Source organism: Dipodomys spectabilis, unplaced genomic scaffold (genome assembly GCF_019054845.1).
Source record: "Dipodomys spectabilis isolate Male_0828 unplaced genomic scaffold, ASM1905484v1 ptg000203l, whole genome shotgun sequence".
Classification (NCBI taxonomy): domain Eukaryota; kingdom Metazoa; phylum Chordata; class Mammalia; order Rodentia; family Heteromyidae; genus Dipodomys; species Dipodomys spectabilis.
In genome coordinates, this window is record NW_024870880.1 from 5,076,709 (window position 1) to 5,148,797 (window position 72,089).

General features: G+C 39.7%; 1 pseudogene; it reads left to right on the forward strand.

Moving 5' to 3' along the window:
* Window positions 1–48,828: 48,828 nt before the first annotated feature.
* On the forward strand, window positions 48,829–48,925 carry LOC122122091 (annotated as a pseudogene).
* The last annotated feature ends 23,164 nt before the right edge of the window (window positions 48,926–72,089 follow it).

The window sequence follows — 72,089 nt, forward strand, 5'->3', positions numbered from 1 at the left end:
GGGGCACTAGGTTGTGCCCCCAAAGTGACAGGACAGTTTCAAGTGCCTGGAAGTGACCAGTCTATAGAGGAAGCACCTGAAGGCCCAGCTGAGGTTCCTGGCTTTCCCTGTGGAAGGGGAAGCTGTGAACCCTGGAGAAGCAAAATCTGAGGAAGCGACTCTCCTCAATGTGCCCATGGCAGAGGATGGAGATGTCCCCCAAACTGAGAGGGATGTGGCTCTGTTAGCACTCTCAGAGGCTGAGATCCACAGGGGGAATCTCCTGCCGGACTGCTTAAGGCACTCCCCCTTTCTGGTCAGCTCAGTGCCAGATAGAGCCAGAGCCACAGGTCCTCCGCCCCGTGAGCTGTCACCACAACATGTGAGACAATGGGAAGTGGGACATGTGGACATCCGAGAAGAAAATCTGCTTCATCCACAACCTGCCTGATGAGGTGGACTTCCAGAGTCCTGCAGATGAGCTCCACCATTGATGCAACCAGCTGTCGGCACATATCCGCACTGCCCAGGAATCCCTCCTGGCATGTAAAGGACAGATGTTCATTCTGGATCAGCTGTGTCAGGAGAAAGCACCATGCATGTGCCAGCTGTCCCAGGAGAAGATGAAGAGTAGATAGCTGCAAGAGCTGCTCTCACTCCTACACAGGGCTCCAAATGCTGACACAGGCTGGGCTCCCCACCAGTGCAGCTGCTTCAGAGGCCTCAGTCTTCTGGGTGGTCAAGATGAGGGAGGCGCAGAAAGGTTTTGAAGAATTGCAACTTCAGGATAGTGTGGAAACTGCAAGAGGAGAGGTCAGGGTTCCATGCCCCGTACAGGACTAGCCCACAGAGCATATCCTGGGGCAGATCCCCAAATCCAAAACTACCACAGCTGGTGCACTCAGGCTTGCAGTGCTCCATCCCTTTTTCCTGTAGACTGATGGGGATGATGACTCCCTATGTGACATGCTGAGTCCCAAAATCCTCAGCAGCCACCAGAACTAGGTGGCCAGGTGGGCTTCTCTAGGCCTCCATCTGCCTGGTGATGGAAGGGTAATCTGTGGGCCTAGTAGAGCAGAGGCTGTTGGGAGGAGGCCCAAATTCCAGGGACATCTAATGGCCCATTGGTGGCCAGGGAAGAGGCCCATGTTGTGTTTATCACAAAGCATAAATCGTTTCCAAAGGGAAAATAAAGCCTCAACAAAGATTTGTTCTTCCAGTTATCGGGCTTGAACTCAGGGCCTGGCCACTGTCGTTGAGCTCCATTTGATCAAGACTGGTGGTCTACAAGTTGAGCCCCACCTCCCCTTCCAGGTTTTCGTTGTGGAATTGAACCCAGGGCTTCAGGCTTGCTAGGTGACTATCTTTGAGCTACATTCTCATCTAGGATGATCCCCCACCCCTAAACCCATATGGCCAATCCTCAGATAAATAGGAATTAGGGGTTAGGATGAATATGAAGCACAAGTCTGGCTCACGCAGAAATACTTCCTTGCCCCCTCATTGACACCCTTACTTAAAGTTTCTCTTTTAGTATTGAGGCATGAGAGAGGGAGAGGGACATCTGAGAGAAGAGTACCAAGAACAGTGGTCCCCTGAGTCCCACAGTCTCCCCAACACAAGTGGTCTTACAGATTCCCGTCTTACCTGATGCAATATTTTGTCTACACTGTCCCCTACCCCTGCAAGGCTCAGAATGAAATAAATGTCAACACTGGCCTCAGCCCACACCCAGGGTAGAAGCTCCTAGTCCCAAACTGACTTCCACCTCTGACTTCCCCGAGTTAGGCTGGACCCACCACTCACCATTGTGTCGGTGTCAATGATCTCATGGATAGATTTCAGGAAGAAGGTCTATGGCAAAGAGCAGAAGCAGCAGTGTGAGAATGGAGGAAGGAGCCAGGGCAATTGGTCTGGGATCTTCCTCCTTGGAGCTTTCCCGTCAAGCCAGAGCCATCTTGACCCAAAGCACGGCCAAGGCCACGGGTTGGACAAGATAGAGGAGCATGGGATTAAAGGAGGTACTGCTTTATCTTGGTGCACTTGAAATTTCCAATATTTGGCCCATGCCAATCCCAAAGCCAACATGCAATGCCTCTCCTTGTTGTTGTTTTCCATGAGCGCTGTCCCTGAGCTCTTTTTCTCAAGGCTTGCACTCTACCACTTGAGCACAGGGACACTTCTTGTTTTCTGATGGTTCTTCGAGGATAAGAGTCTCACACTTTCCTACCCGAGCTGGCTTGGAAGCCAGATCTCACCTTCCTGAGTAGCTAACTTGACAGGCTTGAGCCACCAGTGACCAGCGTGTGATGCCTCTTTAAAGGATCTTGGCAAGTCTGTAAAAGGAACCCCAAAGGGTCTGGATAGACCATGATCCAATCAAGGATCTGGGATTGGGGAAGGCTGACGTTATAGCCAGTGTGTTCCCAAAATTATAGATGTCAGGTGGTGTTGGATGCATCCAACTCCTAGGCCAACAACCACCAGACTTAGTGGGGAAAAAGGTAGAGAATACCCAAAGGTTACAGTGTAGAAATCTCTGATTTTGCATGCATATGGGTTGTGTGTGTGTGTGTTTCTGTGTGTGTGTGTTTATCAAGGCTTGAAGAGCCTAGGGGTAACCTTTAGCTTGTTTGCACATGTTTGGTGCTCTAACATTTGAATTATAGTATTTCTTCTTCCCAGCTTTTTGGTGATTCTTTGGAGATAAGAGTATGCCCAGGCTAGCTTTGAATCTTGGTTGATCCTCCAGTGTCAGCCTTGAGTAGCTAGGATTATAAGCATGAGCCACTTGCATGCAGCTGCACGGATGTCTTTTCATACTATCTGTTCTAACAGCTGTCTACTTGCCCTGGCCTAGATCTCTGACCTGTACATCAGCTCCCAGCAGCCCCTGACTCTGTGGAGAACATAAAGCTCAAACCTGTCAGGGCATCCTTTTTCTTTGTCCTCAGGGAAGAGTATGTTTCCTCTGAATCCCAGATGGTTAGGGGAAGGGAAAGAGGGATAGCTGTAGATGGGTGCTTGGCTAGGAAATAGGTATTCTGTTTTATCCAAGAAGGAAAGCGAGGCCAGATTCTAATGGCTCGTGCTCTCATATTCCTAGCTCCCTCAGCAGGCTGAGATCGGAGGACTAACATTCAGATGCAGCCCAACAAGAAATGTCTGTGAGACTCTCCTCTCCCAAGAACCACCTGCAAGCTGGAAGAAAAGCTGTGGTCAAGTGTTAGAGTGCTATCTTTGAATGAAAAAACTGAGGGATAGAGCACAGGCCCTGAAGTCAAGCCCTACTACTAAGTTTCACTCATGCACACATTCGCATGCACATGTGTGTGTATGCACACACACACACACACATACACAAACACACACACACACACACACACACACACACACACACACTGAGGAACGTAGTAATGATAAGCTGAGCTAGAACTAGGGGCAGTCCTGAGGCATAATCCAAGTAAACTCTCAAGCTACGTCAGTAGTTTCTCCTTAAGTCCTTCTTGGGCTGAGGAGTCTGGCCTATGGCAGGAAGTTCCATGGAACCTGCCCCTCCATCCCAGCACGGGGCCATAGAACCAAGGGAAGGACACTATGGATGATCCTTTGTAGTCATCCCATGATAGCAGACCTTCATCTGCCAATGAGCAATGGTGAGATAAGCAGGGCTCTGAACCCTGGGACTCCTGGGATATAGTGACTGCTACAAGCAGCAGCCAGCCTGCTTTGGATTCCTCAGCCTACAAGTCTCTCATGAGCCCAAAACCTGCCCAAGGTGTGCCTGACAAATTCACATTCTTGTGATTCCCTTGTGAGCCGGCGTTATCTGGTCTACCCCTTCTGACGCAGAACCGTGGTCTGAGACATCGATTTAGTGCTCAGATCCACACTGCACTCATGACAGATGCCCTTCTGATGACCCAGCTGATGACCTCCATGCCACAAGGCTTGATCCTTGTCTTGTACCGTGTCCCGCTCTGTAGGCAAAGGCTTTCAGGGAGGCTGCTTTCAAGACTTGTAGGACACATAGACATTGGAAGACCATCAGGAGCCCAGTGGAAAGTAGTCTGCCTAGAGCCACAGCATGAGGTCAAACTAGGCCAGGTATTGGTCATGGGGCTCTAAGTCTGGGCCTGGGCACCATCTCTCAGCTCTTCAGCTTAGCAATTCAGACACATCACCGCTTCTGGCTTTCTGGTGGATCACTGGAGATCAGAGTCTCCCGGACATTCCTGCCCAGGCTGGATTTGCAAGGCAATCCTCACATGTCAACCTGAGGAGCTAGGAGGGCCAACATAAGCCACCCTTGCCTGGCTGATGAGGCCTATCACCACAGTGGACTAGGAGCTCCTGAAAGTTTTTCTTTATTTTTTAGGTGCCAATTCTGGGGCCTGAACTCAGGTTCTGACCTGTAGTCTCTTAACAATTTTTCTCAATGTGGACATTCTACCACTTGAGCCACAGCTCCATTTCTGGCTTTTGTTAGTTCATGGTCAAGAAAGTCTCACTAACTTTCCTCCTCTGAGATGGCTTTGACCCATGATCTCTGCTCTCAGGCTCCTGAGTACCTAGGGTTTACAGGGGGTGAGCCACTGGTGGGATTGAGCTAGAAACTTTTCTTAAGCAAGAGTTCATCCCTGCATTTGCCCTGACTCCTCCATGCAAAGACTGCCTGAGGGTCAGGAGCTGTGAAAAATAGGCTTCCAGCCACAGAAATTGTCTGGGGTCTTTGGTGAAGAGTCAAGCTAATCTTTCTCTGGGCCTCAATCTGGGACCCCTCCCTCTGCCCTACCTGTGACTCAAGTACAAAACTTGACCCAACTTTCAGTGTTCGGCCAGACTTGTCTGAAGCCACAGAACCTTCATTCCATCCACACCACATGCTCTACCCCACAAATCAATACCTTTGCCCATGCTGTACCTTGTGCCTGAGGCTCTCTGTCCTGTTCCACATCTTAGAACTCCTGTGGAATTTTGGCACTGATTATATCACCTCCTAGAGCAAGATTTTTTCCTCCCTTCTCCCTCTTTTTTTTTTTTAAATATTGAGTTTCTGAGGTGGAAATTGTGCAGGCTGACTGCCAAATTCTCTATCTTGGTGTGTGTGTGTGTGTGTGTGTGTGTGTGTGTGTGTGTGTGTGTGTGTGTGCGTGTGTGTGCGTGTGCCAGTCCTAGGGTTTGAATTCAGGGCCTGGATGCTATCCCTGATCTTTTGTGCTCACGACTAGCACTCTACTACTTCAACCACAGCTGTACTTCTGGCTTTTGGGGAGTTTAATTGGAGAAAAGAGTATCATATAGACTTTCCGGCTTGTATTTGGGATCCTCACATCTCAGCCTCATGAGTACCTAAGGTTAATGGGGTGAGGCAACAGCACCTGCCCTCTACCTGTTACCCATAACCTCGGCCCCCTTCTACGTCCCAGTAGAAAATGTCTTACCATGCTTACCTTTGTTTTGTTTTTTTTGTTTTTGTTTTTGGCCAGTCTTGGAGCTTTACCTCAGGGTCTGGGCATGTTCCTTAGCTTCTTTTGCTCAAGGTTAGCACTTTTATTGCTTAAGCCACAGTGTCACTTTTGGCTTTTTCTATTTCCGTGTTAGGGAGGAATCAAACTCAGGGCTTCATGTGTGCTAAGGCAGCACTCTACCAGTAAGCCACATTTGAAGCTGAAGGCTTACTTCTAACAGGAGTTATGACGGTGGGATTTATTGGATTACCCCATTTGGCACAGAAATTGCTGCTTATTTTCTATCTTCCTAGGATTTGGGACCAGCCTGAGACTCGGCAATGAGGAATGATGAATGAGTGATGGCCAGCAAGCCCCAGAGACCTAGGCTCACATCCTACAGAGGGATATAGGATATGGAGCCACAACCTTCGACAATTCCTACAGCCTAAGAATTGTGGTTTCCCTTGATAAGTGCCAGGACATAATTCACCTGTTATACACACCAGTTGTACACACCAGCCCAGGCAAATGCTTCCTGGCTTCAGTTCTTAAACTGCACTGAAGGATGTTTGTTCAAGCTGCCTGCTCAGACTTAGTACTCTCTGAGGGCTTGTTCCAGTTTTTCAAGGTTGGGGGACTGGGCATGGCTACCTGCTGAATGCCCATCATCCAGGCCATGTCCCTGAGCCCTTTGGCTCAAGGGTAGTGCTATGCAACTTGAGCCACTCAGGGCCACTCAGGGTTTTTTTTTGTTGTTATTTTCTTTTCATTTCCTGTGATCTCTTAAGAACTATGAATATCGCAGTCTTTCCTACCCAGCTGAATTCAAATTGTCATCTCAGCCCCCTGAGGGGCTAGGATTACAGGCAAGAGCCACTGACACCTGGCTTCCTTTTCTTCTTGTTGTTCTTTTTTATCGTGACAATCTGAATTCTTCACGGTGTCATACCAATGGTTTGCATTCGAAGTAAACTTCCCAGGCCTGGAATTCGAATGCTAGGATGGCCACCCACAAATAATGGGAGATCCTGAGTAACTCATTCCTATTCATGTGAATGCTAATGGAATGTTATAAAAGTAATAATTAAATTTGCACTTAATTCATGACTTTATTTTTGAATGCCACACAAAAATTATTGAATTTATATCTTCCATTCTAGCACCATGGTATGATTATGGATATAGACTGATTTTTTATTAATATTTAATAAGTATTAGATGATGATACTTCATTAAATGGATGCATAATTTAATAACACGTTATTTGTAAAAATATATAATTCAATAGTATCCTCACATTCCCTCTGTCAGTATACTATATATATATACATATATATATATATATATACATATATATATATATATATATACACACATATATATATATGCACACACACATATAGATAGATAGATAGATAGATAGATAGATAGATAGATAGATAGATAGATAGATAGATAGATAGATAGATAGATAGATAGATGGCACTACTGTGGCTTGATCACAAGTACTCAGATCTTCCGGGTTAAGACTGTGACCCCATTGGTGGACTGGGCATTGTAGGCTGTGAGTTGAAATCCCCGCATGGCCAATAATGTATTCATGGAGTAAGAAGCCAATTTTCACACATTTTTTTCCTTCTCTCTGAAAGTCCTGGGTCTCAGTATACGTGATATGATGTTATAAAATAAATGTTTTATGTGTAATTATACTAAATAAATAAGGGTAATAAAAGTCATATGGAATAAACCCATGTATGTAAATAGATCTCATATATTAGTATTATTTTTTCCAGTACTCGGACTTCAATTCAGGCCCTTGGAACTTTTCTGAAGTTCTTGTCTTCAAGGACGGTGATCTTCCCCTTCACCCACAGTGCCACAGAGTTACCCAGACCCTGATTTTAAATGCCAGGCCTGCCAGTAAAATGGTGCAAATTCCAAGCCAGGGCCTTATCATCATCATCATCATCATCATCATCATCATTATTATTATTGCTATCATTATAATTATTGTTATTTTTTTTTAGTCCAAGCACCAGGCTTGAACTCAAATCTTGGCATTTCTTCCAAAGTTGATCCTGGAATCCTAGGTCCTGAGTTCAGATCTCAGGGCTGGCAAAAAAAATAAAAAGGAAAAGGATAAAACTGAGAAGTTCAATCAGATGGTTTTACTTTTTTTTCCTTTGTATAGTACCATCCTGGGTCTAAATAACAATGCCTAGACAACGTACATGACCTTACATTGCTGATGTTTGGCGGGCTATTAGGGAAGCCAAGCCGAAATCAGCAACTTAGGCCTGAAGGTTGAATCCGGGGATTCCCACTAATGAATGTCTGGCAGGAGATTCTAAGAAACGCTTTCCAGGGCTGGGAAGGTGGCTCAGTGGTAGAGCACTTGCCTTGAAATGCTAGACGCCCTGGGTTCGATTCCTCAGCACCACATTAGCAAAAAGAAAAAAGCTGCAAGTGGCGCTGTGGCTCAAGTGGTAGAGCGCTACCCTTGAGCTGAAGAGCTGAGAGACAGCGATAAGGCCCAGAGTTCAGGCCCCACAACCAGACCCCCCCCAAAAAAAACAAATTAAAAAAATTAAAATTAAAATTAAAGAAGAAACGCTTTCCAATAGACATCTGTAAAAATAACAATTACATTAGTAGTTAGTGTACGATTATATTATAAAATTATACACAACAATTATACTACATTGACTAATTTTCAATTAATACATTTTATGCATTCAATCATGATACTTAAAAAGGAAGGAATAATTTAATTGTCAATATTTATATTCAATTTCATAATTTACAGACATCTCTCGTTAAATATATCTACATCTATCTATCTATCTATCTGTCTGTCTATCTACCAATCTACACATTTATCTGTTTATACACTTGTCACTACTGAGGCTCAGTGGTAGAGTGCTCGCCTAGTAAGTACAAAGCCCTTGGTTCGATTCCTCACTACCATTTGCATAGAGAAATCCACAAGTTGTGCTGCAGCTCAAACATTCGAGCACTAGCTTTGAGCATAAAGGCTTAGGGACTGTGTCTAGATCCTTACTCAAGACCCAGGACTGGCACCAAACCAAAAAAAAAAGGAAAAGATAGAATGATCTGACTGCAACTATATAAGGATAGGGCTGCAAATACCTCATCAGAGAGAAAGTTGGGGGTCTAGTGCTGACATTTACCATCTAACCTGAATTAGCCAGAGGTAAACCGCTGGAACCCAGTGCCAGGGACTAGATGCTGCTGGCTTGCTCACCCTGTCATCCAAGATACTCAGGAGCTGATATCTGACACTGGTGGGTTTAAAACCCAGCCCTAACAGGAAGTGTGTGAAACTCTGAACTGTGGCTTAAAGTGGTAGAGTTCTAGTCTGATCAAAAGACCTTAGTACAGTACCCCCAACATTTCAGTGCAATCCCCGTGGCTGACTCCCCCCCCAAAAAAACCTCACCACACTAAAATCTAAATTTGGATTGTATGTGGCGTGTTTCTGAAAGAATGGTGATACTGATGAAAGCACCCTAATTCTAATGACATTATGTGGGTTACAGTTATGTGATGAGTCTTTCATGAGTTGTTGTGTGCTGAGTCCTTCATGGGGTGCATTTTTTCATCTGGTTCTTGTAAGAGGTCCACAAGTAAGATTATTGTGCAGATGAGAAACTTGTGGCTCAGATATGTCCTCATGTCAGGGCCAAAATTATGTATGTACCTAACTCTAGTGAGTTGTCTCCTGCACACAATTGTTTTGGTTTTTGTTTCTTGATCATGAACCTTGAACTCAGGGCCTAGCTACTGACACTTACCAGTGGGGATCATGGGTAACGCTCTACCACATGGAGCCAAGGACCCCCTTGCAACAGACTGTTACAGTCTAGGCGTGTAGTAGCTGAGGTCTGTCATCCTGCCTACTCAGGAAGCTGAGATCTGACGATCTGGGTTCAAAACTATCCCAGACACAAAAGGTCCCATGAGACTATGATCTCCTATTCACCACTTAGAAACTTGAAGTGGAAGCAAGTGGCTGATGACTTGTGCCTGTCATCCTAGGTACTCAGGACACTGAGAGCTGAGGATCACGGTCCAAGGTCCAAAGCCAGCCTGGGCAGGAAATTGCTTGAGACGCTTCTCTCCAGTGACCCACCAAGAATCTCAAGGGGTGCTGTTGCTCAAGTGGTAGAGTGATTGGCTTCAGCTAAAGAGCTCAAGGACAACACCTAGGACTAGACTTAAATACCTCCAACTTCCAACAAAAGAAAGAAAGAAATCTAAAGTAGAGTGCTGGGAATGTGTCTTAGGAGTACAGTGCTTTGCATGTATGAATCCCTGGGTTAGATTCCTTAGTACTACATCACTAGAAAAAAGCCTGGAATGGCTCTGTGCCTCAAGTGGTAGAGTGCTATCCTTGTACAGGAGAAACTCAGGTACAGTATTCAGGTCCTGAGTTGAAGCTCCAGGACAAGTATATGAACACACATACATGCACAAACACATACACACACAGATACCAGAAGTGAAGCTGTGACACCAAATGATAAAGAACTGAACTTCTGCTCTGAGCTCATGGTCAGTATCCAGGTCCTGTGTTCAACCGTGAAACACAGCTACCCAGGGCCCAACTAGGAGAGGTCAAAATTTCAAAATCTGTTGAGTTTCACCAGACCTAGATAACAGGAAGCATAGTGATATTACATATGTGCTTTGATTTAGCAAGCTTTTGGAAACCCAGGGAGGCATCATTGCCAATAATGAATCATTTCATTAGGTTCCGCTCCCTAGTTGTCTGCCAGAAGGACCCTTGAATTAATTGTAGCAGGTTATTTCAACAATGGAACATAGTCTAATAAAGACAGGATAAGTGCAGGGAACTTGGCCACGGGAGCTGCACAAATGAAGTCTTCCTGTCACAACAGAGCTCTCGACAGAGAGATAGCTTAAGGTACATAGAGACCTTTTTCTCCTGGCCTTCAGAGCCTACCCAAACTCCTCACTAATTGGCCTAGAAGGAGTTTTTTTTTATCACTCAGCTGTACAGGAGTGAGGCCTGTTCCAACAATAAGGAAGACTTCTTCCAGCAGTCCCCGATGTGGAGAAAACCTCAGGCTACAATGGGAACAGTGAGAGGAGCCTCGGAACATGCACTGTCTTGAAAACTCTCTCTGTTCTATGAAATCATTCTATTCAAAGCAAATTGCCTAGCTGGATACCTTTCATCATAGGAACTCTAGACCTTCATCAGTAGAAATACATGTATACAATCATGGGGAGACATGTTGTTACTGGCTTTTTTTTTTTATTGGCTGGTCCGGGGATTTTACTATGAGACTAGGCAATGTTCCTGAGCTACTTTTGCTCAAGGGTAGCGCTCTGCCCTTGAGTCAGAGCTCCGTTCAGGGGAATTTTTTATTCCTCTAATCCCTCAGAAATAAAAGTGTGGTGGAATTTCCTGTCCTGGCTGAATTCAAACTGGCATTCTCTACCTCTCAGCCTCTTGAAGAGCTAGGATTACAGGTAGGATCCACAGACTCTTGGCTTTCTTTTCTTCTCATTCTATTCTTTCATACTGACAATTTGAAATCTTCACAGTGCAATTCCAATGGTTTGCATTTCGAAGTAAAATACCCAAGTCTGGAATTGAAGTGCCAGTACCCCCATCTACAAATGGAGGGAGATCTTGAGAAAATCATTCCTATCCATGGGAATGCCTAATGGAATGTTATAAAAGTAACATTCTCTTATAGAATGCCACACAAAAAGTATTGGATAATGTCTTCCATTCTAGCACCATGGTATGATTCTCCCAATTAAGGAATACTGACTACTTTTACATTAATGCTTTAGTAAGTATTCAACCATGATACATCATTTCATTAAAAGGAGGCATAATTTAATAACTAATAATTCATAATATATATAATTTAATATCCTCACATTCTCTCTATATACATAACAAACTACACATCTATCTATCTATCTATCTATCTATCTATCTATCTATCTATCTATCTATCTATCTATCTATCTATCTATCTATCTATCTATCTATCTGTCTGTCTGTCTGTCTGTCCGTCTATCTATCTATCTGTCTGTCTGTCTGTCTGTCTGTCTATCTATCTGTCTGTCTGTCTGTCTGTCTGTCTATCAATCTATCTATCTGTCTATCCGCCACTACTATTGCTTGATCACAGGTCCTCAGAAATGGCTTGCAGTTCAGTTTGCCAAAGGCTTTTTTTTTACAACTGACCCATTCATGATTTGTGCATTGTGGGCTGTGATTTCAAATCCCAGCATGGCCAAAAGTTTATATGTAGAGTCAGAAGCCAATTTTGACCCATTTTTTTCCTTCTCTGTGAAAGTCCTGGGTCTCTGTGTGATGTATAATCTATATGGAAATAAGTCCATGTCATAAGATGTAATAAATGAAATAAAAGTTATATATGTAATACTACTAAATAAAAATCAATAAAAGATAAATAAAGGATTTTTTCCAGTGCTGGGGCTTGAATTCAGGCCCTGGAAACCGGTCTGAAATTCTTGTCTTCAACGATGGTGGTTTTCCCCTCCCCCACAGTGTCAGAGAGTTAATCAGACCCAGAGTTGAAATCTCAGGCCTGTCAGAAAAATGGTTCAAATTCCAAGCCACGGTCTTAAATTTTTTTTGACCAGGAACATGCACTGTGTTGAAAGCACTCTCTGTGCTATGACATCATTCAATTCAAAGCAAATTTACTGGGTGCTATTCTTCATAACGACTATGATTTTCACTGATAGAAATACATGCATATATACACATACACATGCAGTTACTGGCTCCTTTTTTTTAGTGTAGATCCTGAGGCTTGAACTATGAGCCTAGAAATTGTCTGTGAGCTCCATTTACACAAGGAAGCACTTTATTGTGCCTTAATCCATGATACTTCATTAAATAGAGGCATAATTCAATACCTAATAATAATTAGTAATATAATACATGTAATTTAATAATATATAAACATCTCACATTCTATAATATTTTTATATTTAAATGTACACTGGAATATACATATACATCTCTCTCTTTCTCTCACTCTATATATATTTATTTACATATATTTGCAGCAAATTGCACATCTATCTATTTATATATTGGCCAATCCTGGGGCTAGAACTCAGGTCCTGGGAACTGCCTGGCATTGAATTTGTTTGAGGCTACTGTGCTTAAACTACCCCTTGATGAATTAGACATTCCAGGCCTTGAGTTCAAATCCCAGGAGTGCCGAAGTCAATAGGGGAGTAAGAAGCCAATGTTGACTTGATTTCCTTTCTGTGGAAATATTGTGCCCTAGATACAATATGTAATATCTATGCAAATTCATGTGTATGATATATATTATACATGTATATAAATATTTTTTTTTGCCATTTCTAGGGCTGGAATTCACACACTGGGAAATGTTCTGGATTTTTCTTTCCTCTAGGAGGTAAGCTTTCACTTCACCCAGAGCACAATACTGTTACCCAGTCCCTGAGTTCAAATTCCAGGTATGGCAGATAAAATGGCCCAAACTCCTAGCCAGGACCTTAACTTTTTTGGGAGGGCAGGCACGGGGCTTGAACTCAGGTCGCCACAACTCTGCCTTAGCCTTGATTACCCTAGGCTGGGGTGCAGCTTTTACACCCACAGATTATCCAGGGTTCCTACAACCCGAGTTCAACTCCCAGCTCTGGCAAAAAGATAAACCAACCAAGATGGAGGAGGATAAACCAGGAAGTTTTAGACAACAGTTTTACCTTTGTTTCCTTTGCACTGTGATCATCCTGACTCTCAATGACTCAGCTTGAAAATTGTACATGTCCTTGCATGGCCGAAGTCTGGTGGGCTGTCAGTGAAGCCTGAGCCCAACGAAGACACCTAGGCCCTGAGATTGATCCTGGGACTTTCACCTACTCGTTCCTGTTTATAGGAACAATAATAGAATCTTTGTAATGTACCAATTGAACTACTAATTAGCTAGTCATTGTAGTATAAGATTGTACGCAATAAATATAGGTCATTGATTAATTTAATTAATAGTTTATTAAGTCTCCCACCGTGATTAATTAATGGAGGCATAATTTTAGACCAAATAATTCATAGTAATAGAATATATAAAAATAAGATATAGGTCATCATTCTTTATACAGAGTTATACACTAGAATCTACATAAATGTCTATTTGTCTCTCTATATAACTTTATAGATTCATATACGTATGTAAATGCACACACACGCTGCAATCTACACATCTATCTGTTTATATATTGGCCACTCCTAGGGCTTCATCTCAGGTCCTCAAATTTGCCCGACAACTTTACTTGCGTCAGAGTGGTGTGCTAACATTGACCCATTCAGGAAGTGGGCCTTCTAGGCCCAGAGTTCAAAACACAGAACTGTCAAAAACTTAATCCTGGTGGAAGAAGACAATTGTCCCACTAGTTTTCCTTATAAGTGAATGTTCTGGGTCTCAGGAATGATGTATAATACATAGGCAAATCTATGTTCTGTGTAATAGGATGTAAAAAATATCATACTTGTAATCATACTCTCTAAAATATATAATGAATAAATAAAAAACAAAATAAAATGAATAACTACACTAACTGCATTATGCAGTAAACATGTGTATTTAAATGTAAATCCTGTATATAAAATGTATACAAATATTATTTTTACGAATGCTAGGAACAAGCCTGTCTTTCTTGTCTTCCAGCACTCTGAGCTTTCCCTTCCCCCACAGGAATGCAGATTTACCCAGACCCTGAGTTCAAATCCCAGGCCTGGCAGAAAAAAATGGCATGAATACAATGCCAAGTAGCCTAATAATTATTTAAATATTTTAATGTATATGTACGTATGCATGTATGTATTATGTATTTTTATTTTGTCAAGCACAGGGCTTGAACTCAGGGCATAGCAACTCTGCCTCAGCTTTCATCACTCTAGGCTGGGTTGCAGCCACTGGAACCACAGGCGAACCTAGGTTCCTGGGCCTCATAGGCTGACAGGAAAAATAAATAAAACGACACAGGAAAAAAAAAAACAAACCAGTAACTTGCAGATGGCTGCCGGTTTTACATTTGTTTTCTTTTCAAGGTGACCATCTTGGGTATAAATGACAGGGATGAAAAATGTTGGTAACCTGGCAGTGCTGAAGGCTGTCGTTCTTCCAGAGAAGCCATGGGCCAACACGACAACATAGGCCCTGTGTTCGAAGCCAGATCCTGACCCCTACCAATGGAGGGAGATCCTAATTGTCTCGTTCCTATTCATAGGAATACTGATGGAAAGTTACGAATGTCAAGGTTGAATTACTTGTTCCTGAATGATACTAGCATAAAATTAGGGAGTGATTTTAGGAGGCCGATGGATTTTAATGAATATTTTTGACACATTAAAAGAAAACTATTAATTACATGGACACAATAGTTTCAGGACAGTGGTTGATATAATGAATAATTCATTAAGGATGAAAACAGTAATATTAATTACATGGAGGCATAATAAATACCCAAGAATTGGTAGGAATGTAGCCTATATAACTAAACAATGTATAGACATCTCTGGCACTCTAAAGTTCTATATTTATTTGTATACTACAATCTCAATGTCTATCTGTTCTTGTTTTGTCAACCCCTGGGGCTAAATCTCAGGAGCTCAGAACTGCTTGTCGGCTCCATATACCACAGGCTGGCATGTTGACACTCACCCATTCACGAATTGGGCCTTGTAGGCTGTGAGTTCAGATGCCAGCACTAACTAAAATTGAATCATGCAATAAGACACAGGGTGACACATGTTTTCTTTTTCTGTGGAAGTCCTGGGTGTCAGGTGTGAAGTTTCATACATAGGCAATTCTATAACCTATGTAATAAATGTAGTAAATATTCCATGTGTTATAGCAGTCAATAAAATAAATGCTAAATGAATAAAAAAATAAAATGAAAAACTACACTAAGCACAATTTGGAGTCAACATACGGGGCTCAATCTCAAGGCCTGGGCACTGCCTGGCAGCTGAATTGGCTAGTGGCTGCTGTGCTGGCAGTCACCCATTCATGAACTGAGCCTTCTTTGCCCTGAGTTTAGATCCCAGCACTCCCAAAAATGTAATCTTGGAGTGAGAAACCGAGCATGACACATGTTTTCCTTTTCTGTGAAAATGCTCGTTGTCAGGTAGGATGTATAATTTGGATGCAAATCTATATACTACGTAATAGGATGTAATAAAGGTAAAAAACATCATAGGTAGAAGAATTACCACTACAGTAAATGATAAACAGATTGAATTAGTAATGAATCATTCTAGGATAAAATTAGATGCAATAAGTATAGGATGTGCACTAAGTTTAATTAATATTTTATTAAGCATTAACAGAATAAAAATTACATGGAGACATAACTAATAATTGGGAGTAACACATGATGCATAATTTAACAATATATAGACATTGGTCTCATTCTATGAAATATCTAATTATATGTACGGCTATATGTACATACATGATAAACAATTATGGGATATTGAGTAATTATTAATTAATGCTTTATTAATTGTTAACTGCGAAACATCATTAAATGGAGACATAATTTAATACCTAAGAATTGGTAGCAATATTATCTATACTTTAATAATATGCAGAAATCTCTTTTTGTGTACAAAATATTTATATACAGCAATCGCTATCTATTTACATCTCGTTCACTCCTGAGGCTCGGTGGTTGAGTGCTCTCATAGTAAGCACGAAGCCCTGGGTTCAATTCCTCAATACCACAAAACAGAAAACTCAGGAAGCTAAGTTCTAAAAATCTGGACTCCAAACTATCTCAGTCACAAAAGGTACCATGAGACTATTATCTCCAATTCACTACTAAGAACCTGAAGGTGAAGCTGGGTGCTTGAGCTTATTTCAGTTATCCTACCTACTCAGCAGGATGAGATCTGAGGATCATGGGTCAAAGCTAGCCTGGGCAGGAAAGTCCATGAGAAACTTAGCTCCAATGAACCACCAGAAAACTGGAAGTAGCTCTGTGGCTCAAGTGGTAGAGCACAAGACTTGAGCTGAAGAGGTCAGGGACAGCACCCATGCCAAGACGTAAACTCCTTCCACTGACAACAACAACAATAAAAAAAGACAGAAATAAACTAACAAAGCTGAAGTAGAGGGCTGGGAATGTACCTTAGTGGTAGAATGCTTTGCATATATGAAATCGTGGGCTTCACTTCTCAGGACCACATCACTAGGACAATGCCTAAAGTGGCTCTGTGGCTCAAGTGGGAGAGGGATATCATTCTACAAGAGAAAGTAGGTACAGTGCTCAGGTCTTGAGGTCAAGCTTGAGGATTCATGTATATGTGTGCATGCACACACACACCCATGCACACACACACGTGTGTGCATGCACACACACACATACACTCACAGAGCAGAAGTGATGTTGTTACACAAAATGGTAAAGCACTGGGCTTCTGCACTGAGCTCATGGTCAGCACCCAGGCCCTGTGTTCAACCCCAAAACCTAGCCACCCTGGGCCCAACTTGGAGAAGTCAATGGTTTCAAAACCTGATGAGCTTCACCAGTCCTAAATGGCAGGAAGCTTTGTGAAATCCAATATGTGCTTGGATTTCCCAAGCTTCTGGAAACATAGGAGAGGCACCATAGGCCCAAAATTGCCTGCAATGAATCATTTCATTATGTTCAGTGCCCTAGTTGTCTGCCTGAAGGACTCCTGAATTATATTGAGCTCTGTAACTTAACAACAGAATATAGTCTCACAAAGGCAGGATAAGTGCACAGAACTTGGCCTACCATGGGAGGTGGCACAAATGAAGGTCTCCTGTTGAAACAGAGCATTGGGGAGAGAGATAGCTAAGGGTACAAAGAGGCCTTTTTCTCCTGACCTTCAGAGCCCGCCCACACATCCTCACTAACTGGCCCAGATGGAGTTGTTTGTTACCCAACTCTACAGGAGTGAGGGCTTTTGTGTGCCAGTCCAGGCAATGAGAGAGACTTCCTCCAGCAGGCCTGTGATGCAGAGAAAACCTCATGTTACACTGTGAACAGTGAGGAGAGTCGCGGAACATGCATTATCTTGAAAGAAGTCTCTCTATTATGAACTCATTGTACTGAATACAAATTTCCTACGTTGGTGCCATTCATCATAGCTACTCGGGAATTTCACCTATAAGAATACAATACATAGACAAAGATATGGAAGGCTCTTTTTGAGGGGGCAGGTCCTGGGGTGGAAATATGAGGCTATGCATGGTCCCTGAGCTCCTTTTGCTCAAAGGTACTGCATTAAGCTTGAGTCACAACCCCACTTCTGGGTATTTCTGTGATGTCTTAGAAATAACTGTGTCATGGACTTTCCTACAATGGCTGGATTCAAACTAAGTTTCTCTTCATCTCAGCCTCCTGAGGACCTGGGTTTACAGACAGCAGCCACTGGCACCTTATTTCTTTGCTTCTTCATTTTTTAATCTGGACAATCTGACTTCTTAACAGGGACATTCCCAAGGATTTAATTTATAGGTAAACTACCCAATGTTCTTTATAGCTGCTTTCCTTGAGAATGATTTTCTCTCCTCATCTTCCCCTCTGGTCACAGGTTTAGGCCAAAAGTGAGAAATGAGTGTCACAGGATTTGGGAGCAAATATCCACAGTACATGCCAGTTATGTCACTTTGCATTGAGCTGCTGTGAATTTACTGTCTCAGGATATGAGGACCGAAAGCTGGAGCGATCCTCATACAGTCTGCATTGCTCCTTTTGCTATAAAATGATCTAATAATTATGAGTGTTTGCTGTCTCCAACGTTAAGTGTCTAGAACACACTAATAGCATCTTCATGTGTAGGGTTAAAGTTTTGAGGCAGTGACCGCTTGTTGCTTGTTTCTAGCAGAGCAACACGTGGTTGTAATCCAAACACTTGGTTGGTTGTGTGCCTTTATAAAGCCTGAAAGCTTTAGCTCTGGGTTCTCCTCCTAGGCTCCACTGTGTTGGAGTGTAGGATGAGATCTGAGCTTCAGCCTTTTTAAATAAAACCTTAAAACAGCTGTAAAGTCTGACTCTCGATGGTATTCTGGGTGGGGATCCTGCGACCTGGGTATAACATATTAGTGGAGGCTCGTCCGGGATCCCCCCAAAGACCCCCGAGATCTCAGACTCCAAAGGTAGAACAGAGCTGTCATTGTTAATTTGTCCGGTCCTATCATTTGTCTGTTTTACTTTCGTTTTCCTTTGTGAAGATGGCCACTCTGATTCATAAAGGGTTGTTGAAGCAGACACGCTTGCACCACAACCCTGGAGGAACTGGGAGACGTCCAAGATCCTCTTGTGGGGTGGGGGTTCTTAGAACCCCGCCATGTGAATTGGGGGGTGGGGATCGATTCAGTGTTGGGCCGGAACTGACCAAGAGTGCCTCCTAACAGAGGCCCAACTCCCCAACTGTGGCTCTGCTCCTTCTGCTGTGTGGCCTGGGTGTGGAACCACACCGTGACTGTAGTCAGTGGACCAATTTGGGATATCTCCACTTTGTAAGGTTTGTTTTGTAAATGTAAGGTGTGTTTTCTTTGCACTGTTTATTGTTTTTTGGACTGTATGTCTTACGGGACTGGAAACCATAGGCACCACTCCATCTAGCCCCCTAGACTTACGAAAAGAATCTTAGACAGAGGAAAAGAAAAGGTACTCCCCGGTTTTTCAGGGAGATAACTTGGAAGAAGAAATGTTTCCTCCCCCATACTCTCCTTTCCAGGTTCCTTTTGCAGAACCTGAGAATGATCAAGAGGAGGGGGGAGCTATAGAACACTTGGCACCTGCCCTTATAGTTTCTGAGGGGCCAATCACTCGATGATGCCATGGGATCAACCCCCCTTCTAAAGCAGCTGTTTTCCCCATACATGACATAGGTGCTGTGGATGCGGATGGTCAACAGCCACTCCAATATTGGCGATTTTCTACCAGTAATTTATACAATTGGCACACCCAAAATGCCCCCTTTTCTAAGAAACCCAGGATTTAATTTGTTTGATTGAAATTATTCTCTTTACTCATCAGCCCACTTGGGATGATTTTAGTCAGCTTTTACAGGTCCTTTTTACCACCGAAGAGAGAGACTATCCAAGAGGCAGCCTGGAAACATATCACTGGCCCCACAGGAGCACCAATACTGGATCCTGCCCTGATCACTGCCTATTTTCCTGAGATCTGACCAACATGAGACAACAATACAGTTGAAAGTAGGGAGGCATTCCTCATCTATCGCCAGGCTCTTTTGGCATGTCTCAAGGCGGTGGCTTGCCAAACTAGTAATATGGCCAAAGTTTTTGATGATAGACAGGGAGGAAGTGAAAGTCCGGCAGCATATCTTGAGCGGCTCATAAAAGCTTTTAGTCAATATACCTGTATGATCTTGAAACCCAGGAGTTGGCTCAGATGATTATGTTTGTCTATATAAATCAAGCTGCACCAGACATAAAGTGAAAGTTGCAGGCTCTAGACAGACTTGGTAAAAAGTCTATTAGGGATATAGTAGCTGCAGCAGAAAAGGTTTACAATAAGAGAGAGACAGCAGCAAAGACAGGAAAGGAAGTACAGAGAACGTGAAATTGACTGTGAAAGGAGCGACCAGGCCAAAGAAAAGAGGCCAGACTGGTTGTTCCCGCCACTATCACATGCCAAGCATACCTGGTTCACAGATGGCAGCAGTTTCATTTGAGATGGAAAAAGGTATGCTGGTGCAGCAGTCACCTCGGACATTGAGATACTGTGGGCAGAAGCACTCCCCCAGGGAATGTCTGCACAAAAAGAAGAACTAGAGGCACTAACAAAAGCCCTACAGATGGGAAAAGGGAAGACACTAAACATTTACATGGACAGTCAGTATGATTTTGCCACTGTGTATGTCCATGGAGCCATTTACCAAGAGAGAGGGCTGTTGACAGCTGAGGGAAAGGCTATTATAAACGAACAAGAAATTTCAAGCCTCATCTGGGCCTTATGGGAACCAGTAAATATTGCCATTATGCACTGTCCTGGCCATCAAAGGTAACTGATTCAATAACCAAAGGAAATAACTTGGCCGATCAGGCAGCTAAGGAGGTGGACCTCAGCCCAGAGCGGAAGTAGACCCAGGGTCACAATCTTTGCCTCCTGAGCCTCAGTACTCCCAAGAAGACTTGGAGTGGATAAAGAAAATTTCCATGGCCTATAAACCCCCAAACAGAGAAAGAAATAAAGACTGGTGGAAAACTGGTGGGGGAAACTTATCTTGCCTCAAAGATTGGGCAAGGGAATTCTTATGAGAATCCATCTGGTCTCTCACATGGGAACCCGAAGAATGGATGACTTGCTGACACTCAGAAATAAAAATCAGGCAAGGAAATCAACTCATTGAGGACATTGTTAAAAATTTTAAAGCCTGTCAGCTCACCAATGCCCTTATTCAACTGGTTACAAAAGGAGCTCACCTCCATGGAGATAGGCCAGGTGTGTATTGGGAAGTAGACTTCACAGAAATTAAAACTGGAAAATTTGGATATAAATATTTGCTAGTTTTTGTAGACACCTTTTCAGGATAGGTTAAAGCCTACCCAACAAAGCATGAGACTGCGAATATCATATCGAAGAAGATCCTGGAAGGAATCCTACCCAGGTATGGCTTCCCATCCACCATTGGGTAGGACAATGGACCGGCCTTCAACTCAAAAGTAAGTCAGGTAATAGCCGCCGCACTGGGGATGGATTGGAAATTGCACTGTGCTTATCGACCCCAGAGTTCAAGGCAGGTAGAAAGAATGAATCGAACTGTAAAAGAGACCTTAACTAAATTGGCCTTGGAGACTGGTGCAGACTGGGTATCGCTGCTTCTTTTTGCCCTGTTTAGAGTAAGAAATTCACCCAATCAGCTTGGCTTTACTCCTTTTGAAATAATGTATGGACACCCTCTACCCATTATCCCTAGCCTTCAGACAGAATTGCTTACTGATTTGGATGATATTGAATTTCTGTGTAAGCTTGACTATTTACAGCTGGTGCATAAGAATATGTGGCCCCAGCTTAGAGCATTATATGATTCTGCTTCTATTCCTACCCCCCATTTGTTTAAACCAGGTGACTGGGTGTTTGTTCGAAGGCACAACCTGATATCTCTGGAACCACGGTGGAAGGGACTTTACATGGTGCTACTGGCTACACCTACTGCCAATAAGGTGGATGGAATTGCTGCTTGGATCCTCTACTCCCACGCCAGACCGGCAGACCTCCTTTGCCCTGGACAACCTTGGGGAAACATGGGAAGTCTCAAAGCATCCTACCCAACCACTCTGAGTTAACCTCAAGCAAAGAAAAATGAACTGATTGTTATTGGTATTGTTGTTTAATAGTATGGCTAAGGTCAGTTAGGGACCATACCCTTTCAAGATCAAGAGCTGTTGGAGTTTAGTTTGAGGCTGGAGCCACAAGATTGTGTCTCAGGACCATAAGTCAAGGGGGGAGAATGAAGGGTTAAAGTTTTGAGGCAGTGACCACTTGTTGCTTGTTTCCAGCAGGGCAACATGTGGTGGTAATCCAAACACCTGGTTGGTTTTGTGCCTTTATAAACCCTGCAAACCTTTACCTTGGGGCTCTTCTCCTAGGTGCTGCTGTGTCGGAGTGTATAACAAGGCCCGAGCTGCAACCCGTTTAAGTAAAACCTTAAAACAGCTGTAAATTCTGACTCTCGGTGGTCGTTTTGGTGGGGGTCCTGTGACTGGGTTATAACAATGTTTCCATTTTTCTCTAGTACTCCTAGAGATTTAGACTAAGGGTTTGTGTGGAGCGGCTCCTCGGTGAATCCCTGAGGAAACCACGTGAAGCCTCCTCAGGAAAACGCTATTCAAACAAGCAGAGCAGGAGAGTCTCTGATACTATTTTCTCCAATAAACCAACAGAGAACCAGAAGTGGAGCAGTGGGTAGAGCTCCATCTTTGAGAGAGAAAACTGAGCAGGAGATACAATCCAGACCAGGCAGGAAAGCCTGGGAATTGCTTATGTCCAATTAACTACCAGTTGGCGGGAAGTGGAGCTTTGATGATGGTAGAGCCTCAGCCTTGAGCAAAAGCAGCTCAGGGACACATCGGGCCCTTAGTTTAAGCCCTGGGATGGCCACAGAAAAATTCAAAAAGAGAAGGCCAAGTTTATATATCAGTGCCCTACCTACTTATTTGTGTATGGATATTACCTCCCATAGTGCAAACTCTGCTTTTATTTACTGGTTTATTTTTCAGATATGCTAATTGTGAATACAGCATCATTCTCTTCATTTCAGGCCCATTGCTTTTGTCTTCCAGGGTTCTAGGCCTGTGCTTTTATATGATGCACACTGAAGCTCTCAGCAGCCTTTATTTACATTTTATAATGAGGGCAATGCAGGAACAATCACAAATCAGATGGGGAAGAGAAGTAACCGGTATTCAGAAAATTCAGCTTGAGAACATAAAATGGTAGCATACTTATGTAAAAACTACCATTAAGGAAAAAAATGAAGTGGCTGGGAATATGGAATAATGAGGGAGTGCTTGCCTAGCATGCAAGAAGCCCTGGGTTCGATTCCTCAGGCACCCGTGCACAGACAAAGCCAGAATATGTGCTGTGGCTCAAGTAGCAGAGTGCTAGAGACAGTGACCAGGCCTTGAGTTCAATCCAACAACTGGCAAAGAGATAGCTACCTAGGTAGGAAGGTAGGTAAATAGCTGGAAAGAAAGAAATAGAAAGAGATAGAGATAGAGAGAGAGAGAGAGAAAAAGAAAAGAAAGAAAGAGAGAAAGAAAGAGAGAAAGAAAGAAAGAGAGAAAGAAAGAGAGAAAGAAAGAGAGAAAGAAAGAGAGAAAGAAAGAGAGAAAGAAAGAAAGGAAGAAAGAAAGAAAGAAAGAAAGAAAGAAAGAAAGAAAGAAAGAAAGAAAGAAAGAAAGAAAGAAAGAAAGAAAGAAAGAAAGAAAGAAAGAAAGAAAGAAAGTTGATAGAAGAATCTGTTTTTGATATCAGAAGGAAAGAAGGGAACATTCCCAGTCATGAATCTTTCTGCAGTGCGCCAGGACACCAGCATCGCCTTCACACAAATGCAGAGCAGGATGACTGTCTCTGTCCCACTTCTCAGGCAGCCAAGAGTCCCAGAGTCAAGAGGGCAGAGCCAGGTTCTAACTCAGGTGCTTGGAGACAGAAGAAAAATGGCCCTGCCCCTCCTTGGACTGGGGATTAGCATTAATGATATGGAGAATGAAGGAAGGAGAAAAGACTGGCAGAGATAGAAGGGCTTTCAAACCTGACAAATGGAGAGTCAATAACCCACTCCCTGAGACCAGAAAACAGGGTTTTTCTACTCTGTTCCTCCCCTCCCCCCACTAAACTGGCTCTCTATTGGTAACCTAAAGATAGCCTGAGGCTCCCTTAACCTGAGGGAGGAAGGTTAATTAGTCATTGTTTGAGGAAGCTGAGAAAAACCTGACTCTGGTGTAACTCTAACAAATGTCTCAGGTTTCCCCCAGTGCTGGCTGTGCCTGGAATGAATGAAGTGGTTTTGCAGCTCACTTCCCTGTTTAGTGTGTACATTCTGCCTCCTAATCCTGCAGGCCTAGTTCTCTGTACCTAGCCTGGCTTTTGAAACAGTTTCCTGTCCTTCAAATATAGTGTTACACTGGAGTTCTTCCTGCTAACAGAGCTAGGGTTTGGATCCTGAGAACTTCATTTGAACCCCGATTGGGTCAATAATATTTCTTTCCTTCTTCTGTAGATCAAGAACTCCAAGAACATCTAGAGTGCAAGTAACTTCTCATCCCCAAGGGAAACACAGGAATTTCTTAAGCATCTGACCTTTCAGAACAGGAAGTCAGAATGTACCAGACTTCCCTTCCTTGGCTGGTTTCAACCTGTGATAGAGACCTCAGCCTCCTGAGCTAGGATGATGGGCATGAGCTACTGGTTCTCTGCTAGGGTCAGAACTGTAATGACATTGACAATACAAGTCAACTGCTTATCACAAAAGGCTTGGGGAGCATATTAAGCCTTTCAACAATGTGCCTTTCAGAACCCTGTAGGACACATATTTATAATGCTAGAATCTGAGAGGCTGGGCTTATGGATGTGCTACACATGAACCTTGAGGTCTGACTCCAATTCTGGTGTACATCAGCATTCATGTTCCAAAAAATATTCTCATAAATAGCAAATAGGAAAATTACTTTGATTAACCCTCACTCTTTCTCCAGTTGTGTGTCTCAAACCGAAGCCTGGGCGCTGTCCCTGGGCCCTTCAGCTCAAGGCAAACACTCTACCACTTGTCCCACATGGGGTTTTTTGATGGTTCAGTCTAACAGGCTTTCCTTTCCTAGGCTGTCTTCAAACTACGCTCTTAAGATCCCAGCCTCCTGAGAAAGTAGGTTTCCAGAACCACTGGAATCTGGCGTATTGTTTTTGCCAGACCTGGGGCTTGAACTTAGGGCCTGGGTACTGTCTTTGAGCTGCTTTTTTTCAAGGCTAGCATTTTACCACTTGAGCCACACCACAGTTGCTGGCTTTTTCTGAGTATTTTGCATTGAGGATTCAAACCCTGGCATTCATGCATGCTGAGCAAGCTCTCTACCACTAAGCCACATTCCCAGGCCCAAACTCAAGATTTTAACCCTGAACTTGCCTAGTCACAAGAAAAGGTTTCTGAGTATAAATCATCAAAACAAATCCCTATAGGAAGTTGTCCAAAGATAAATAAGACAAAGCTCATACTGGGGACAGACTCTAACCATGTAATGACTTGACAAATGCCTCCATTTAATTATGTATCATGTTTCAACACTTAATAAAGAATTAATGAAAATGAGTCAATGTACTGAATTATTGTGTATAATTTATAATATATGTACACAACATAATAACTATTATGCGTATAATAATACTAAATAAAATAAACAATAAAATGTACAAAATAAAAATTAAATACAAAATCAATAATAATAATCATAATATGAAAAAAACATGCATATGTACCTATATGTATTTATACTACACATGTATACAAATATTTTTTCTATTGCAGGGCCTTAATTCAGGCCCTGGGAACTCTAGCTTAAAAATCATTTCCTCAAGGACAGGGAGCTTAGCCTTCACCCAAAGTGCAACAGAGTTACTTGGACAGTGAGCTCAAATCCCAGCAATGGCAGAATTACTGGCCCCAGTTCCAAGAGAGTGACTTAATATTTGTAACAGAAACAGTTAGGTTTATTCAGTTCCATACTGAACACTGAAAAAAAATCACTGTAGAATTTTGTACAGCTATGCAGACATCCATCTCTTACCCCCAAAGTGCTTCTTGAGCACTACATCATTTTTGTACGTTTTTAATTTTTAAAATGTTGTGCAGAGGGGTCACAGTTACATGAGCAAAGTAGTGAGTACATTTCCTATTGAGCATTGTTGCCTCCTTGTTTGTTTTTCCCCTACCATCCCTTCCCTACCATCTTCACAACTAACTTTCCTGCTGAGGTCAGTGACTTTTTTTTGCCTTGGCATGGGGTTTGAACTCAAGTAATGGCAACTCTGCACCTTTCATCACATTGTTACAGATTCATCAAGACTCTGAGTTCAAATCCCAGGCTAGGAAAGAAAACTGGCAAAAATTCCAAACCAAGGAGCTTTATTATTTCAATTTAGTTAGTTTTGCCAACCACAGGTCTTGTACTCAGGTCATGGCAACTTTGACTCAGCTTCACTCTCCCTAGGCTGGGGTGGACCCTCAGGACCCAAAGCTGATCCTGGAACCCTAGGTCCAGAAGGCTTGCAAGAAGAGAAAAAAAAGCAGAACAGCACAAAAAGTGGGGAGCTGTAGAGGGCTCAGGGTTTTACAATTTTGTATTTGCACGGTGAGTATCCTCTGTCTGAATGACATGGTTTCAAAGTGGACCTGGCCTGCCGTTGCTGATGGCTGGCAGGCTATCAGGGAAGCTATAAGCCAACATGTCAGCATAGGCCCAGGGTTCAAATCCTAATCCTTACACTTACCAATGGCAGGAGATCACAAGAGACTCATTCCTATGCATAAGAATACAGATTGAAAGAGTAATTCATGCATTTGTCTAGTCTAAAATTGGATGCAATAATCCTAGGATGCTAATTGACCTTAATTAATAGTTTATTAAGCATGAAAAGAATAATATTGTTTCAATGGAGATATAATAAATACCTAAGTGTTGGTAGGAACGTAATAGATGTCATTCAGTCATAGACAGACAGCTCTGGAACTCTTTAACAATATATATTTATTTGTATGCCACCCTCTGCCTATCCATGTATTGCTGTTTTGGCCAAACTTGGGGTTTGATCTCAGTGCCTGGGAACCACCTGACAGCTTAATTGGCTAGAGGCTTCTGTGCTCACACTCACCCAATCATGAATTGGGCCTGCTAGGCCTTGAGTTCAGATACCACACTGCCAAAAATTTAATCTTTGAGTAAGTAGCCTAGTGTGACACATGTTTTCCTTTTCTGGGAGAGTCCAGGGTGGAAGGCATTCTAGAGAACACATCTACAAATCTAGAAGGTATGTGATAGGATGTAAACAATGTAATAAATGGTATAGGTGTCATCAAAGTCAATAAAATTAATCGTAAATAAATGAATAAAAACAGAAATAAAATGAATAACCACACTGAAAGTGATATGGAGTGAACATCTGTGTGGAAGTATAAATCCTACCACACCAAACACGATATCTACTGAACATCTGTATGTAAGTATAAATCCTGTCTTTAAAATGTATACAAGGACTATGTTTTCCATGCCTGAGGCTTGAATTCAGCCCACCCCAATGAGAAAGCAATGGCGGGAAATCCTGAGATACTGATTTCTGTACCAGGAAAAGTCATGGAATGTGATCGATCTCATCGAATGTGTAGTTCATGCATGATGTGACTAGGAATGATAGGCAAGACTCATGGGGTATAGCTTATTTGTAGTGTTGATTAAGGGTGACAAGAATCATCACAGTCATGAAATGAAGGCATCTGGAAAGATCCAAGAATCAGTAGAAAGATGGTAGATTGGATTCCATCACAGGTTATCGTCTCTCCTACTCTATACAAATGTGTACTTATTTGCATACTACCTTCAACTTATGAATGGATGACTGCGGTGTGTCCCCCCAACCCCACCTGGGGGTCCATCTCAAGTCCTTGGAATGGCCTTACTCCTCAGTGGCTCACAGGCTGGTGTGCTCACAGGGACCCATTCGTCAATTGGGTTTGCTGGTCCCCAAGTTCAGATCCAAGCAGTGCCAAAAGATTCATCCTGATGTCAGAAGCCAATTGTTGTACCTGTGTTCCTTTCCTATGCAAGTCCTGGGTCTCAACTAGGATGAAGAATGCATGAGCCACTCTGTGACCATGGGAATTGGTTGTTATCATGTGAGCCCAGTTATACCTGTCATCATATACTGAAGAAAATACACAATACATCCATGAATAGCATACAAAATAGAATAACTACACTAAATGCACAATGCAGTCCACATACAGATTTGAATATACATCCCATGTTTAAATGATTCATTCAGAACAATTGTGGCCTCCCTGCAGCTCGATCTTTGTTCCTGGGAACGGACCAGAACCTTAGTGGCTCACAGTCTGGTGTGATCACGTGGACCCATTGGGCAGTTGGGCCTCCTAGGCCCAAAGTTCAAGTACCAGCACTGCCAAAATTCACCCTAATGTGAGAAGCCAGTCATTGCACCAGTTTTCCTGTGCTGTGCAAGTCCTGGGTCTCAGCTAGGATGGAGAATGCATAGGCAACTCTATACTCATGGGAATAGGTTGTCATGCAGGTCACCACAGTTATATCTGTCATCCTATAATAAAGAAAATACACAATACATCAATGAAGAAGACACAAAGAGAATGACTACACTGAATGCAAGATGCTGCCCATCCAAGTATGGAAATATAGATCCTCTGTTTAAATGATGAATTTATGACTATATTGGCGCCCATCAGAGCTTCATCTCAGGTCATGGGAATGGCCTACCTCCTTAGTGCCTCATAGGCTGGTGTGTTCACCATGACCCATTCACCAATTGGGCCTGCTAGGGCTTGAGTTCAAATTCCAGCACTGCCAAAAGATTCACCATAGATTTGAGAAGCTAATCGATCCACCTGTTTTCCTCTACTGTGAAAGTCCTGGGTCTTAGCAAGCATGGAGAATTCTATATAGACAACTCTATAGCCATTCAAATAGGTTGTTATCCATGTCAGCATAGTTATATCTATCACCATACTCAATAAAATACACAATACATCCATGAATAAGACACAAAATAAAAAGAAAAACTACATTGAATGCAAGATGCATACCACACTTGTAGGTAAAGAGAGATCCTATGTTTACAAAAGGCGGGCTTGTTATTTTGTCCAGTGCTGGGGCTTCATATCAGGCCCTGCACCAGGCCTGACATTCTATTCTTCAAGGATGGTGAGATTTCCCTTCCCCCAAAGTGCAAAAGAGCTACACAGACCTCAGTTCAAATCCCAGCATTGACAAAAGTTTCATTCTGTTGTCAGAAGCCAGTCGTTAAACATGATTTCCTCTCCTGTGTAAGTCCCAGTCTTCCACCAGGATGTAGAATGCATAGGCAACCCTATACCTATAGGAACAGGTTGTCATCCATGTCAGCAGAGTTATATCTGTTACCTTGCTCAGTAAAATACACAAAACTTACATAAGACAGAAAATAAGGAGAAAAAGTACTCCAAACGTAAGATGCTGTCCACACATATATGTAAATATAGATCCTATGTTTAAATTATTAATTTATGACTATCGTGGCCCACCCTGGGGATCAATGTCAGTTCCTGGGAATGGCCTAACACCTTTCTTGCTCACAGGCTGGTGTGGTCACCTTAAACTATTCACCAATTGGTCCTGCTAGGCCCTGAGTTCATATCACAGCACTACCAACAATTGGATCATGCAGTAAGAAGCCAAGTGTGAAATTTTTTTCCTTTTCTCTGAGAGTCTTGGGTGTCAGGCATGATGGAGAACACGTCTACAAATTTAGATTAGATTCCATATGATAGGATGTCATCAATGAAATAAAGGGAATGGGTTTCATCATAATAAAATCAATGGTAAATAAATGAATAAAACAAAAAGTACAAGGAAAAACCACACCTAACCTGTATGGACTGAACATCCATAGGTAAGTACAAATCCTGTATTTACAATGTATATAAATAGTATGTTTTCCAAGGCTGGGGCTTGAATTTTGGCTTAGAGTACAGGCCTGACTTTCTTATCTTCAAGTACGGTGAGCTTCCCCTTCTTCCACAGTGCTGCAGATTTACCCAGACTCTGAGTTCAAATCCAAACCCTGGCAGAATAAACGGGGTGAATTGCAAGCCAGGAAGCTAATCTTTTTTAATTATTTTTTGCCCAGCAGGGGGCTTGAACTCAGGTTGTGGTAACTTTGCCTCAGCTTTGATCACCCTATGCTGGGGTGCAGCCACTGTACCCACAGTAGATACTGGGATCCTAGACCCCAGGCCTTGTGTGGCAAAAATGTACAGAAAAAATGCAGCAAGATGGCCTTTTTATGTCTTCTTCCCTTGCACGGTTACCCTCCTAGGTCTGAATGACACTGTTGCAAAGGGTACTTCATCTTGGATTGCTGAAGGTTGTCAGACTATTGAGGAAGTCATAGGTCCACATGGTAATGTAGGCCCTGATTTCGAATCCCAGTCCTGACACCAATCAATGGCAGGAGATACTAAGAGACTCGTTCCCATCCATGGGAATAACAAGGTAATATTATCAATGAGTTGATGGTGAATGACGCTCCTATAAAATTAGACAGCATCATTTCAGGAGACTGATTTTATTTAATATTTATGAAGCATTAAAAGAATACTATTATTTACAGAATGCAATATTTTCAGAATATTGATTGATTTACTTAATAGTTTGTTAAGCATGAAAGCAATAACATTAATTACATGTAGCATTATAAATACCCAAGAATTGGTAGGAATGTAGTCTATATAACTGAATAATGTATAGACATATCTGGAACTCTATAAAGGTATATATTTATTAGTGTACTACCATCGGCATGTCAATCTTTTTTTATTTGGTCAACCGCTGGAGCTCAATCTCAGGTACTCGGAACTGCCTGTCAGCTCAATTTGACACATGATGGCAGGCTGAGACTCACTCATTCATGAATTGATCCTTGTAGGCTGTGAGTTCAGATGCCAGCACTCCCAAAAAATGAATTGTGTAGTAAGAAGCTGATGGTGACATATGTTTTCCTTTTCTTGTAAAGTCCTGGGTGTCAGGAAGGATGTGCAATACATATGCAAACCTATATCCTATGTAATCGATGGAATCACTGTTCTATGTGTCATAATAGTCAACAAAATGAGTAGTCAATACATGAATAAAACAAAAAATAAAATAAGTAACTACACTGAATGCAATATGGAAAAAACATATACATATAAATATAAATCTTATATTTAAAATGTACACAAATAGGATGTTTTCTAGTGGTGGGCATTGATTTCAGACCCAAGGAACAGACTTGAATTTCTTGAATTCAAGGAGGCAAGCTTCCCCTTTCCACACAGTGCAACAGCAGGGTTACCTAGACCATGAGTTCAAATCCCAGTCCTGGCAGAAAAAAAAAAAAAAGGCATCTCCATGCTATGTGATGCCCAATTCGTAGGTATTTCATTTGCACTCTATTTAATGAAGGTGAATGTTTAAATGCTTCATAAAGAATTAATATTGACCAGTGTCCTATAATGTAATTGTGTATAATTTTAGCCTCGAATCACTCAAGTACTGCCCATTTAACCATGACATACCTCACATTCCTTTGGTAATCATATGAATAGGAATGAGTTTCATAGGATCTCCTGCCATTTGTTGGTGGCAGGACTAGGATTCAAACTGTGGCCTCTAGCTCCTACCAATTAAACCTGAGGATATGGAACTCACAGGCCTGTCCAAGAACATCACCAAAACCAATGATTAGCCAGGCATCAGTGGCTTTCATCTGTCCTCCTTAAAACTTACAAGGCTGTGAAAGGAGGATCGTTGTCAAAGTCACCCTAGGCAGGAAAGTCTTTGAAACTCCTGTCCAACTTGTGCCAACAAAGCCAGAAGTAAAGCCATGTGGCTCCAGTGGTAGAGAGCTAGCCTTGATCTAAAGCAACTCACAGATTGTGCCCAGATCCTGGGTTCAAGGTTTGGGAACAAACAGACATACACAGCAATCTGTGCAGCCATCCGGCTAAAGCAGGTAACCCTCTTGTCCCCAACTGGATTGGACAGAGTTCTCTGGGAAAGGGGCTGCCATCATTTTGACTCCACCGATTCTGCCTGCATCACAGAATTCCAGCCACACCCCCATTGTTTCATGGTTCTTTCTGACCAATGGGATACAAGAATGGTGGCCACGCCCACATTCCATGCTGCCCAGTAGCACCATGATTCCCTCTGTTGGTTGACACAACTACCAGCAGTTAAGGAAGGTAGAGGTGTCTGAGTGGTGAGCAAGAGACTCGAGGCCTACAAGGAGATGCCTTCCTCAGGCCCACCCTGTGCCTGCCTGAGTCCCGGCCCCCTCCCCACCTTCCCCATGGAGCAGCATTTCAAACCTGGTGCTGCGGGCTCAGACGCATGATTTCCTCAGGCAATGGTGCAATGGTGTGCCACGAGCCAGTTTGCGGCCCAGGTCCTGGCTCCTCTGTCCTCTGCTCAGGGCCTGAGTGTCTGTAATGCCTCTGCCATTGCTGCTTGCCCCACCTGGAACAGCTGCCAAAAGCTTCTGCCAGCAACACATGTGAGTGGCTGCCACACAGCCCTGCAGCCTGGGACCCAATATCTCCGACCTCAACAAGCGCCTCTCCTGTGCCCCACCTTCTGGCCCACGCCCTGCCATAAATGTGCCTGAGGGGAGGGGGTGGGTGTTGACCTGAAGATCCTACCCCCATCCCCAGCGGCTAGTGTCCCAGGAAATGGGGAGATGCAGGGTTGGGTGAGGAGTGGGTGCCACAGATCCCCTGGCCTGTAGCAGTGGGAGCCACACAGCCGCACATCTGTGCCCTTCTTCTCCATTATGAGAACCCAGTGGCTTTAATCAGAGGTGTAGAGCAGCATGTATACACCTGCCTTCTGGGGTCTTTTCCTTTTTTTCTGGGGATAGGAGGTGTTGGATGCAGATGATAGACACCTTGCTGTGTGAGCCATTGTCTACTGTGCTCGGTCAAACTTTCATCTGAAAACAGAGAGACAAAGACAGAGAGAGAGAGAGAGAGAGAGAGAGAGAGAGAGAGAGATCATCTTTTTCCTTGTACAGCCTGACTGTGCTCAGGTTTGTGATCAGTTGGAAAATTGCAGGTGCTGCATGGATGAAACTTCTGTCACCGGTCTGGATGTGTGTGTGTGTGTGTGTGTGTGTGTGTGTGTGTGTGTGTGTGTGTGTGTGTGTGTGTAGAAGTGGGTTGTAACAAGGAGGCCGAATGCTTTGCTAACTTCTACCTGCTAACTTTGGGGCATGTATGGGATTCACAGCTGAGGTCGAGGGCCTGGAAAGGTGAGAGGCTTGAAGGGGACACAGCACTGTTAAATTACAAGAACAAGGGATCTGTGTGCAATGGAGCTGTGTACTATTTTGGCCTGGTTGGTGGCAGTGTGAGCTTTGTAGGACCTGGGAGTGCGGCCTGCAGGGGATGGCTTCCCAGGGGGACAGAGAGCATGACCAACACTTAGTAAGGATATGAGTTCTGCTAGTATGGAGCGCAACAGCATAGGTCAGACTCTGGGTCTTCTCATCATGACGTCTGATGGGTGAGGTCAACCCTATTTTAAATCTTGAGCTGTGATCTTCAGATCTCAGCCTCCTGAGTACTTAGGATTATAGGCATGAGCCTCTGGCACTGGGACTCTGGTTCTTTTTGGTATATTAGGGTTTGACCTCAAGGCCTTAGGCTTGCCAGTTAGGTCTTCTACCATGAGAGTCAAGCTTTTCTGTCTTGGGCATTTCTGAGATGGAGGATTAATATATGCTCAGCCTGGGCTGGATCATGGTCCTCCTATCTGTGACAGGCAGGCCCGTTCTTCTGTAGTTGGAATGGTAGATATGTAGCACCACACTCAGTCATTGGTTTAGTCAGATTGGCCCAAACTCAGTCCACGGCAGCAGATTCTTGACCAGAGGTGAAACTCTGGGTTGGGCCTCAACCATTGGACTTCAATCTCCTCATGGGACAGTTGTGAGGAAACAAGAGATTAATACAGAGGGATCTCTGGATCAGGGACAGGCACAGAGGAAGAGGCCATCTGATGCTATTCTTGGCAATTCCGTGAGCATATGATAGGAAGATACCCGGAAAGATCTCAGATGGTGTGTGTTATTAATGGTGCAACAGGTATGGGATTATGAAAGAAAACATGGATCTCTTTATTTATTTTCCTATCCCCATGAGTAATGTGATCCTTCACTTTGTTCAGTTTTAAAGCTAGGGAAACTGAGGCACAGATAAACCAGATGACCTACTAATGACTCCCAGCTGACAGGAAGCTCGGCCCGACTTCTCTGCCATGCTCCCTAGGACAATGGGTGCTATTCAGTCCACATTTTGTGGTGGGAAGTCCACTTCTTTTCAGTCATGGGGCTTGAACTTTGGGCCTGGGGCAGCTCCCTGAGCTCCTCAGCTCAAAGCTAGCACTCTACCACTTGAGTCACAGCACCACTTCCAGTTTTCTGGTGGTTCTTTGGAGATAAGAGTCTCAGAGGTGTTGCTGCCCGGGATGGCTATAAACCACGATCTTCATATCTCAGCCTCTATTGTACTTAGGATTATAGGCCTGAGCCACCGGCACCTGTCTTAAGTGTAATTCTGACCTTCTTTCTTTCTCTTTCTCAGCATCCCCATGTGGTTAGAACCAAGGTGGCCCTCTCATTCTGGAGGTAGGCTGTGGGTCAGGAGCTGTCTCACTCAGTCTGTTGTACAAGCACAATGAGGTAAGTCCCTCTGTGCCCTGGCTACACTGTGACAGTTATCTATTGTCCGTCTAGCCTTACTGGACTCCGTACTGTGTTCAATGCACTTTTCTAGCAAAAATTACTGGCTAAAATTATGATACATAATTACAGAATGAAAATGTAATGCCATTTTAAGAAAGTCATTTAGGGTTTTGGGAATGTGGTTTCATGGTATGGTGATTGCCTAGCATGCATGAAACCTTGGGTTCAATTCCTCAGTACCACATAAATTGAAAAGGAAACACTGGAAGTGGTCCTGTGCCTCAAGTGGTGGAGGGTTAGCCTTGAGGGAAAAAAAAGCTGAGGAATAATTCCCAAGCACTGAGTTCAGTCCCAGGACTGCCAAAACAACAACAGCAACAACAACAACAATTTAGTTAGTAAATGCAAAATAAAGAACCCATATTTGGAATATATAATTCCTCCTTCCATACTAATACCTGACAATAGTCCCTAATTCATGTACTTTACCTATGTTAGGATACTGTGTTGAAAGAATGTTTTGTTCATTAGGTCACGGCAATTAATGCCGGGAATGTGCTTAGATGTCAGGTGAAGATTAATACTGGAAAATTAAAAGATTCCAGGCTTTTGAGTGGGGTCACTGCTAGTCACCATGAGAAGGATAGTCTAAGTGAGATTTGGGAATTATTTTGGCTAGTCATCACACCAAAAAGGCAAAGGCTAATTAACAGTTGTGACAGAAGAGAAAGAATATCTCCAGATGGAAAGAAAAAATGATAGTAACTAAGGTACAGGAGAAACCGTTCTAGGGAACCATGTTTGGTTATTGAAGAACTAGTTATCAACTAGGCTTATTCCTCATTGCCTTTAGCATTCAAAATCTCCTAGGCTAGTTCTTAATCTCTGTGTGATAAATGTATCTTCTTCCATGCTGTTCTTTCATACCTGATCTCCTTTGCTTCCTAAAAATCTGTCTCTCTATACTTCTCTATGAACATTTCCTGATACTAAATACACCTACAAAGATGAAAGTGGATGCTAATGTAAGAGTCCCATAACTCATGAGTCATTAATGTAACAAAATTGAACAGGAGGACATATTTATTGCTACTTCAATTTTTCTGAAAAGCTGCAATGTCACATCATTTGGTTCAGATTTCCATTCTTTGTCTACATGGTGACATTAAGTGCACATAAATGCAAATATGAGCTGGGTGCTGGTGGCTCAAGCCTGTAATCCTAGCTACTCAGGAGGTTGAGACCAGAGGATTGTGGTTCAAAGCCAGCCTGGTCAGGAAACACTGGTCCATGAAACACTTATCTTCAATTAACCCCAGAAACCCGGTAGTGGTGCTGAAGCTAAAGTGGTAGAGTGCTCAAGTTGTGCTGAAGAGCTGTGAGACAGTGCCCAGGATCAATGTTCAATCCCCACAACCAATAAAAAAGTGCAAATATGGCTTTAAGTTTCCCCCAAAGGAATGATGAAGTCAATTGTAATCTTCCCAAATGATTTAGTAGTGCACCTAATTTCGCTGAGTTATTTGTTATGGCTTCTTTGCTAAATATATTCTCTCCTTTAAAAATTGTCAAATATTAGCTTTTTAATAAACTTCATCTAATATTTCTTGGTTCAAAAGAGAATTCTATACAGCTGATGTCACTTAGCTTTCTTTTTGTCTTATTTTAAAACCAACCCAGGCAAGAGAGTCTGTCAAACACTTATCTGTAATTAAACACCAAAAAAGCCAGAAGTGGAGTTTTGGCTCAAGCAGTGGAGTACTAGCTTTGGGCCAGGTGGGAAAGAAAGACAACTGTTCAGGGACAGGGGCCAGTCTCTGAGTTCAAGCCCCAGAACCAGCACAAACTAAACAAACAAGCAAACAAAACAAACCCTGGGTATTTCTTTGGGACTCTCCTTATAATAGTGGTGGTCCGAGAAGAGACTGCTTTTGCTGATCATACTCACTGGATCCTGCTTTTTTGGAATCCTTATTGCTATGGAAAACTCATGACCAGACTAAAGGAATTGATAACTGATTCCTGCAACAAGAGAATCATCTCAGGAGTGAAACATCCATCCATAAGACACTTAAAAACCTCCATATCTTTGCTTCTTTGCAGTAGAACACTTTTAAAACAAAGTTACTTCCTTTTGTTCTATACTGGCCTTCAAATGGCATATTGTTTCCTTTTGTAATACTCTCAACCGGATGTTTACAGACAAGTTTTATATGAGTAAAGGACACACTCAAAAAAGTCACGGACAGAGTTTCCTTCCAGCCTTGGATTCTTTTCTTTTACAGTAAAAAGGAAAGCAATAGTTAACTTGAACTTTATCATTTGTCCATGTTCAGTTCCTCTCCTGCGATCAGTTTCCACGTCCAATAACAGTTACTTCCACTTATTTCCAGTAACAATCTATGGTGCTGCTACAGAAAATAATGACTGTTTTCTGGCTTCATTGAAATAGCACAAGGACACTTTTGGACATGAGGTAACACGTGTTTCAGAGACAACTTAGTAAATAGAAATGCAATTTAAATTGCTTATTAATACATTATCCATGAGAACATTTTGTTCAAACTTCTTATGTGCTCTGTAAATTAATGTGAATTTTAAATGGGAAGAAGGTCCCCAGATCATTTTTTGTGAGTCTATGTGCTGTGCATTAATTTCCCAAGTGTACATGAGTTAACTGTAAGAGAAACAATAGCAATTATAGGAGAAAAAGAAGTTCTGTGTTTATGTATAAGTGTTCAATACAATATAGAAGACTCTACAAATAAGAAAACTTTGAAACAATAATGCCAAGTCCAGTATGTAGATTTATGCGAGTGATATGGAGAAAGCATTACTCCTAAGTGGAACATGAAGCATGAGGCCAATCCTTTTCTAAATCATGCTTGATAATCACGTAAATGTGCAAAAAGGAGAATGGAAGAATGATTCTGTTTCCAATGTAAGTCAGATATGGAAGAATAGACTTAACTGGAAAAAAAGAGTCCATCTGAGAGAACAGGAATTATACTAGCAATGAACCTGGTGGCTAAGATCACATTTCTTTTTCTTTCCTTTTCTTAAATTCTTTTGTTGTTGTTGTTGTTGTTCGTGGAAATTGAAATATGGGACAGGGGGCTGTCCCTCTGAAATGCAGCTCAAGGCTAGTGCTTTTCCCCTTGAGCCACAGTGCCACTTCCAGGTTTCTGGTAATTATTTGAGCAAAGAGTCTCCAGGAATTTCCTACCCGTGCTGGCTTTAAACCCTAATCCTCAGATCTTACAACAACTTGGTTTATGATCACATTTCTAACAGTGTACACTCAGGATATGTAATGTAAATGTTCATCTATCTTTATATGAATTCTTGAGTTAAAAATCTGGGCTACAGGTTAGACTTTACACTCACAAAAGTGTTTGAAGTTTAAAAGTTGATACTCCTGGAAAAATAAAACCTAAGAATGTAAAGGAATCTGGGAAGTTCAATTTGCATCTGGCTTGGACAGTATAGGCTTTAAGACACTACCTATAATTAACCAGCCAAAAGCTGGAATACCAGTCATGAGCAAGATTGCTGAATAACAGCTTTAGGTTTTTGCATCCATACATGCAAACATACACATACACACAGAGACACTTATAGGTGCACACAAAAATACACAAATGAAACAGCTCTCAGAATATGTAGAAAAATTAGAAAAAATAGAAAATAGGTCCTGAGTAAGACTAGAATCAAGTGATAATTTTTTTTTTTTGAGAAACTACTTTTTTTAAATTTAATTTAATTTTATTTGAGAACATACTGTACAGAGGGGTTACAATTACATGGGCAGGAAAATGCATACATTTCTTACCAAGCATTGCAGCCTCCTCCTTTGTTTACCCTTCACCTCCCTTCCCAGCCTCCCCCCTCCCCCCCACCCGATCATACCCCCCCTCCCCCCCCCACCGACATTGTAAAGCTGGTTTTGACATGACATTTTGTACTTCTCATTGTTGCAACAGGTCCACCTGAATCCTTAAACGACTTGCTTGTCTCCGTCTCCTCCACATGTTATACTGACATGAAATATAGTGAAAGTGGGGGTTACACTGTGGGGGAGGGACATACAAAGCAACAAAGAAATAATATTATAAATGCGTTAGAAACACATGCATGAAAGAAACAAAAACATTAAAATACATATTTAAGGGTTCGTTTTCCTAACATCACATTCTCTGACTTTTTCCACTTGACTCATACCTATACTAGATATTGCAAATAAGGGAAACCATGGGACCTATGTTTCTTTGGGCCTGGCTTACTTCACTTAATATAATTTTTTCCAAGCCTTTCCATTTCCTAACAAATGGGGAAATGTCATTCTTTCTGATGGAGGCATAGAATTCCATTGTGTATATGTACCACATCTTCTTGATCCATTCATCTACTGAGGGGCATCTGGGTTGGTTCCATATCTTAGCTATGGTAAATAATGCTGCAATAAACATAGTTGTGCTGGTAGCTTTAGTGTGGCCTTGTTTGTGATCATTTGGGTAAATGCCCAAAAGTGGGATAAGAGACCTCCCAGCTAAGAAAAGTCCAGGACCAGATGGTTTTACAGCGGAATTTTACAAGGCCTTCAAAGCAGAGCTCACACCAATACTCCTCCAACTCTTCAATGAAATTGAAAGAGAAAGCTCACTACCGAACACATTCTATGAAGCCATCATAACCCTCATCCCAAAACCAGGCAGGGACTCATCAAAGAAAGAGAACTATAGACCCATTTCTTTGATGAACATTGATGCAAAACTTCTCAACAAAATTTTGGCCAACCGACTTCAACAATTCATCCAAAAAATCATACACCACGATCAAACAGGATTCATTTCAGGGATGCAAAGCTGGTTCAAAATACGCAAATCAATTAATATTATTCATCACATCAACAGGAGCAAAAATAAGAACCACATGGTTATCTCAATAGACGCAGAAAAAGCATTCGACAAGATCCAACACCCCTTTACGATGAAGGTTTTGGAAAAATTAGGAATCCATGGAACATTCCTCAATACAATAAAGGCTGTATATGACAAACCTACAGCCAGCATTATACTCAATGGTGAAAAACTAAAGCCATTTCCTCTTAACTCAGGAACAAGACAAGGATGCCCACTCTCTCCACTTCTCTTCAATCTAGTATTAGAATGCCTAGCTACAGCAATAAGACAAGATGCAGACATAAAGGGGATCCAAATAGGGAAAGAAGAAATAAAACTCTCTCTCTTTGCAGGTGACATGATCTTGTATTTAAAGAATCCCATAGACCCAACTCCCAAATTACTCAAGCTGATTCAAAACTTTGGCAAAGTAGCAGGTTATAAAATTAACCCCCCAAAATCAATGGCTTTTCTGTATGCCAACAATGAGAAAAGTGTGGCTGAAATTAGGAAAGCAACTCCATTTGTAATAGCCCCACAAAAAATAAAATACCTAAGAATTAACTTAACTAAAGAAGTGAAGGACCTCTATGATGAAAACTTTAAAATCTTGAAAAAGGAAATCAACACAGAACTTAAAAAATGGCAAAACCTCCCATGCTCCTGGATTGGAAAGATTAACATTGTGAAAATGGCAATACTTCCCAAGGCTATCTACAAATTCAACGCAATACCTATCAAAATTCCACCCTCATTCTTCAAGGAAATAGAAGAGGCAATCCAAAAATTCATATGGAACAATAAAAGACCCCGAATAGCAAAAACGCTCCTCAACGGAAAGAACACTGCTGGAGGAATATCAGTACCAAATTTGAAACTCTACTATAAAGCCATAGTAATCAAAACAGCTTGGTATTGGCATAAGAACAGACCTCAGGACCAATGGAATAGAATTGAAAACCCAGAAATGAACCTACAGACCTATAGCCATTTAATCTTCGATAAGGGAGCTAAAACAATAGAATGGAAGACAGACAGCCTCTTCAGTAAATGGTGCTGGCAAAACTGGTTAACTACATGTAGAAAACTAAAGCTAGATCCTTCTATATCACCCTGCACCAGAATCAACTCCAAATGGATCAAAGACCTTGAACTCAAAGCAGACACTCTGAAAACATTAGTGGATGGAATAGGAGAAACCCTGGGTCTCCTCGGCTCAGGCCGAAATTTTCTGAATAGAGACCCGGAAACACAACAAATCAAAGAAAGGTTGGACAAGTGGGATTGTATAAGGTTGCAGAGCTTCTGCAGGGCAAATGACATAGCTAGCAAGATCAATAGAAAGCCCACGGACTGGGAGAAGATCTTTACTAGCCATACAACGGACAAGGGTCTCATATCTAAAATATACTTGGAACTCAAAAAATTAAACCACCCAACAACAAATCCTCAAAGAAACAACTGCCCAATAAGTAAATGGGCGAAAGACTTAAAGAGAAGCTTCTCTGAAGAAGAAAGAAGGATGGCCAATAGACACATGAAGAAATGTTCAACATCCCTAGCCATAAAAGAAATGCAAATCAAAACAACATTGAGATATCACCTCACTCCAGTTAGAACAGCAAAAATCAAGAACTCTAACAACAACAGATGCTGGAGGGGATGTGGACAGAAAGGAACCTTACTTCATTGTTGGTGGGAATGTAAACTTGTTCAACCACTTTGGAAAGCAATATGGAGGTTCCTCAAAAGACTTCACATAGAACTCAAGTGATAATTTTTAATATTAGAAATCCCTCAAGTGAACTTTCCTCCAGAAGTTGAGAATATTATATAGGTAGGGACCAAAGATAGTAAGAGAGTCAAGCAATCATTATTAACGGGATAGGATCCATGGAGGAATGAGTCAGGGAACCCTGCTGGTGCATCTGAAAATGTTTATATCCAGTGTCAAATGTTAAACATCTTTGAAAATAGTACATAAACAGTCTGAGCAGTCAGTCTAGTGGATAAGATCATAGGAGAAGTTCAGAATTGCTAGTCTGTTTCTAGATTAAATAAAGAAAATATGGCAGGTCAATGTGATACAAGCCTGGAATTCTAGCACTCAGACAGGAGATTAGAGAGTGGAATTACATAACGGTACCTTCCCTGGACCAGGTAGAATAATTTTGTCTCAGTAAAACAAACCAAACAACATTAAAGGAATACACAGTTGTAAGTTTGGCCTAATTTTGTCATTATGTTTCCTATTGAATGCAACTCATACATATCCTCACTTGTGTTTTAAATGCTCTCATCATTACAGAACATCCATAGATGCAAGATAGCTCATGATTCCCATCCAAAAATTTGCAAAAGTAAGTAAGTCTCATTCTGTTGGATTCCAAATAAATGTTGAAAGATTACAAAAGCTTAAGTCTGGAGAAATAGCAAAGTTCGTCTAATGTAGGACTTTGTAGACCTTGTTAAATTAGAATTTAAATTTAAAATATATTTTTTGGTTTTGTTTGTAATTTCATATTCTATAGGATACTACAAAATTCTTTTTAAGTAGAGGGATTAAGTGAAAAATCACAAATGATTCTGGCATTCTATTTGCCTAGTTATTCTTTCAAAAGAGTTATAATTAGAACATAGTTAATAGATAATTCGCACAGTTCATGTATACCATGTTAATGTGAATAATCTAGACAGAGTTGCCAACAAATGGATGACATTAATTTATACATTTAGAAAAACCAATTTTTTAAGGGTTTGGTTTAATATGGTATGAAGATAGTAATTGTGTGACATCTTCTTTCTTCTTCATATATGTAACACAGGAAGCCATTTCCTTATTTACGTGCCTCTGTATACATGGAGAAAAATGCTGGGATTGGGGTTTGTTTTCAATTTTGTTTTTGTTTTATTGGTTCGTCCTAGAGCTTGAACTCTTGGCCTGGACAGTGTCTCTGAGCCTGTTTATGCTCAAGGGTCATGTCCTACCACTTCAATCTCAGGGCCACTTGAGTCTGGCTTTCGTGGAGATTTTTGGAGGTAAGATTCTAAGAAACCTTCCTTCCTGGGTGGGCTTTGGATCATAATTTTCTTATCTTAGCATACTGAATATCTATGATAATTAAAAAAGTATAAATATAAATAATATTTGCAAGTGTTCTGATCTCAAGAATACCAGTGGAGGAAAAATGATGCAGCTCAGTTTATTGTGATCTTTTCAGAACAAGGAGGGTGTCACATTAGCAGAGGTGTAGTATTTTTTCAAAATAGAGATAAGGTATTCATAATGTGAATTAAGGAATTTTAAGGTGTCCCTTACAAGTTGGAAACTGTTGGGCTAGGATGACTTTATGGCATAAATCTTGGGATTGATGGTCATATTTATAATAGCTTACTCATAAACAATTGCTTACTTTTGAAGAATTAATTATTACACATGCTTCACAGTTTTATCCTCTATTTTTATCCTCTATTTTATGTGGCTATTTTTCTGTTTAGTTCTCAATCTGTAATACCTCATTGGAAACTGCATCTATTGCAGAATTACATAACATGCAAACAGGTACTGTTTTGAATCTCTTAGGAATGTTGAGAATTTAAAAATGAGTAGCTATTAATCATAGGAATTTTGAAGAACACATATATTCTGTCCTCTTAACAACTTACTTACTTTTAAAAGTTATGGGTTTCCATAGCATTAAACTGTTTTCTGTTTTAGAATGAGAAAGTACTGAATTTATTCTTTTTTGAAAAATTTGGCAAGTATATTGTGAAAATATTGTCTACTTGGATAACATTCAAGTTGATGACCCTCTGATAAAGAAGGGGTAATTAATTCAAATTAGATGCCAAATATTATTGATTTTTAAAATGTTACTACATAAAGAATATTATTTACTGGGCCGATACAGTGAAATTATATTTTATGCAGCTTATTTTTTCAATTTTATTATAAAAATGATATACAGTGGGTTTACAGTAATTGTAAGGTATCAAATCATAACTTTTCAAACTTGATAACCCTCCCTCATTTTTCTTACAGTTTTCCTTCACCCCTTTACCCCTCACAAGTTGTAATGTACATTTCCAACATAATGTCTTGTGAGTATTGTTATTGCATTGGTTTGCCTTTGGTCCTTTGTCTCACCATTATGTTTTTCCTTTACCCTTCGCTAATCAAGGTAAATGTATATACAATACAAAATGAAATACAGCAGGGATAAACGATAGGGGAAAAACCCAAAGAAAACAGAAATCACATAATTCATCAAAAACAACAACCATAAATGAAAAAAAAAATCTGGTTCCATATCTTGGAATTCATTTTGCTTAGCATCAGCTAATATGGTTATATATACGCATAACAAAGCCACTGGAAAATAATACCTGCATTGGTAACATTCTGAAAACAGCATGTTAACCTTTTGATGGTAAAGGTGGAATTAGGATTGGTGAATTCTCGGTTCTGATAAAGGATTTCAAAGAGTTTTAAAGTTATGACAGGTAAAATTTAATTGTTCAAAATTTTTAACAACTTAGCCTATTAAAAAAATTTTAAATTGCCTGGAAGAATAGGCTTTCATGCAAAGAAATCCAAGGAGACTTAGTAGAGAGGGAGCAATGTGGATGAAGATGGCTCTTTTTCACACTAAACAATCAGACCTCAGAAACCTTGCTGTAAATCCTGTAGGTTCCCTTGAGAATTGTCCTTACCCAGGAACTATATTCTCAGTGTTTGAAACAAGGTTGTATTGGAATTTAAATTAAAAGTTCTTAAAAAAATAAGGCATCAAAATTTGTGAATTTACCTTTAATTATCAAACATTAATTCTCTGAAAAAGATAATTTGAGTCAAAATATTTAGGGAGAAAGTGACCTCCACAATGAAAGAAGGTGTTGGGATTACACCTTTCTGTTTGTAACACTTTCCACAATGTCTTTGGACGTGAAGCAGTGAAACACAGAAAAAAATCTGATTGGATACTTCAAACCAATGATTTCACATTTCTAAGTGGCTCACAAAAATAATATTCATATTAATATGAGATAATGAAGACTTCTTTTATTACATATGCCTAAAAGTTCAGAAAAGAATTGAGCAAATGGAAAAGTTAATAAAAAAATTTTCTTAGAAGCCTTAGCTAAGCATATTGTCTTCTGCAGTGAAGGGAGGCCAAAACTTTTTGATGTAAATTGTGTTAGTATTTTTACTCCCTAAAGTGATTTTACAGAGCACATTTGTCTCACTATAATGCAGAACTGATTGAATGAAGACATGAAAATAAATTCCACACCCAATTGAGGCAACTTAAAGAGTTTTAAAAGAGAAATAATGAAGATGTAGCAGTGGTGGAGCCTGTATGGCTCTTCAGCTTCACTAGACTTGAAGCCAAGAAGCTGTGATTAATTGGAACTCGGCAAGAGCTAAGAGAAGGACATAGAAGTAGGACATAGAAGCATTGTCCTTTTGTAACACACACTTTCTTCCAAGGTATGGGTGATTTAACTCTATTCTCCTCCATATATCTTGGTGAACTAATGCAAGACCAAGAGAAAAATAATCTATTGAAATAATTTTGCATAGAATAACTTCACTGTTTCTGATATGGTATCTAAGGAGAATCTTAAGAGAGAAGATAAAAGTGCAATATTTTTTTGTTTCTTCTAAGCATCTTGTTAGCAAAATATATCTTTGAGGTTAGACAATTCTGATTGAACCAACAAGTGATGTAGTACTTTTTATTGTGGGCACTTTAGCCAGAAGAAGTCTTTCAAGGTAAAAGAAAAAAAATGCAGCCAAATATTTGTGATTAGAGCCTCTTGGACTGTTTTCTGGAGACAAAGTTTAGCATTAGATTTCTCCTCATTAACATAGATGTTGTTTCATGGCAACCAAATGCAAGAGGGTAGTTTAATGGACTCACTTGGCCAATTAAACAGCATGAAAGAAGAAAATGACAAATAATATTTAATGAAATTATTTTGACCAATTACTTTGCCAGAGGAAAAAGGAAAAATATAATTCAAAATCAATTGACTTAAATGTTTGAAGAAAGAGTAGTGAAGAGAGATTAGAGAAATGTAGAGGATTGTTTTCTCTCCAGTGGAGTAATGGGTTCTTGATCTTGGTTCTTCCATTCTTCCTCACAAGCTACCAAGTGTTTCTCAGGACTGGATTATCCAGTTCAGACAAAAAACTCATAGAAGAAAGATACTGTTTAGAGCAGATGTAGGTGATTTATAACCTTAGACAATCTATTTAATTCTGTTCAAAATTCTCCCCTACCCCAAACTGCCCTCTTTGAACAGCTTTGTTTGCTTTTCCCAAGAATGCCCTTCATTAACTGATTCAAATTTTGAGAGGTCATATTCATACTCTCTAGAGATTGCTGTTTGGTTGTGATTTTTGTGTGTTTTTGTTTCTTGTGTTTTTAACTGAATTTTAAAAGGTTGTGCAATTGTGTTACAATTAAATATATCCATCTAATTGTCCAATGCTCCTAGATCAGAGTCACTCCTTCCATCATTCTCAAACAACCCTTTCTCCAAGATTTATTTCCAATTTACCACTCCCTTCATGATATGTGTACATTGAGTATTCTAGCTGTACTTACCCCTTGTTCATTTTTCATTCATTCTATGTCTTTACTATAATTCCTCTCTGGTTTCAACTTCCTGATAGTCATTCTGTTAAACTATCTATTAATACTTTGAAAGGTTTATATACATTCCATGGAGTCTCAATCCTGCATATTCTTGAACTGATGTCAGCTTATATTTCCATAATTCATTCATCTGCAGCAACAATTTGCAAGACTGGAGACGTGAAGCACCTAAACATGATTTTATTCTCACCCATTTGGAAGATTAATCTTTTGTCAAAAAGAAAGTTAAAAAATAGCTTAGAATGTATTCCTAACAATGAATTTTTATAAATGGCTTTGTACAATGGTGTGATTCTTTTATTTTACATGGAATAATATTTTCTACTACCTATAAGTTTTGGAAAAAGAAGAAAATTGACTTTATTCCTAGAGAGGAATATGATAGAAATAGAAGACAGATATTATGTTTGTCATATCTCTGAAGAGTACCCATATTAAAGACTTAAAGTCATATTTCTTACTAGACAGAGGGAAAACATAAAATAACATATGAAAAGGCAACTATTTGTGATTTTTAAAAAATGTACCTTAATAAATGATGAAATTTATTAGGTAACGTTTGGTTTTGAAATTTAGGAGGCTGATCTATTTAACATACTTCTGGAAGTCTCACTGAAAAACACAAATTGTGGGTGGTATTATTTCTACACTTTAATGAATGGTTGAACATGTTTGGCATTAGTGCTGTGTAAATAATTCAACTCTATTGTAACTTGCTCCCTATACTTGAAAAACTTGTAATGTCACTAAGTATCATCAACTTGTCAAATGTTATTTTGGCGAATGTGATTTCAAAATGTTTATTTGAAAAGGAATACACTTTCAGGAGATTAAATATAGATTATCATTGGTTTGAGAGTGACATTTTTATACCACAGAAACATGTTGTACTGAATTCCCAGTGTTTGAAGCACTCTTTAGTGCTTCAAATATTTTTCTGAATTACATTTGAGCTCTAAGTCAAGATTTCAGGGCTTTGGTAGACCAATTATTGATCTATCCTCCCAGAAACTATTTTTTGGCCCACTTATGTTGGAATAAAATCTTTCGTTAATAATAGGTGAGGGGTATTAAAAATAATCTTATGACACTTTGTGAACTTGTTCACTCATATGGGCTGGTTATCTGTAAGTTGAATGTTTAAATTACAGTACTTTCTCTCAAATTTTGCGATCTCATCCTTCATTTTAAGTACCCTTGTATTTCACAATTGCTTACTTCTAATTCCTGCATCTCAAGGAATTGGGGCCCTGAAATATAGGAAATGCGAAATTGAGATGGGTCTTCAATTACTTTGTGTTGATATGTTGCATGGGCTTTGGTGAGAAGTTTTGCCCCTGTTATCTGATGATGCAGGTAACTCGGACCTGGGTTCCCAGGATGCATGGGTATTGTAGAAGAATAATATTTTTTAGACATCTTAGCAAAATTTGGGCATAATCAGTAGGAATGCTTTAGAAATATGGAGAAAAACAGTTTGGGACAAGCGAATTAAAACAATAAACAGCAGCAGAGTAAAATCCATTATTGATTAGAGGAAAACATTGTTTTTTTTTTACCATGTGGATTCAGAAGACCAAGAACAGTTAGAATGTATCATAAGTTTATACTAAAAACATTGCATTGATACTTTTATAGTCTAATATATATTTTAAACCTAATTATTTATATTCCAATTCTATTCATTGGAATAAATATCAATTTATTTGTCAAACTATCAACTAATTCTAGTAAGTTTCAATGTGTGAAATATAAAATCAGCACATATCAATATAAAATATACAACTATATATAATATAATTAAAAAGCACACGTTTTGTATTGTTCTGTTGTAGTTACTGTATTAAAGGCAACTCTATTTTAAAGTATTATTCCATTATCTCTACTTCAGTGTCTGATAGAGTTAGACCTAAAGATTTACCATTTGTAGATTTACAGCATGGAGGCAATAGGAAACACTGTGATTAAAACATTATCAATTAAATGCCTAATAATGAGGAGAAACATATGCACTTCTCCTGCAACTATGAAAATATTGGGTAATAAAAAGGCAGTAGTGTAAGTTCCTGCATGGTTGGATGGTAGACAGGCCAGGACATTAAGTAATCATGCATACGAACAATTTTTTCACCTTCTTGGCGTTAGCTACTTTTGAAATGGAAGGTATAATAAACAATTATATTTTGATAAAATGCCTTCTAGTCTGAACAGTTCTGTTTGAACTGTTCATCTCTCTATGATCCCTTGTAACCAAGATTAGCTTTTTTCTAGTAAGACAATCTATGCTGTCAGGGTAAGATATTCTGGTTGGGCTGTTCCCACATGGAAGAAGTGTAAAGGCTCAGGTAGACATTTGTTCCTGTAACACCTCATTTGGGAAAATGTCAGCTGAAGAAGTTTAGAAGTAGCTCTTAAGCAACGCTTACTTTGAATCCATTAGGTCCGCAAAGCTAATTCAGTTGAATAAATAAGTACTTGAAAAAGCCATCACCTTTGGACCTATCTATAAATAATTGAGAGTATGATCAAATTCCAAATAAAAAGACTTAAGATAGTCATTGACAAAAAAATTTTGCAAATGTGAGCAATCGACTGATAAATATAAATTTTCCACTATTCATAGAATTTTAGGGAAATAAGATCGATAGCATTGTAAGGAACAATAAAGTTGCCTCGTTACAAGTAGGCACCCATAGATATAAACCTGTATAAAGATTGCATGATTAACTACTTAAATTTAGAGGATACTACACACTTTAGCAGCACGTATACTCAAATTAAAATACAGAGATTAACATGGCACTTGCACAAGGATAATATGAAAATTTGAGAAGTATTCCATATTTTTCATTCTTCAGATTCAAGAAATGAAAAACAGTTATTAAAAAATTGATTACAAAATTACAAGTGTAACAAGACACTTAATTCATACAATTTAGTTTGACATCAGTGTATTAAATCTTCACCTCAGAAAGGCGTTTACATAGCATAAACTTTACAAATATTCTCAAATTAGACAACATTGTCATTTTATCCCAAATAAAAATAAAATTAAATTAAAAAAAATAATATTAAGTCCTAGAAAAAAAGGAAGCAAACTGTTTCTATATGGAATGCAATCGGAAAGGACACATTAATGAACCTATATATTATAAAATAATGTAGAATTCAAAGTATATCTAGGAGAAAATAAAATAAATTATGAACATTTTGCAAACATAGAATATAGAATATTTTAAAATATACTTTTTCAGACAAGCACAAGAAATATTTTAGTTTCTGTACTACTCATTTCAACAGATAAATTAAAATCATTTCTGATTAAAAAAATCACAAACTCTGAAGAAATTATTATACATATATACAAAAAATATTGAATACATTTTGACATCCAAGGCAGGCAATTCACTTGAAAAAATTCCACGGAATCCATGAATTTTTACAGTAAAATATTGGTGCTGCCAGGCATTGGTGGCTCATGCCTATAATCCTAGCTACACAGGAGGCTGAGATCTGAGGATCATGGTTCAAAGCCAGCCTGGGAAGGAAAGTCTGTGGTACACTTATCTCAAATAAACCACTAGAAAACTGGAAGTGGAGCTGTGTCTCAAGTGGTAGAGCGCTAACCTTGAGCTGAAGAGCACAGGGATAGCTCCCAGGCCCAGATTTCAAGCCCCATGACGGACCAAAAAATATATATATTGCTCTTATTTGGATTGTGAAAATATTTTGTAGGGACACAAAAGATGGACTTGCATTTTTGAAATTTAAGAAACTTAACCCAACCATTAGGACTTCAGTGAACAATTTGTATAGCCTATCGCAACTTCATAGAGGTAGTGATACATACTTATCCTTTTGGCAATATCAAATACAGTATCTTCTATGTTGTTCTTCCGGCCTGGTTTTATATAATGGTTCAACAGAAGGTGATCCAGCGTATCTTTGCTATCTCAATTCTCAGCAACAAGATGTAAAGGTGTCAAAAATTCTTTAGTTTGGGGAAGTGGCGCTGTGGCTCAAGCAGTAGAGCGCTCTCCTTGAGCTGAAGAGCACAGCGACAGCACCCAAGTCCAGAGCTCCAGCCCCACAACCGACCAAAAAAAAAAACACAACAACAACAAAAAACAAACAAACAAAAATATTTGGGCTGGGAATATGGCTCAGTGGTAGAGCACTTAGCTTGCATGCATGAGGCCCTAGGTTCGATTCCTCAGCACCATATAAGCAGGGAAAAAAAGCCAGAAGTGGTGCTGTGGCTCAAGTGGTAGAGCGCTAGCCTTGAGCTGAAGAGCTGAGGGACAGCGTTCAGGTCCCACTACCAAACCAAAAAAAATTTTTTTAAAAAATGAGTCCTTTAGTCTGGGCAGTGGTATCTGTATCATGATGAAGTAAGAAAGAAGCCACTCTGGTATTATTCCATGTATATGCACTGTGCAGGGGTGATCAGTCATCTACAGTTATTGCATGTGCCGCTTGAGACATCAACTCACTGATAATGTCTAAGTTTCCACTGTAGGCTTCTCAAAGAGGGGTATACTCATCATCATCCCTACTATTCACATGAGTGGCCTTTTGGGAAAGAAGTCTCCGCAATGTAATAAGCTGAATATTTTCGGCAGCCCAATGAAGAAAATTGCTTGGATCCTTCTCCAATTTTATTTCTTGCAATTGATACCATTCCTTACTTTTTCATCTTGTTCCCCATATTCCTAAGAATTGCCTAACCAGAGACTTTGAGTGCCAGTGGGAATGAGGTGTCCATGTATTTCCCTAATATTTCACATTGGTTGAACTGGTCAGAAATATCCGGTGAATTTTCTGCAATTGTTTATTCATCATGATTTATTTTCTCTTTTTCCAATTTTACTATTCGAAATTATTCTAACTGGAGAGTAGGGAATTGATGGAGAGCAGCGGAAAGATGTTCCTCCATATTCAAATGTACACACTGAAAATGAGGACCTGTGATGTCTTCATGTGCAGCTTATTCTAGGAATGAGAAAATAGGAAATAATGCCTTTTATATAAATGATATGGGAAATGGCAGAGCAAAAAGTGAAATGATGCAACCAAAAATATAAAAGCAAAATAAATTATCTATGAGAACCAAGAAAGGGAGAGAGAAAGAGAGAGACAGATGTATAATGACCTAGCTAGCCACAAAATCCATGCCTCTGATCAATTTATAGAGCAAACAAAAATTTATTTTTAAAAGAGATGGAAATAGAATTTATGTATTTACTTGAAATTAGTAAATACATTTTTAGTAGCCTATGTAAAGAGATATAACTTTGACAAAATTACACACAATAAACTAAATCCTTGATAATTCTAGTAACAGATCTGACTGAAATCCAGTTGAATCATACTTTTCCTGTACAATGAAGGAATAAGAAGGTAGTAAAGCAGCTAGAGAAAGCAGGGAGATTGTATCTGTGACAAAACTTTGTGGAAATTGGTATTGAGGATTTCTTACTGGTGATCCACTTGCACTGGAAGCATGATTGTGAAGTATTGCTTGCTGATTCTGAACTATTGATTTGATCATAATATTCTCCAAGAAGAAAATGAGAATTGATAGTTAAGGACTACTAATACGTTTTGACTTTCTCACTAAGCACTTTCAATCATCAAAATCACATGAAGACAATAGTCAAGCCTACATTTTAGATGAAAGCAAGTGTCTTTAAAAAAACAAAGAATGTATGTAGTCATGCAAAGGACTTCTGTTTTACCAATGCCTCATACATTTTTCTAATGTTGGGTACCAATAAATAATAGATCTATTAGAAAACTCTTAAGGCTCGTATGTTCAATAGTGAGTTCTCTTACACTATATCATGGTATTGTTTGTGTATGGTTTTAATAATAAATTTACATTACTAACTTGAATTTCTGACTGGACAGTATCATCACTGTACATCTTGCTTCTATACTCTCATTTTAAAATTACTATATAAGTATGGGCATTAGATAACTATAGAGGAAAAAGTAGAAGCCATACTGATGGCTGATGTCTTTAGTACTAGTTAATAAGAAAGATGAAATCTGAGGATTGTGGTTTGAAAGCAGACCAAGAAAAAAAAGTCCATTAGATTCTGATTTGAAAGTAACAATCTAAAGCTAGAAATGGAGCTGTGGTACAAGCAGTAAAATCCTAGCCTTGAGAAAACTGAAACAAAAAATAAATTCTGGGACAAAGCTAGGCCCTGAGTTCAAGCACTAGGATTAGCACCAAACAAATGAATTAATTAATAGGGTAATTAATTAATTAAAAATAAATTAAGTGGTCACATGTGGAAAGGCAGGTAAAATGTAACATGCGTGGCAATGGTTTATGTATTATTTTGTAATAAGGCATATTATCATTTGTCCTAATCACTAATATTTTATTTGGATTTTATGTACAATATACCCTGAATTTAGCATGCATGCATATGTGTGTGTACATGTGCGAACATGTGTGTATGTGTATATGTGTGCATGTGTTGTTGAAATGTTGTTTGCCAATGTGGACAGGGTGAGGCTGAAAAAAGCTAACTGTGTTGAAATGTTTTATTTATCAGAGTCTGTCATGTCATTTCAGTGGAACCACCTTTCTGTACATATTATTTGTCTAATAATAAAGTCATCATAATCAAAGCATTTACAATATTAATTTAGAAAAAGAGACTGCTTTCAGCTCTTATTGTATGTTAGGTAAGAAGATACCGACATAATTAGTAAGTTATTGCTGTAAGATGATTGTCAGTACAAAATACGTATTTGACCTCTTAAATTGGTTATACTTTTTTAAATTTTATTTTATTTTATTTGTGAACATACTTTACAGAGGGGTTACAATTACATGGGAAGGATAATGCGTACATTTCTTACCAAGCATTGCAACCTACTCCTTTGTTTACCCTTCTCATCCCTTCCCAGCCTTCCTCCCCCCAATACCAATCATTCTCGACCCCCCCCCCTGCACCGACGTTGTAAAGCTCGTTTTGGACATGACAACTTGTACTTCTCATTGTTTCAACAGGTCCACCTGTATCCTTAAACTACTTTTTTTTCCCCATCTCCTCCACAAGTTATACTGACATCAAATATAGTGAAAGCAGGGGTTATACTGTGGAGGAGGGACATACAAAGCAACAAAGAAATAATCTTATAAATTCGTTAGAAACACATGCATGAAAGAAAAAAACATTAAAATACATATCTAAGGGTTCATTTTCCTAACATCACATTATCTGACCTTTTCCACTTGACTCATACATATACTAGATATTGCAAATAAGGGAAACCATGAGGCCTATGTTTCTTTGGACCTGGCTTACTTCACTTAATATATTTTTTTCCAAGTTTTTCCATTTCCTAACAAATGGGGCAATGTCATTTTTTCTGATGGAGGTGTAGAATTCCATTGTGTATATATACCACATTTTCTTGATCCATTCATCTACTGAGGGGCATCTGGGTTGGTTCCAGATCTTAGCTATGGTAAATAATGCTGCAATAAAGATAGTTGTGCTGGTAGCTTTAGTGTGGCCTTGTTTGTGATCATTTGGGTAAATGCCCAAAAGTGGGATTGCTGGGTCATAGGGTAGCTCTATGTGAAGTCTTTTGAGGAACCTCCATATTGCTTTCCAAAGTGGTTGAACAAGTTTACATTCCCACCATCAGTGAAGTAAGGTTCCCTTCTGTCCACCTCCCCTACAAAATCTCTTGATGTTAGAGTTCTTGATTTTTGCCATTCTAACTGGAGTGAGGTGGTATCTCAATGTTGTTTTGATTTGCATTTCTTTTATGGCTAGGGATGTGGAGCATTTCTTCATGTGTCTATTGGCCATCCTTCTTTCTTCTTCACAGAAGTTTCTCTTTAAGTCTTTTGTCCACTTATTTATTGGGCAGTTTTTTCTTTGAGGATTTGTTGTTGGGGGATTTAATTTTTTGAGTTCCAAGTATATTTTAGATATGAGATTCTTGTCTGTTGTATGGCTAGTGAAGATCTTCTCCCAATCCGTGGACTTTCTATTGATTTTGCTAGCTATGTCCTTTGCAATGCAGAAGCTCTGCAACTTTATGCAATCCCATTTGTCCAACCTTTCTTTGATTAGTTGTGTTTCCTGGTCTTTATTCAGAAAATTTCGGCCTGAGCCAAGGAGACCTAGGGTTTCTCCTATTCCATCCACTAATGTTTTCAGAGTGTGTGGTTTGACTTCGAGGTCTTTGATCCACTTGGAGTTGATTCTGGTGCAGGGTGATATATAAGGGTTTAGCTTTAGTTTTCTACAAGTAGTTAAACAATTTTGCCAGCACCATTTAATGAAAAGGCTGTCTTTGTTCCATACTATTGTTTTAGCTCCCTTATCGAAATTTAGATGGCTGTAGGTCTGTAGGTTCATTTCTGGGTTTTCAATTCTATTCCATTGGTCTTGAGGTCTGTACTTATGCCAATTCCAAGCTGTTTTGATTACTATGGCTTTATAGTAGAGTTTGAAATTTGGTATTGATATTCCTCCAGCAATGTTCTTTCTGTTGAGGAGCGGTTTTGCTATTCGGGGGCTTTTATTGTTCCATATGAATTTTTGGATTTCCTCTTCTATTTCCTTGAAGAATGAGGTTGGAATTTTGATAGGTATCGCACTGAATTTGTAGATAGCCTTGGGAAGAATTGCCATTTTCACGATGTTAATCTTTCAAATCCAGGAGCATGGGAGATTTTGCATTTTTTAAGTTCTGTGTTGATTTCCTTTTTCAAGATTTTAAAGTTTTCATCATAGAGGTGCTTCACTCCTTTGCATAAGTTAATTCCTAGGTATTTTATTTTTGGTGGGACTATTACAAATGGAGTTCCTTTCCTAAATTCAGCCACACTTTTCTCATTGTTGGCATACAGAAAAGCCATTGATTTTGGGGGGTTACTTTTATACCCTGCTACTTTGCCAAAGTTTTGAATCAGCTTGAGGAATTTGGGAGTGGTGTCTTTGGTATTCTTTAAATACAAGATCATGTCGTCTGCTAAGAGGGAGAGTTTTATTTCTTCTTTCCCTATTTCCATCCACTTTATGTCTGCATCTTGTCTTATTGCTGTAGCTAGGCATTCTAATACTAGATTGAAGAGAATTGGAGAGAGTGGACATCCTTGTCCTCTTCCTGAGTTAAGAGGAAATGGCTTTAGTTTTTCAGCATTAAGTATAATGCTGGCTGTAGCTTTGTCATATACAGCCTTTATTGTATTGAGGAATGTTCCATGGATTCCTAATTTTTCCAAATCCTTCATCATAAAGGGGTGTTGGATCTTGTCGAATGATTTTTCTGCATCTATTGAGATAACCATGTGGTTCTTATTCTTGCTCCTGTTGATGTGATGAATAATATTAACTGATTTGCGTATATTGAACCAACTTTGCATCCCTGAAATGAATCCTGTTTGATCATGGTGTATGATTTTTTGGGTGAATTGTTGAAGTCGGTTGTCCAAATTTTTGTTGAGAAGTTTTGCATCAATGTTCATCAAAGAAATGGGTCTATAGTTCTCGTTCTTTGATGAGTCCCTGCCTCGTTTTGGGATGAGGGTTATGATGGCTTCATAGAATGTGTTCGGTAGTGAGCTTTCTCTTTCACTTTCATTGAAGAGTTGGAGGAGTATTACTGTGAGCTGAAATCTCCCCTCCCACATCACTCTATACATATGTGAACATTGTCAAATCCCAATATCCTCAGCTAGGCCTGGGAATCAGTATGCTCTGAACCTCAAGGAACACTTCCTAGGTCAGATCCATGCCTTATTTGTCACTATTCCTCTCATCCTACAGAAATCATTTTTCCTCTCTGGGCCCTCTCAGGCTGCCATGTACTTCTTGCATCTATTTTTGACATCTACATCCTAGGACTTAAGAAACAAAGAACTGCCACTCATCTGGTCGAACCACTACTAATTATCCCATACTGCTGATCACATGTATGGTGTATATGGGTACACCATTATATGTTATAGACTGTGATAGACAATTTGCTCCAGGAAAATTAGAATGAGCTTGTGACTTTAAATGCACATCCTTATTCCACAATACTGTGAAATTTGGGAAATTATGTTATCACTTAATCACTATTAAAGAAAAAAAAGAACCTCGGGGAAGGTAGGGAGGGAAGGGATGGTAGGGGGAAAACAATGGAGGGGGTAACAATGCTTAATAGGAAGTGTACTCATTACCTTGCTCATGTAACTGTAACCCTCTGTATAGTATCTTTATAATAAACATTTTAAAAAGGCCTGAGAATATGGATTCGTGTTTCGGCACTGATCCAATGTCTACAGCATTGAGTGAAGCACTAACACCTCTCATGCCTGAGATCTGAGGCTCTTGAACTTTGCAAACAACACAGGAACATCTTTCTTGTTCCTGAGCTACAGGCCAGTTGAGCTGGCTTGAGCTGACTGTCAGTTACAGTTGCTTGGCTCTCAGAGTTCCATATTCTATTCCATTATGAGGTAGAGAGTGTCATCTCTCAGAGCCCAATGATCTAAGCTTCTTGCTCACATAAGACCATCCCAAAGACATAATGGAGAGTGAAATCTCCCCTCCCACATCACTCTATACATATGTGAACATTGTCAAATCCCAATATCCTCAGCTAGGCCTGGGAATCAGTATGCTCTCAACCTTAAGGAACACTTCCTAGGTCAGATCCATGCCTTATTTGTCACTATTCCTCAATTCCTACAGAAATCATTTTTCCTCTCTGGGCCCGCCCTCTCAGGCTGCCATGTACTTCTTGCATCTATTTTTGACATTTACATCCTAGGACTTTGTTAGTTTTTTGTTTCCTAATCTTGTCATCTTTGTCCCATGAACTATCCTCCTCCTTCAAAATAATCAGTAAAAAAATCTTCACAAATTAGTGGCCTATTGCCCAATCTCTGGATAAGAATTTAAGATACAACATTGCCAGAGAATGTGTGTATACATGTGTGTTGGAGTGTGTGTGTATGTGTGTGAGGGTGTGTTGTGCATATCTGTGTTTTAGGTCTTGAATTCAGGGGCTATATGACAAGCCCGAGTATCTATCTGGTGACAGTAGTGATCTACCAATTATGCCACAGTTCCACTGCAAGCTTTCTCTACTGAACTGGAGAGAAGAGACTCATAAAATTTCATGCTCGGGCTGTCTGAACTAAATCTCAGGTCTCAAACTCCTGATTAGTTAGAGTTATACTTATCAGCCTCCATAACCTGGTGATAAAACATTGTTACTGGAGGCAGTGGGGTTGCAAGTTTCAGTCTAGCTTCACAACTTTCTATATCATAAAACAGCAACAGTAGAACCCTATATAAAAATACAATAATAAGATGTAATTAGAATATAATTTGGTGATATAGTCTGTTAGCATAAATTTCAGGAAATCATGGTCTTATTGATTTAGCATCACAAATCCAAACAAAATGAGATAATTTCAGTAGACTCTACAAATTTTTAATTCCATCATATAATAATTTCAAAACATTATAATAAACAGGAAAACATTCATACTTATAACGTAAAAAGATGTAAAAAGATGAAGATGGCAGATTATGAAATGGGAAATTCTACACTGCAGGAAAATTATTGTCATGGTGAATATATGGTGGTATTGTCATGGTGAATATATGATAATATTCTTCAGAGGAGCAATAGATAAATATATATTTACTATACATAATCTAACTTGTTTCTTTTTTTTAAATTAATTTTAATTTATTTTATTTGAGAACATACTGTACAGAGGGGTTACAATTACATGGGCAGGATAATGCATACATTTCTTACCAAGCATTGCAGCCTCCTCCTTTGTTTACCCTTCACCTCCCTTCCCAGCCTCCCCCCTCCCCCCCCCACCCAATCCTTCCCCCCTCCCCCCCCCCCACACCGACATTGTAAAGCTCGTTTTTGACATGACATTTTGTACTTCTCATTGTTGCAACAGGTCCACCTGAATCCTTAAACGACTTGTTTGTCCCCATCTCCTCCACAAGTTATACTGACATCAAATATAGTGAAAGCGGGGGTTACACTGTGGGGGAGGAACATACAAAGCAACAAAGAAATAATCTTATAAATGCGTTAGAAACACATGCATGAAAGAAAAAAGAACATTAAAATACATATTTAAGGGATCGTTTTCCTAACATCAATCTAACTTGTTTCTATCTCTGTCAACTTCCAATATTTTGCACATTGTCAGTGTATTCGTGTTTATGGTATATTCCAAAATAGTTAACAGAGTCAGGAGGTTACCAAAATAAATGAGCTTGAATGTTTAGGGAGATAAACCTGCTAATTATATTGGCTATTTTATATACTTAACATGTAGTATGTTATCATTGTACTCTCTAAGTATATACATAAGCTATTCAAAGTGAAATGGAATATAAGATGGTTTTGCCTGTAAAGCTAGGTATTTGGGACATCAGTTCCAGACCAGTGTAGGGTTACCTGCAATACTCCCCAACCCCTGGCTATGTGTGATGGAATACTTCTATCATCCCAGGCCCATGGGGAGCTGAGAGCAGGAAGATTTCAATTCCATGCCATTCTAGGAAATATCATCCACATGGCTCCATCTCATCCAAAGAAAGTTCAACACTGACTAGCACTTATCACCCCCTCCTAGGTGAAAATAAAAATAAGAGCACTGTAGTATAAGAAACAAACAATATTAAAACATGGCAATACAAACCATCATGAACAACACTTACCTAGTGTTTGTTTCTCATAACTGTAAACCTAACTATAGCTAGGATTATATATGTGAGCCAGAGGCACCAAGCAATTCATTTTAAAAATGAGTATTTAAAGCCAGGTGCCAGTCTCTCATGCCTGTAATCCCAGTTACTCATGAGGCTGAGATCTGAGGATAGCAGTTCAAAGCCAGCCCAGGAAGAAAAGTCCCCATAAGACTCTTATCTCCAATCAACAACTCATAAAACAGAAGTGACTCTGTGGCTCAATTGGTAGAATGTTAACTACCTTGAGCACAGAGTCTCAGGGACAGTGTCTAGGCCCTGAGTCCAAGCCCCATAACTGTCAAAAAAATAAATAAACATTTTAAAGTCTGAATTTCTTGTAAACTAAAATGACAGCTGTGGTATACAATTCTACAGACTACTAAAGCTTTCATTATATTTGTAGTTAGAAAAAGTAGCAGCACTTGAATAAAGGACATTTTTTCATAAAATAGGGGCAGATTGGTCTGTAATTCAAGGAAATTGCTGGACTCATACGTAATATTTTTTGGTGGCTTTTTGTTTTGTTTTTAGAAAAGGATGAGAAACCTTATTTCTGCCAATGGACATTTGGATGTGTCTAACATCATTCACAGGCCATGCAAAATTAACAGTAAAGACAGGACACAGTCAACTGGCAATAAATTTACTTGTCTTTATGTCATGTTCCAAATGATTTGTTCAGCTTATATGTCCATATGGCCTATAGTTTCCTATTCCTGCCTTCCTCAAAATAAAAGCATGTTCCACCAATTCAGATTTGAGCCAGGCAATATGTAGTATTAGTGCCAAGAGTCAAGGAAAATTGTAACACAACCAGGGAAGCATGAAACCAACACGTTAGTAGCTGGACACTGGGGACTCAGGCCTATAATCCTAGCTACTCAGGAGGCTGAAGATCACAGTTCAAAGACAGCAGGAGTGAGAAAATCTGTGACTCTTCTCTCCAATTAACAACCAAAAAGCCATAAAGGGAGCTGGGACTCCAGAGGTAGAGTAACCTTGATTACAAAAACACAGGTGCAGCAACCAACCCTGAGTTGAAACTGATAGTTAGACACAAAAACAAAAACAAACAGCAACAACAAAACAAACAAAAACTTGGGGAAAGGTCAGGAAAGGATGGCGCTGTCTACAAGGCAAATGTACACGTTATATGAATTGTGATATGGTAAACTCACTCTACACACCTTAGTAACAATTACATTCAAAAAAGAATCTGAGAAATCCCAAAGCCATGGACCTTATGATGTGTATCTGCTTTCTAGTTTTTCAAAGTTCCATCATGTCATCTGGTAGCACACATGTTGTAGCCCAGGGTGATTAGAAAATATGAAGGCAGAGATCTTTGCAGATTGTCCCACCAAATCTTTGATTATTTTAAGCTAAAAACAAAACAAAGCAAAGCAAACAAAATAGATGTTAAGGTTAATTAAGCTGCTATTAAAAATTCAGATGTTGGTAGTCTTTGTGGAGGGGAAGGGAAAAAAACAAATTATGTCAATAGGGATACAGGTGGATCCATAGCAACAATGAGATGTATAACACATTATGTCAAAAAACGAACTTTACAACTTTGGAGGAGGAAGTGGGAGATGGGAAGGGATGAATAGGGGAAAAAAAAGAGGAGGCACCAATGCTTAATAAGACATGTACTCATTATCTTGCAAATGTAATTGCAACTTCTCTGTACATTATTTTCAAAATTAAAAAATTGAAAAAAAAGATTCCAGGCAGAATTTTACTGTTAAATGTTGAGTTAGTACATATGTTTTGTAGATATTGATCTCACATATGTCAGAAAAATATCCATGAATTCATAACTAGAAACTCTGAAGTGTAAGGTATATTAATAAGGTAAGTTTCATTAGGTAGCCAATGAAGAGAACACTGCATGGTATTCAGTCAGGTAAAGTAGTTTATTTACTGACCTGCTGCCCATGCCATATATGGTGGAGAGGCATGTGAAAAAAAGGGGGTTGACACAACCTCGGGCCAGGACATATCTAGGCCAAGGACCGGATGAGATATGGCCTGGTGGAGGAAAATTCTGGCTGTGATGTGACCTCAGGGACTGGGAATATCCTCTGGTCAAATGGAAAGTCTGACCAGAGGCTGACTAGGTTGTGACTTAGTAGGAGGGGGAGGTGTCTGCCTCCAGGCATGCCAGATACCGAGGTTACACATAAAGGATGGAAAGTTAACCAAGAAGAAGGGAAGTGTCTGCATAAGGTCTGCATGGCTTGGGCAGACCTAATACTAAATACAGGTAGGACTTCTGCCATGTAACATGTAACTCCTGACTCCAAATCGTTCATTCTCAATCATTATCTTTCTTCTCTTTTCTTTTTCTTCCTTCCTTCCTTCCTTCCTTCCTTTCTTTCTTTCTTTCTTCCTTCCTTTCTTTCTTTCTTTTCTTCTTCCTTTCTTCCTTCCTTCCTTCCTTCCTTCCTTCCTTCCTTCCTTCCTTCCTTCCTTCCTTTCCTTCCTTCCTTCCTTCCTTCCTTCCTTTCTTTCTTTCTTTCTTTCTTTCTTTCTTTCTTTCTTTCTTTCTTTCTTTCTTTCTTTCTTTCTTTCTTTCTTTCTTTCTTTCTTTCTTTCTTTCTTTCTTTCTTTCCTCTTTCCTTCCTTCCTTCCTTCCTTCCTTCCTTCCTTCCTTCCTTCCTTCCTTCCTTCCTTCCTTTCTTTCTTTCTGTTCTCTCTCCCTCTCTCTATATATCTCTCCTCTCTTTCACTCACCCTCCCTCTCTCCCTTACCTGAGTGTTCTCAACTCTCAAAAAATGGATACTTGGTGAGTTGAACTCACAGGCGGTGAAGAACAGCTCAATTGGCAAACGTGAAATTTAATTTACTGTTACCTTACACCTCTAACACAGGTAACTGGAATCAAATAATGAGCACTCAGCAGCATGGCGTCTCAAGCCATTTGGAGGGGAAAGCAAGCACATTCACTGCATTCTGGAGGTCCACCCTGGGAAGGTGGGGCAGACTCCTCCCTCCTCTTGGCTAAATCTCAGCCCAGTTTCTGCATCAGGAGAGGTGACTGCCTCCAAGTGAGCCAGTTACCTAAGTGACACAGGTACTGAGCAGAGACTTAGCCTCTTGTGGTGTTGAGATTAATGGCATGATTCAACATGATCCACTAGTTTGTTGAGATTGAGATTTCCTAATTTTTGGTTAGGCTATTTTCAAATTGTGATCTATTTATTTCTGATTGCTAACCATGATTATAAATGTGAACCAGCACATCAGACCATTCAAAGATCTTTACCACACATGGAAGACATTAAGTTTATTTTTCCAGATGACATACAAGCTGACAGACAACAAAATAAGTCCTGAATTCTGGTCGAGGTGTTTTTTAATGTGAAGCAAAATTTACTTAGCAAAATATCTGACTACTGTGATTATACTTTCAAACTTACCCTACGTTTTAATATCAAATCACCTATGAGCCAATGATTCACTCAAATTACCTGTAATCATTTACTTCTGTCATATCTTTTAGAGGTATGCAGAACTGGAGCACACACTATTAACTAACGAGGTAGAAATTTGAGAGGATCACAGTTCTGAATCAGTCTAGGAAGGAATGTATCACCTATATCAACCTACTAGGTAGGTATATTGGAATGAAATCATGGTCCCTGCTTTTGGAGCTGGGTGCAAAAATTGTTACTCTATATGTAAAGTAACTTAAACAAGAAAGGATTGGTGGAGTGACTCCAGTGATGGAGTACCTGTCTGGCAAACACTACATCAAAACTGAAATCAATTTCGTAAAGATAAAATAAGAAAAGGAAAGCAAGAACAACTCATACTTAACATGTGTTCAATGTAAAGATTTACACTAACTTACTGTAGTTATAATGCCATCATTTATTTCTAGGGCAAACACATTTTGTGTCAAGCTTAAATGAAAAAATAACACACTATATACAAAGCTTTGGTAAAACACAGGTCTGGCTTACAATTGTGAACACTTAAGTTTGCATGTGCAGTGGTGTTGCAGGGTTGTTAAAGTTTATGGAAGTCCATCCTTTTGATGAACTTGACATGATGAAATTACCTAACCATACAATTCACTGGACAGATATTGCTGATATATATATATATATATATATATATATATATATATATATATATATATATATATATATACATACATACATATATATACACACTTGTATGTATTTATATATTGTGACATGTAAATAAAATAAAATGTACAATGAATAAATTTAGTGAACAGATACCTTTCCTAGATAATTATTTAATGAATAAATTCATGTCTTATAGTCTCCAATGTTATATCACACTTAAATGTTTGCTGATCCCCTTCAGCTTTTTTATAATATTTTTTTCAGATGAAAAAGCCTGCCAATAATTATACTTGTATGACATTCTTTTCTTTATGAAATGAAAAGCACGCTGTGTAATATGGCTCTTTATGTATCATCAAAATTTTTTATAATTTCAAGTACATATTGCCTTATACTTAGTTTTTGCTCATCCTCCAATAATACCTATGGGAAGGAGACTATGAAGGATCATACTGTTACTTTGGGAGCTTCTGTTATTAATCACTGCAATAAATATTATGAAAATGAAACTCTGAAATTATTTAGAGAGATGACTTGAAAGTTTCCCTTCAACACACTCATGCTGCTCCCTCAATAAATCATAGAACTTAAAATAAGTAACATTTTAGCTGGGAGCCAGTGGTTCATGCTGGTAATCTTAGCTATGCAAGAGCTGAGATCTGAAGATGGTAGTTCAAAGCTAGCCCTTGCAGGAAATCCGTGACACTCTTGCCTCCAATTAAACCCCAAAAAGTGGAAGTGGCACTGTGGTTCAAGTGGTAAAGTGCTAGCCTTGATCTAAAGAACTTAGCGACAGCACCCAGGCCTGGAATTCAAGCCCCATGACCAACAAAAAGAAAAAAGAAAAAAAAGTGAGAGAGAGCAACATTTTAAAAGTAATGTGCACATATACACAAAATGTATATAGAAATAAAATTATAACAGTCCCTGAACTGGCAAAAAAAAGAGATTAAAGTGAAATTACTTTCAATCATTCATTTAGATAATCTATACTGAGGGCAAGCTATTGGAGCTCACATTACTAACTAAAGGGGTAGAATTTGAGAGGTTTGCAGTTCAGAACGAGTGTGCCGGGAAAGTAATATGATTCTCATATTATCCTAAAGCCTTGCAAGTTGGAATGCATTTGTGATCCCAGTTACTTGGCAGACATAGGTGAGGAACTTAGCCTCTGTTCAGCCCTCAGCAAAATTGATAACCTATGAGCAAAGTAACTATATTAAAAAAGGATTGTTCTAATGGTATAATACTTGTTCAGCAAACAAAATATCTAAATTTATACTCATTTCATAAAAGAGGAAAGAAAGGGGAAGAAAGAAAGAAAGAGAAAAGAAAGAAAGAAAAGAAAGCAGAGAAGGAGAAGGAGGGACGGGAAGGAAGGAAGGAAGGAAAGGAAGGAAGGAAGGAAGGAAGGAAGGAAGGAAGGAAGGAGGGAGGGAGGGAAGGAGGAAGGGAGGGAAGGAAGGAAGGAAAGAAGGAGATAAGGAAGAAAAGAAGGAAGTACAGATGGAAGGAAGTGAAAGAAAGAAACAAAGAAAGAAGGAAAGAAAGAAAGAAAGAAAGAAGAGAAAGAAAGAAAGAAAGAAAGAAAGAAAGAGAGAGAGAGAAAGAAAGAAAGAAAGAAAGAAAGAAAGAAAGAAAGAAAGAAAGAAAGAAAGAAAGAAAGAAAGAAAGAAAGAAAGAAAGAAAGAAAGAAAGGAAGAAAGGAAAAGGAAAAAATAAAGACAGGGAGGAAGAAAGAAAGGGTGAAAGAGAGGTATAAATAAAAACCTCAGCATGTGTTAGGTGTAAATAATTACCCTAAATCATTTAAACTATACATGCCAACATTCAAATCTCTGGGCAGATACATTTTATATCAAGCCCTGTTGTACTGACTTGGGGCCCCCAAAAGACCACAAGAGACTATGACCAATGCGAACAGCAAAAGAGTCATTTATTTGTAAGCTCAAGCTTAGTCCTCCTCGCACTGGTAATCGGTGACAGTAAGAGTCCCCAAGCACAAAATCAGCACAGCTTTTATAGTATTGAACAAACAAGTTTAGGGAATTTCCACACAAGCAGTTACATGATTGATTTGAGTCCACCCTAAACATACTGCCCTTTTTCTAAACTGTTGGTATGTTCTGTTCCTGGAACAATTGAGCAACTGTTCTGCTTTCTTAAGGGTGGGCAGGATTGGTGGCAACCTGTGTTTTTGTTTTCTCTCTCTCTTGGGCTTACTCTGAGGGCAGCCTAGCACAAGATGGTGGGGTTAATCTCAAGTTGGAGTTACTTTGGCTCTTCATTCCCTCCTCTTCTAGAGCATCGGGGACCAATCATGTTCCCCTAATTGAAACAGTCTTCTATATTTACAGGTTCGTATTGGGATCTCAGAACTAATAGATGGACTGTGCTGATCCTCTCTTTTACAAAGGACACCAGTCTACAAGGTCTGATTGTGAGTAACAAAATTAACAGTACCAAAGGCCCTGACATTTTTTTGTAGCAATCTTGATTCTGTATATAACAGCTAACTTAATTTTATACCAGCTGTACTCGTAAACTCCAATTTTAAGACATACTCATACTATTTGCTACATACTTAAACTTTCTGAGGTTTGTCTTCTTTACAAACATTTTAAAACAATCCTTACTTTTTAAATCCTTTCTTATCCAGAGGATACCACTTTTCCCCCAGTTCCTTTCCTAAGGCTTTCTTTACCACCCTCCTCTTCTTTACAATTCCTTGAGCTTCTTTGTGGTGAGAGTTTAAAACTGCCCATTTTTCCTTTGACTTGTGGAACCAAGTAATCTCAGAAAGCCTCAAGTCACCAGTGGAATGAAAAGCTTGCTAGAATTTTTTGGGGGGTCCGGTCATGGGGCCTCAACTATGGGCCTGGGCACTGTCCCTCAGCTCTTCAGCTCAAGGCTAGTGCTCTATCACTTGAGCCACAGCGCCAGTTCCAGCTTTTTTCTTTTTGATTATGTGGTGCTGAGGAATCGAACCAAGGGCCTGAGGCAGGCAAGGCAAGCGCTCTACCACTGAGCCACCTTCCCAGCCCAAGCTTGCTAGATTTTAAGGCTAAGATTAGGGCTGGGTTTCATTCCTCTTACTACCTCCATTGATTAAAAAAAAAAAAAATCTCCTTTATCTTTAAAAAACACCCAGGAGGAAGCAGGTTATTACCATACCAGAACCAAACTAGGTTGCGACCATGAAGTGCCTAAGGCAAGCCAGTGATATCCTTGTTCCCAACATCTACTGTGGGAGTATAGAGGATTACTGCATATTACCAAGAGAATGTCCCACACGATCTTAGTTGTAGCAGCTTTCAACTAGGAAGCATTTTTAGGTGATGGAATCAGTCAGGAGTGCAATCTACTTTTACCACTGTGGAGGGGGTCTGGGTGATGATATAAAGTTCCTCCAGGTAAGTGTCAGGCTGTTGTTGAACTTTACCCATTAGGGTGTGGAGCAGCAGCAGCAGGGTCTCACAGTCGCTCCAAGGGAATGTCACACCTCGTGCTGGACTGCAAATTCCTACACAGACTGGTAAGCATACATTGCATATGCTTGTCAGGCTGTGACCCCACTAGTTTTTGAGACAACTTATACGATAGCCCTGGACAATTTACCAAGATGACAACTTTTTAAACAAATAGTTCTTTTAATAATGCTAGGATTTTCTAAGCAGATATAGAGGGCTCAGGCTTGTACTATTATTTCCCATGCTTTTTCCTTCTGTCTATTTTGCCACATTTTAAAAAAAAGTGAATATTTTCCCTTGTTCTTAAAAGGGGATGATGGGCAAATATTCATCTTCTGTCACTTCTTCAAGCTGACTCAGAGGTGTTGATCCTACCTAGCCAGGAACCTATAAACTTAGCCTATTTTACAAAGAGGTTACCAGGGTTAGATGTCATTAAGAACAATATTTTAACTTTTGACAAATGCACATAACATTTTTCTGGCTACAGCAGTGGAGCTTATTTAGCCTTCTGGTTTGCAAAAGGATCTTTATGGATGGCTTAGGAACGTGATCTCTAGTAGTCCTAACAATGTCTGAGATACCTATGCAGGCCTTCAGACAGATATCAATAGAAATACATTCTCAGGTTTACAAACTTTTCCTGAGCAGATGAATTTCCTGTAGCTGGTGTCAGCTCAAAAGTTACTGCCAATTAGAGCTTTTGGCACATGCAGGGGTTGGGATTTAAACTATACTCCACATTTTACAACTTTAGCTTTTTACTACTATCACAGATGACTGACAATTTCCTGTCCCTTACAGTCATAGACATTAGGCATGCTTACAAACTACCTTCCCATGACCTCCTGGCTCTGACCAATTTTTGAAGGGCCATGCACAAATGACTCAAGGATCTGACATTATTTCTGCCCTCTAAGCAGTGGCTTACGGTCTGTGGATGCTCCTCAATTACTTTCATCCAAGGAGTGTTTTCTCCATACTGGGAACAATGCCTTATTGGCATTTCCCTTAGTTGGTTGTTGGACTTGAACTTGGGGCCTGAGTGCTGTCCCTCAGCTCTAAAGCTCAAGGCTAGCACTTTGCCACATTGAATCCTAAAGCAGGTCTGCTTGCTCTTTCTGCCTTCTGCTGGCTGAGTAGAGGTGACATTCTCACAGGGACTTTTATCTGCCCAGGCTGGATTCGAACAAGTTTTCAGATCAATGAGTCTCATAAAAGGCCATTTTACTCCAATTAAAAGCAACAAGGCAGTCAACATAGAAGTAGCTTTTAAGCATATTCTTACCTGAAACTTATTAAGAGCCAAAGTTACATCTGAAAAACTTACAAGAATCCTCACTCCTTTTTGTGGATCTGCTGGGAACTGTTACCAAAAACAAACAAACAAACAAACAAAAACACCAATGAGACCAAACTGAAATAGGAATTAAGCAATAACTTTGGTCATCCTAATTTTTCTTTTTGTACTTTGAGGCAAATGTTTAGAACAATTTTACTTTTAAACTTTATATACAGAAATCCGTTCCTAATTTGTAAGCCTCCTAATCATCTCTGTTTTAATAGTCTATACTTTAGTTTTTAGTTGCATTTTAGAAACCTATTAAATTCTCGAGGCTAGGTGTCATTCATTTCCTTTTGGATGCTTGTTTAAAACAGATACACATGAAAACTTTTAAGCTGAAATAACATTTTTTTCTTAATGCAAAAATTAGAATCACCATCACTGTAACAAGAAACTAGACTTAACACCTTTATGCCTTAAAAATAACATATCCAATGGCAGAATATCATTGAGAGCAAACCACATTATACAAATAAACTTTTTAACCCTCTTTTTAAGGCCTTCTTAATTTTAACACATCCAAAGGAAAGTTTTAGCAATGTTAATCAGATCTTCACATCACTCATTTTTGCCATCATGTTTCCAGTGTCTATCTGTAGGGAAAAGGGGCAGAATAAACATGGGCCACTTGGCCCTTCCTGTGGAATGGGCATACATCCAATCTGACACTTTAGGGTTAGTTGAACTGCGTTTGTGCCAGCTTGCCCTCTTTCACCATGCATGGACTCTTCCCAGGGCCTGTTTCACCATGCATGACCAGCTGAACTGCACTTCTGCTTGTTCACCCTTCACTCCTAAAGATAGGTCTTCTGTTGGCTTCTCAATTTCTCCTTTTTTGTTAAGCCAGATATCTTGATTAAAGTGTAAACAGCCTTATGCATTCTAAAATACCAGATTTTCTAATTTTTAAGTTAAAGAATCCTTCGAAAGCCATTTTAGAAATGTGAAAATGCTTTAAAAAATTTTAGTAATGATCAAATCTCATAATCTTTTGAACGTTAAACTTAAACTCAGCCCATTGTTACAGCATGCTGACCATTTCTATCATGAACATGTTCACAAACACATACAAACACACTCAGATTTTTAAGCATGCAAAAATCACAATCAATCATATGTACATTTTGAAGTTTTGAAAGAAAAATTTAAGATAGTATTTATTTTAATCTAAGTAACTTTGTTGAGCTTCATTTTCCCAAGGCTTGCTTATTTAGGAAGGCATTTCAAAAATTGGTCTTTTGAATCTTCTGTTGGAGGAAGGCTGGGGTTGGGGAGTCACCTGAAATTAAACTGGTCTGATTTTTATCGAGTTTTAGACAAGAGCACTTTACATTGTCAGGACTAGCTGAAAAGTCAAAACCAGGCACAAAGCCTTCTCTGTGACTGAGCCCAGCTGGAGGCTGAAACTTTTATTTCCCCAGTTTTTATGTTCAAAATCCCTTTGTAATAAAAGTTACTATATGAGACCTTCATGGATGAGGTGGTATGTGTTTTCTGGTGGAGCTCTGTCTGGTTTAAGGGAGGAGGTGGTATTGGCACAGCCTGCATGGTGGAACAGGACAATGTTTTGAGGGGGAAGGCCAGTGTGTGTAGGGCTTTGAGACATCAGGGAGGGAACAGGAAGGACTAGACTTGTTAGGGAAGGGATCTTTTGTGGAGTAGGCGGGATTTAGGATGGAAGCTGGCAGGTGCACAGGTTTTCATTGGAAGAAGGTGGGGTCACTGGGGAGGAGGCTGTTTGGGGCAAGGCTTTGAGAAGGAAGAACAAGGCTACAATGGAGGAGGTTACTTAGAGGAGGGGATCTGGTGGAACACTGTGAGCCCTTGTGGGATATGTAGGGTGAGGTTTCTCATAAGGCAGGGCAGGGAATGGAGGCAAGAGGTTGACCGAAGGTGGGGATTCTGGAGCAGGAATGTGCAGCTATGAGGGAGTGGCTTTTCAGGGTCTGACTTTGAGAGGGCAGGGTGGTACTAGGAAGACATAGGCTAGTAAGGGACGGGGTTTCTAATGGAGAATGGCAGGACTTTGGGAAGTGTGTTAGGGTGGAGGTGGGGTTTCCAGCAGAGCATGATGTAGTCACAATTGTTTGGAGGAGTTTTTCAGGACCAGGGCTTTGTGAGTGATAAGATTTCTTGACAGTAGGTTAGACCATGAAGAAGACTGAAACTCGGGGATTGAAGACAGCCTATATATTATAGAGGAAGAACATCCATCTATCAATGACAAATCCAAGAAATATGATAGATCTATTCAACATTTGGAAGACACCATCAGAAAGCCTAATGAGGATAATAGGTGTAGAGGATCACCTAGAAACAGAAGGTCTAGGAAATTTGTTTCACAGGATCCTAGCAGAAAACTTCCCAAAGATGCAAAAAATAGACCTATAGAGATACAAGAAGTTTTTAGAACCCAAAATAGACCAGACCAGAACAAGACATCACAACTCCACATTATAATATCCACAGGATCAATTCAGACCAAGGAAAAGATCCTTAAAGTTGTCAAGGAGAAAAGATCAATCACCTATAAGGGAAACCAATTAGAATCACCTCAGATTTCTCAGCAGAGACAATTAAAGCAAGAAGAGCCTGGAATGATGTATGCCATGCCCTAAAGACAAACAACTATCAACCAAGAATACTGTAACCAGCTATACTCTCCTTCATGCCTGAAGGACAAATAAAAATTTTCCATACCAAAGAAAAAGTGAAACAATATATCTCTACCAAACCAGCCCTACAAAAGTTACTTAAAGATGTCCTACACAGAGAAAACCAACAGGACCACAATAAAGGGTAAGAAACTGCAACCAAATTGAGAATCCAAGAACCATAGGAAGAACCCAGTTAGTGCAGCCCCCAAGAAGGTGCATAAAATGGCAAAAACTAACAAATGTCTCTCAGTACTATCTCCCAACATTAACGAACTTAACAATACAATTAAGCAACATAGCCTGTCTAGTTGTATTAAAAAAACTCCTTCTGTCTGCTGTATTCAGAAGTCACAACGTGCTCATAAAAACAAACACATGTTTAAAGTGAAAGGTTAGAACAAAATCTAACAAGCAAACGGCCTCATAAACAGGAAGGAGTTGCAATCCTAATATCAGTTAAATAGATTTGAAATTAAAATTGGTGAGAAGAGATAAAGAAGGTCTCTATATACTTATTAAGGGATCTCTCCTTCAGGAGGATATTACAATTCTAAATATCTATTCCCCACAAGAGCACCCAAATTTATCCTAGAAAATGTACTTTTTCTCACATCTCCTATAGATCCAAAGATATTAATTGTTGGGACACACACTTTCCCCACTAGCTATATCAACGTGGCAAAAAATCAACAGAGAAACCACGGATATGAAAAACTGCATAGATCACCTAGATTTAACAGACATCTACCGAATATTTCACCCAGCAACATCAGAATACACGTTTTTCTCAGCAGCACAGGGAACGTTTTCCAAAATAGACAACATTTAGGCCACAAAGCAAACTTGTCCCAATCCAAAAACATTGAAGTTATACCTTGCATTCTCTCAGACCACAAGGGAATAAAATTAGAACCCCACACCAAAAGCCACCAATGGAAGTCCTGTAACACATAGAGGCTGAACAGCACACTGTTGAATCACCAGTGAGTCATGGAAGAGATCATAAACGAAATTCAAATGTTTATAATATTCGACCAAAATGAACACTCACAATAACAGCTCCTCTGGGACACAGCATATGCAGTACTCAGAGGCATCAACGAATTGGAGTGATCTGAAACCAACAATTTAGTGAGACATCAGAGCCTCCTTGAAAAAGAGCAGCAAGATAAACCCCAATCCAGTACATGGAAAGAAATAATTAACATTAAATCAAAATTAAATCAATTAGAATTCAAAAAGCATAGAAAGAATCAACAAAACAGAGTTAGTTCTTTGAAAAATTAACAAATTGACAGACCCTTAACAAATCTTATTAGAAGAATAAGAAAACACACTCAAATAAATAAACTCAGAGATGAGAATGGAAACTTCACCACAGAAACAACAAAGATTCAGTATATTATAAGGAATACTTCTCAAACCTTTAGGCTAATAAGTTTGAGAACTTGTTAGAAATGTACTGTTTCCTAGTAAATATAGACATGCTGAAACTAAACCAAGATGAGTTAAACCATCTTAACTGGCCCATAATATGCAATGAAATAGAAATAGCAATAAGAGACCTCCCATCTAAGAAAAGCCCGGGACGAGATAGTTTTACAGCGGAAATCTACAAGGCCTTCAAAGCAGAGCTCACATCAATACTCCTTCAAGTCTTCAATGAAATTGCAAGAGA